The sequence below is a fragment of the Zonotrichia leucophrys genome, chromosome 13, assembly GCF_028769735.1.
Source record: "Zonotrichia leucophrys gambelii isolate GWCS_2022_RI chromosome 13, RI_Zleu_2.0, whole genome shotgun sequence".
Taxonomy (NCBI): Eukaryota; Metazoa; Chordata; class Aves; order Passeriformes; family Passerellidae; genus Zonotrichia; species Zonotrichia leucophrys.
Window position 1 is genome coordinate 7,348,225 of NC_088183.1, and position 70,875 is coordinate 7,419,099.

A 70,875-nucleotide genomic window follows, 5' to 3' on the forward strand; every position below is an offset into this window, starting at 1 on the left:
GAAATTCTGAAATGTGGCTCCCAGGAGTGCGGGTCTGACGCCGCAGCGCGGACGCGTCATTGCTGCCCTGGGCCAGCTCCTTCCTGCATCAGCTCAGGGGATGTGGCACATCAGCTCAGGCCATGTGTCACTGACACACATGATCCCCCCACTCGACTGTTTCTACACCCAGGGCAGACAGCAGAGTGAGTAGTAAGGAAGGAATTAAAATTTTTATGTCACTCCCTTCACTGGAGAGAGCGTTCGGAGACGTTATTGGCATGGTCATGTGGAGTGGTTTCCAGACTAGATTTCACCAAAAGACTTCAAAGCAGTTTAAGGAAATAACTTTAATATTTAGATGGTTTTGCAAGAAACAGATTAATTCAGCCTTGCGTTGGAGCTGAAGAAACTCCTAGCAAGAGTAGAATAAAGCCCATTTTGTGCAGATGGATCCTCATCATCTGAACTCGTGTGGCTCCTGCAGAGGGTGTCAGGGAAATGGTCACTGGTGAGGACCAAAAGAAAGAATCTGTTCTCTTACATCAAGAAGGAAAGAGACAGAGCACCCACAAAAGGAAGAGCTGGAGAGCAACTGGGCTCTTGAGGAGGGCATGGGGTGGGTTTGGCTGGTAGGGGATGGAAATGTCATGTACACACATCTGGGAAAGGCTCCACAGCTATTCTGGCAGAGGGAACTCTTCCTTGTCTCAGATACACAGGTCAGAGAGATATATTGGGCACCTGCTTTATCATCTCATCATCTCCCACATCAGGTCATTCATGGGTAGATTTGATGTTTCAGTGGGGTTTCTTTCCCAAAGGACATCCTGTCCTCCTTAACCGTGCTCTTCCCATGTGTCACTTGAAATGTGGCTACCAAGGGCTGAAAGTGCTGCTGAAGTGCTTTTAGATGCTCAGGACTTAAATTCTCAGGTTGCCTAAACACAAGGCATTCTAAAACCAAGGAAACTGGTACTCAAGTATTTTTAATGATCTGGGCTTTAGTGACTTTGCTACATGTATTTAAAAAATCAACGATGAAGCATGAGATTTAAATAGGATCTGCTGAAGCCCATTTAACCCTTGAGCCATCTTCCCCCAGTCTAACTGGTGTTTAGAGCTAAAGGAAAATACCACAAGCTTATTTCTAGGGTTCACCTTGGAGAGACCCCTAAGCAGAAAGCAGACTCAATGGGTATTTCATGTCCCTCAAGGGGTACATGGTGCTTTCACAGCTCCTTGTGACGGTCAGGAAATCAGCTGCAGAGCCTGTTCTGAACAGTTTGCAGACTGGCAACTCCAGCATCTGGGCTAGGGGGATTGTGCTCCAAAGGAAAGTGGTGAGGAGTGGGGGGTCTCTTGTAAAATTGGGCTCCTGCTCTGCATCCATTGATAGTTCTTGTCTCAGTGAAAAGTGCTGATGTATTTCTATGAGCTGACTGCTGAAACTCTGCATGCAGCTCCTAGCAGTGGGATGCTGGGGGATAGAATGCATGTGCTAAGCCATTTTCTTGGAAGCTTTTTAGACATCTACATTCAGTCTGGAGAAGGAAATTATTTCCCCTGAAGATGCCTCCCTTTTGATGCCTTCTCTCCCAACAGCGCTCTTCTGATGGCTCACTTTGTGGAAGGAAGCAGAAAGGCTGCTTGCAAACAGTGAGGACACTGCTTTACCACAAAAAACCTGGCAAAATGTCGGTTGGTTTAGTTTCATTTTGAGCAGGATTAAAACCCAGATTCTTTAGTTTCCTGAACCAAAACATGGAAAGCAGAGGAACCACAGCTACTGGAAATAAATATTTTCATAAAATCAGAGTCTGAACTTCACCTTATAGTGTTACTATTCTAACAATTATATCCAAATAAAGCACAATCTACTGGCAAACAATCCACCAATCTAAAAGAGAGAATGTAACTAATATTGGTTGATAATTTATTTTGTATCTGACTGTTCTATCAGAACCATTAAATCCTGGTTAGTTTAGAAAGGTTAATTTGCTTTTGAAAGAAATCTCCATCTGTGTAATATGTTTTGTTAAATCTAAGCCAAATTGAATAGAAAAAAATTTTATTTTTGCACACCAGAAAAGGACACATTTCCTGCTAATTTTGCAGCCATGCCTTTTAATTTTCCACCCAGTAAACAGTGCTCAGATCCATTAAAAGATGGACTGTGTCAGCCATTACTGAAACCTCCTCTAAGCTGCCAGTAAATGCTGTTTGAGAGGTGGTCCTTTAATAAAAAGGGAACAAGAACTGGATGTAGCTTACCAGGGGATACTTCTTAGTTCTTCCTGTTGCCAAGAGGCCAAAGCTTTTACTGCATTTTGGCACTGTTTCAGCAGCAATGCACATAACAGCTCAGTAGGAGCAGGTAAAGAAGAAATGGGTACTGGAATTGCTCCTTTACTTTTGTTGGCTGCACAGAAAGCATTCAGCCTCCTCTTGGAAATGTTTTCTCAAGTGTAGAATAACACACCAGCAAGAATTGCAAGGTAAGAGAAGTCTTCAAAAGCAAAATTTGTAAAGGGCAAGTCCTACCTGACTAGATGATCTGACAGAATTCTTATATGGAAAAATGAAATATTTCATTACCTTTGGTTTTCAAATGTGACCTGTGAGGTGAGAGAAGGACTCCGGTGACTGGGACAGAGACACTACAGATGCTCCATCCTCAGCATCACACACTGCCCCTGGCTTTCTTTGGGACCTTGAATAAGTGCTTTATCCCATGAAGGAATAAGAATATCTATTTATCTCCTCAGAAGATGTTTTGCCCTTTTAAAACCAAATGCAAACGTTGACTTGTAGGTGCTGTGAATAATCTGTTTCACATGCAGCTCTGCTCATTAGAAGCCACAGGCACAGATCTGAGATTGCAGCTGTAAGAGACAGCCCTTGCCCCAACCCCCAAGTGCATTTACTTCCCCCAGAACTATCCCTTCTTGGGAACTTCTAGCAATACAGACTTGCTTTCTTAGGAATTCTCCGAGCAGCTGGTTGCGTATCTGAGGAAGAGTGACAGATATGAGCATAAGCAGACACACAGGTACTGCATGCAAATTATCAGGGGGAAAAGATTCCCTGAGGCCAACAGTCAGGCTTGGCTGTAGCCTGGCCCAGAGCTGATAAGGAGCAGTTAAACCCAAGAATGCTCCAGTCTGAATAAGAAAGGAAGAAATAGGTTTTATCTATTTATCCTCACTTATTTTAACTCAAGGGATGATCCAGAGGGTACCCCTGGGGCCAGGCTCAGGACCTGCAGAGCCAGACCCAGGCACAGCAGCACAGGCCCTGTGCCACAAGACCTGATGGGTGCAACACTCACAAATGCACTTCATGCTTCCAAAAGCTCAGACCCCATCCTAACTCCTCAAACCATCTCTGTGGAAAACAGAACAAAGGTTCCCAAAGCAGCTGTGTATTTGGGATCTCTCAGTGAAACGCTGGCAGCCTCCACCTGTGAATTAACTCAGCTGCTGTAGGTCAGGTCAGTCACTCTATTGAGTGACTGAACTCATATTCATGGGTCACCCTTAGCTATCTTTTACTTATTTATGCAGTCATCACCAATTTTACCTGACTGATTATGCCTGTGAAGGACGAATATTTCTTTTGTTGCTTGGTTTTGTGTTTTTTGTATATTTAAAATCCATCCACTTAAAGGATAAGAAAAAAGCTTAAGTTGGTTAAGTATTAGCAGACACCACATTCAGGGCAGTGAATAAGTTGTGGTTTACACCATTAACAGAGTAGATTTAGTATTTTGCTAGTCAGAAAAATAACCAAAATAATATTTATTTCTGTTCTTGGAAATGTATAGGAGCTGTGTCCCTAAGAGGAAAGATGTGCTTTCAGAGTTGTGCTTTTTCCCAGCCTATCTGGAAAAAATATCTTCATGTAGGCTGTGACAATTGAAGCACAAGCTATTTATGCATTGATGGGTATTTCTGACTTGAAATATTTGACAGGCTCTATGTTAAATATCTGGTTTCAGTTTCTAAATGTCTATCTCAAAGGCTCTCTTTCCCCTGTGCCTTATTTAAAAACCTCTGTAAGAAGGGAAGTGAGGAAACTTGAAAGTTAAAAACAATCTAGCAGCATGTAGGAAGCCTTCCAGCATATTGATCCTCCTTGACCTCTAATTAATGTATTGATTTTGCTGTATTAATTCTATTGATTAATTAGTTTGTGTTTCTTTTAAAATGATTCATGCTTCTAGGACTTTTTAAGGAGGAAGTTGGCATTAAGACTGGAGCTCTCAAAGATATCAGGATCAGACTTGGCTAAAATTTTATTTACTTCACAATATTTGCCTCTGCAGCTGATGAGGATGTGTTTAATGGGCCGTTTAATGTGTTTAAACTGACAAGCAGTTGCTTTAACTGTGTCTCTCTGGAGAGAATTTTGTTAGAGACCATTTCCCAAAGGCAAAAAATAAACCCCTGACTTATCAGGAGGAGCAGCAGTGCCTGCTGTGGTTTGTGGTGGGAAGTTCTCCTGCGGGAAGGGGCTGGCTCAGGTTGGTGCCTTTGCTGTCAGTGCCAGTGACGATGCCCAGTGTGTGAGCAGGAACCCTGTGCTCCTGGGGCTGGAGCTTCTGGTGGGGCAGGAGGGCTCAGAAGGGGGGACTGAACCTCTCAGAGTCTCTGAGGGTCCCACAGTGACTCTCAGAAGGTGGGACTGAACCTCTCAGAGTCTCTGAGGGTCCCACAGTGACTCTCAGAAGGTGGGACTGAACCTCTCAGAGTCTCTGAAGGTCCCACAGTGCCTTCCCAAAGAGGACAGGGCTCAGTGCTAAAGCTGAATCAGGTTTTTCCAACCAAATGCTGCAATGGGGCTGAGGCTGATGGCTGCTGCTTTGGCAGGGATGCTCCAGGTGCCAGCAGCACCTTCAGGGAGCTCTCCCAGCTGTTGTCCTTACTCTGCACACAGCCAGCAGCAGGCTTGGGTGTCCCTGATGGCAGCAGGGACAAAACAATTAGCCTTGTTTGCAGTGTTAATGCAATTATTTGGTTTGAGAGACACCATCAGCTCAATGGACCTTCTAGCTCACACAGTTTCTGTCTCCTTGGAGCTGCTGGGCTGCCTGGACAGCAGCAGAAACTGAGCTATTGAACACCAGCAATGTGCAGCATCCCAACTCCTGCCTCCCAGGCTGGAGGGTGAAAGCCCTGGCTGTGTGCTTTGCCATCCACTGGCTCTTTACTGTAAGAATTTTCTAAAACAATGAAAATGGTTCACCTATGTAACCTGTCTGTTTAATGTGATCAGGGTAATGCTGCTGATTTTTGCAAAGTTAAGGGTAAAGCCTTGCATTGGACCTGGTGGGTTTCTCTGTTGTTCTTCAATAACCCTGCAAATCTGGGGGTGTAGAAACACAAGTAACTGCAATATTTTCTTACCCTTCATACAGCTGTGCTTAGTTGTTGACAACATGACTTGGGAGAAAGCAGATGGTTTTGCAGTCCAGAAGTCTGGAATTCATTAGTGGAAGTTTTCAGACGTGGGTTATTTTTCTGGGTTTTTTTAAATTATTTTTTGGCTGAGCTACAAAAAGTCAAAACAAACAGAGCTGAAAATTCATCATGAGGGGTGCTAAAGAGTTTCTTTGCTCTCTTTCACCAAAGAAGTGACTGCACAGGAAAATCACTTGAAAATTACTTTTCCCTGGTTTGCTTTATTTGTGACAGCAAACCCTTTCCGGAGAAGAGGAAGCTCCTCTTCCAGTCCCAGTGCAGAGGAGCTGCTCTGGAATTCAGGATTATTTGTAGAACACCAACTAATGCCTGCATTTTGTACTAACCTCAGAAAGGAAAAGGGGAGGGGACAGAGAAGTGATGTTAATTTATTCACTGAAGAACTCAAACTGTGGAGATTTTCCCCTCCAAGGAACTTTTTCTCCTGCTCAGGAGCAGAAACTGCACAGCAAATGTTAACCTGTGACATCCTGACTTGAGTCAGGAGGGGATTGGTTGGAGTTTGTTTTCCAGGCACTTAGTGAGAGCAGACCGCAGCATTTCAATGCTGCAACTGCCTGGAAGAAGATGGAGGTGGAATTTGTTTGGCAGGAGAGAGAAATTCTTTGCCTGAGCAAAAGCACAGGAGCGCTGAGCCCTCCCGAGGCAGCACCAGCCTGGCTGCTGCTCTGGCACTGCTCTTGGCCAGGTTCTGCCTTGAGCTCTCCCTTCTCAGTCTCAAACTTGTTTCTTCCACTTTGTAGGTTTTTTCCTCCCTTCCCACCACCTAGGTTTGTTGCTCTAGACTCCCCCTCTTCAGGGGGACAATGGCATTGTCTCAGCTCCTGGCAGCTTCTTTCTGGAGCGTTTTCCAAGAAATCCTGTGCTCCAAGGCTGCTCCAGCATCCACCCTTCCCTGCTATTCTACTTCCCACTATCCTTCAGACAGCAAATATTTCCTATCTTGTTACACTCCTCTGATGCTGAGCCCTGGGAGAGCCTGGGCTCCGGTCCAGGGCCAGCAGCTTTCTGACAAGCACAAGCAACAGGGTAACAAATAATGGGGCTTTGGAGAGTCTTTCCATAAGGAAAGGGAGGTGGAGAGAGCAAACAGGCAGGGGAACCTCTCCTGCTCCAATCTTTCAGCACACTCTGCTGCAAAGGATGTTTCAACAGCAGCTTCTGGAAGCTGTGCTGCTGGTGAATCACGAGGTGGTTTGCACACACCTTGGTCTGGGAAAGCCTTTAAGCCTTAGGTAAACACAGGTTAACAAAAGTGCGTTGCCTGGGACTTCAGAAGTGTTAGGTAAACTTCTCTGGGTCTGGGGGAATTGCTTGTTAAAAAAAAAAAAGTTTAAAAATCCTGTTTCTGCTTCTCATTTTTGAGCCTCTTGGATTTCCAAGCTGGTTTAGGTGTTACCCTCCCATGCAGACAGGGAAGCAGATTTGGTGTGTCACAGCAGCCTCGAAGCACAAGTGATGTCACAAGAAAGTTTTGCCCCAGTCCAGACAGGATGATGACTCTCTCTGGTTGGACTAAGGACCAGCTAAGCCCCTGGCAGCTCTCCTCTCACATCTAATACATAGAGAAGGTGCTGCAGCTGGTTATTTAACATCTGGGCTCCTTGCACTCAGCCAGTAAACAATGTGACTAAGACACAACGAAATTGAAATTTTTTTTCTGTAAACTGTAATGTGCAATTAGGCAGATGATAATCTCCCATTTCTTGGAAAAGGAAAAGGTTCCTATTTGGGATTTTCCTAGCATGACACAGTTCAGGAAGCAAATGACCTTCCACAGAATTCCCTGCAAACCTGAAGTGGCAAATTTCCGGTCCTTGGTGCCAAGGATGCTGGTTCTTGTGAAGTGAAATGCTTCCTGCTGCTTTCCAACTTGGAAATTCTTCTTGTAACTCCAGTGGCAGATGCAGGACAGACTGTGAAGCTGTTTCTTCAGCCTTCTTTCACTGCTGCTTTTGGTAAATGAACTCAGAAGATATCTGATATGAAATAAAATGTTTCCTTATTTGAAATTTTTCATGAACTTATTTTTAGCACATCCAAGTTAAAACGGCCTTCATTTAAGGTGCTTAGAAGTAACTTCAATTTTTCATGATAGGTGGATTCATAAATGTGCAGGCTAATGTTAAATGTTGGCCATTTCATTCAACACCTATCTGTGTTTGAGTTAATTTAAAATGTACTCAAGCTGTATTGTAACAACATACCCAAGCTTTGAGCCTGGATTGACTGGACTGCATTCAGATCTCCCTTGGGCTGCAGCAAGGCTGTGCCTGTAGCTGTACCAGCACCAGTTTAAACATTGCTATGGTTAGAAAACTTTAGCAATACTTCCCTCCAAAGCCTGGGCAGAACTGCTGTGGGCTGTAAGGACAGAGGGGGTCTGTGACCATTCCAGGTCCTGCTGCAGGACCCCGAGGTTTCAGAGTTGATGTTCTGCAACTCGATCATCTGAGGGGGGTGGAGGAGAGCCCAGGGCCTGCAGCTGTACAAATAAGGGATTTAGCTTCTTGGGTTTCAAGTTTGCCAGCAAGTTTTGGTCAACTGAGTTGAAATCTGACTGTCTTTGCTGTCAAAATGTACAGCACAAAAAAATGTTTCAGACTTGAATTGAAACGAGACATTTTGACGAAGGCAGAATATTTTTTAAGAGTAAAAATCCCTCCATTTTAAGATGTAACTCAAACACAGAAAACAGAAACATCTATTCCTCTTTGTTTTTCCAGCAAATTTCTCTTACTTACTCCTCTAGCTTGAGTTACCATAAGTTAGTATTTTTTCTCTTTAAATTGCAGAAACAATAGGAAACATTTAAGAAGTACAGGCTCAGTTTCAGCACACAACTCACAGAAGCACAGTTAAAAGTGGAGAATCAAAACCATCATCTTGTCTCCCACTTGCCCAGATAAAATGGTGAGCAAACTGTAGGTTTACTAAAAGCAGAAAACTCAGTTTTGAAGCAGAACATCGTCCTCAACTTACCCCATCTGGTATGTTCAGACCAAAGTAGCCAGAGCCCAATGACAATACCACAGGAACTTCATTTGCCAAAGGCAACTTTGCAGTGCAAGAGCATAAACACCCCCACAGGGATGCCATCCTTTCATGCATCTCATGGGATACTCTAAACACAAAGTTCTAAACCCATTTAGTAACTGGAGCTGTTAGGACTAGATAAAGTGCATCTGAGGAAGAGAAACCCAAAGAGGATTTCTAATTTTACTGTAACACAAAAATCCTGCGCTTAATAGAAGAAAACTATATTTAAAACCTAAAAGGAAGAAAAAAAAAACCAAAAAAGGAGAAAATACATGGAATTTTTACTGGCAGTAAAACATTGCAGTTCATAGCTTGGTTATGAGAGCAGTTTCACTGTGTGGCTGGCAGAAGCTGGCAGGGACAGATTTGCTCTGCAGCCCGAGGGGCAGTGGCAGCAGAGGAGGGGCTGTGGGATGAGCACTCGAGGTGGCACCGTGGGGCAGCTGCCATTTCACTGCACAGCTTCTCCTCCATTCCAGGCTCACTTAGGGATAACATCCTGCCCACTTTCACAGGTTGTAGAGCACTGCTTCTGTTAATTATCAACTTCTACTCAGTGGTCTCCGTCACCCTGTTCTGCAGCAATGCTCTGTGTGTAGTAAACAAACAGATGCTCTGCAGTTTTTTTAGGTGCTTCCTAATCTCTAGTACAGAGGAACTGCACAAAAACTGAAATGGTTTTGCATATGGCTGGCGATAGGAAAGTTATCTTGGGATCCCCTGTGTGCAATATCTATATTTCTACCAATGTTGATGTGCCCAAAGTTGATTTTGACAACAGGTAGATTATGGCAGATCTAATAACCCCAAACCCCTGGAAACAGAGATGTAGATGAGTCATTAATTGTCAGTGGAAGAAAATGACTGCTTCTATTTTAGCAGTTAATGCCATTTTTCTTTGAATAAGCTGCCAAAAGAACAAGATCACAAGCTGTTAGAAAAACAACTTGAAGAAGCTGTAGCTGTGATTTGTGTCAAGCTCAGAAGGAGAAATATAGAATCTGTAGGCAAGAGCAGACATCATCAGAATGGCTGTGACTCTGGGACAGAAAGAAACCCACCTGTGAGAAGAGTTGTGTTCAATATTGTACCAGTTGCTAAACAACAGCATCACATACCTATCATAATAGTTTTTTATTTATTAAAGCTGGGGAGTGTCTGGTTACCTGTGTTTGGACTTAAGGTATTTTACTTTACCCTTCTCTAAAATAAATAGTAGCACTGAAGCTGCAGCGTTAATACACCAGTCCTAAAAAATATTACTGTTGTAGCTTAATCTGGCTCCCCTCATTTATTCATTTTAATCACAAATGAGAGAAAAGGGAGAAGAGGTGGTGTTTTAGTTCCCAGTGTGTAGTCCTTTGATGCCTATCTCAAGTAGAAAGAAGTGATAGGGACAGATTAGGATTTGGGGATAGGGACAGATTAGGATTTGGGGATAGGGATAGATAAAACAAATAGATTTGAACGTGTGAGGTAAAGCCAGATGCATCTTGTTATAAGGGCTGCTTTTAGAAACTTGGATTTGTTTTCTTTGAGCCTGGAGCTGCTGATAACTGGAGCTGTTTGGAGGTGCCTCCCATTGCCAGCACCTTGCCTCCCTCCAGCTCGTTCCAGCTGCTGCTGCTGCTGCTTTTGCTGGCCACTGGTGACAGAAACAATGTTAGGGTGAGACAGGGGAGAAAATTGGACTGTTACTCAGCTTGGCTTTGGGGAGAGTGTAGATATGTGTGCTGCAAAACAACTGGGTTTTGTTCACAAAATCAGAAGCTTCTTGCCAGAGAACTCTTCAAAGGACAACCCAGAGGGCAGCCAGCAGCAAAACCATTTTCTAGCGTCAGAGGTGTTGTTCTCAAGGGCCAGCATAAATCCTTGAAGCATTAAAGCTGTGAAAACAAATTGAGAGAAGAGTGGAATGAAATTGTTCTTACAAAAATAGCAAGCCAGGTTCATATGCTTAGAAATAAAATTCCCCAGAGCAGAGCAGGAGTTGCACCTCACCCTGCTCTGCTCCCTGGTGCTGGGTGAGCCAGAGCAGCTGGGGGAGAGCAGAATTATTGCACACAGGGCTGGCTGCTGCCAGGGGGGGTCTGCAGGAACTGGGGAAGGAGAGTGAGGCTTTCCTTCAGCGGGGGACAAAGAGCTGATGCTGTGGCTTGTGTGGGGTGTGATGGAGCTCTTTGGGCCATAGGGAGGAGCTGCAGCAGCTTTTTGTTTCTCTGACCAGTTCCTTGCTCAAACACTTTGAGCCAAGCCATGTGTTGGTGTATCACTGGAAAGAATTCTCTTCTTGAAATGCTTTTTTCATCTTTGGATTTCAAGCTTCCTGACTTCTCACATGGGCATGCTTTCTGCAACTGTTGTAAGCAGCTGGCTTTACTTCCTCCAACTCCATCTAAGCTGAAAGAATCCTGAATTTATGAAAAATAATGAGTAGATGGACCTGGTCCCCACAAATGGGGCAGGGGAGGGCAGGTATGCAGATATCTGTTTTGGTCTGTCAGCATTTCTCACTTTTGACCTAAAGGACCACACAATATGCTGAGAAAACGAATCCAGCACTGAAAGCTGGCTTGCTTGAAAAATCTACAGACTTTTCCAAGCATTTATTTTTCTCTCTGACACCATCGATTTATTTGCAGCTTTTGTTAAGAGGAATTGACATCAAAACCTCAGGAAACCAATTTTGCTTTTTAAAACACAATGCTTTAGATGAATTATTACTAAATGGGCCTTCATGTTTTTTAAAGTTTTTAAGATCCAGTTAAATAGCTGGGTTGGTTTTACATTACACATGCTCCTCATGACATTCAGCTGAAAAGCCACCACAGAATTAAAACATGGTTACTTAATCCTCAGTCATAGGTAGGATGTTGATTCACATTTATCAAAGTGAATCATTGACTGTGTGTAACTCCTTCTGCCACACATAATTTTTATAATTTCAAAGTCAACTGTTCGACAGTGACAAATGACAATTAACTCTCCCCGTTCTCAAATGAAAAGCTGTTAATTACTATTTCATACTTTTAAATTGAAAACACCAATGCCTTAGCCCTACACAGATCCTAGGTAAGCAGCCAGCTGACACCTCCACTCAGAGAACCATCAAAATTGCAAACATTTTTTTCTTCTCTTTTGAACCTCTCAGCACAAGAAAGGTGTTGCTGTTTTCACTTCATTGCTGATTGCTTTCCAAACTCACTGTGGAGCTGAGATGGATGCAGAAGGTGTCCTGAAGCTCAGCCTGACCTTCTTCATATGCCAGCAAGGTCAGCACTTCCTTTTTATATTTTCTGTGGGTGAAATTCAGCTCCACTGGAGTGAGTCCTGGTTAACAGCAGTCATCATTATCAGACTGGGAAGAAATCAGAGAGATCCAGACCAAGCTGTCAGCCCAAATATTCCTGAGAGCCTTGGTAGGGAATAACACTGTCCCACTTTGTTAAAATGAAAGTGATGGTGATGAGAATGTTCAGAATTTGTCCATGTTTTAAATATTTTTTATTTGGAGTAATACATAAAAATGGCAGAAGTGCAGAAGCCTAGTTGTGGGGGATGATGATTTGTAATGTACAATTGCTGCTTTTAGGCTCTCAAATTCCACATTTTGAAGCAAGAAATCTCTAAATAAATAATAGATAATGATATGTAATATATAGATACATAAGAGTAATACAAATTTATATGTAATATATATTATATTCAAAAGAAATGTTATATATATATGTTAAATATATAATATATAAATATATAATATAAACTAAAATAATATATAATATAAATTAAAATAATTGATTTCATTGTTAATATAAGAACTTGTGCTGTGCATTCTCATCTGAATCTAGAGACAGGCTACTAGTTCTCAGAAAATATTGCAGCCATTCAAACAGCAGCTCAAAAAGGCAATTTAAAAGGAGTTTTATAACCCAGTCATAATCATGGAAGTGCTGCAGCTGGAAGGGACTGCCATTTGGTCACCCCTTGTCCTTCACACCACACACAGGTCACTCAGTGGTGACCCACAGGACAGGGTCTATTCCAGTGGTGCCACCAGGGAAAGGGCCATAAGCGACCCTCTGGGGGCTGTTCATTACCTAACTGCTTCTCCTATTTTTTCCTGATATTTATCACAGTTCTTCCCTTGTGCACTTCACAGTACTTTTTTCCTGCCTTACTAATTAGAGGGATTTGGTCCTTTCATTCTCTGGGACAAGGGAACTTACTGGAACTCCTCAGCAGGTCCCCATGGGTGTCAAGGGCCAGAACAAGGTATTCAGAGATGTATGTGAGCCTCTTGAGTATGGAAATGCAGTTTGAAATAGCTATCCTTAAAATGCTGATGGCTGCTTTTCAGGGCAGATCATAAATGCTGTGAGAACTAGTACCTGCATTATGTTCAGAGGGAGCCTAAACATAAATCCCTCTTCTTTCCAGCTCCATGATTTTCATTGCCCCTTGCCTTTGCCTATTGGTGCCCCAGGCAAATTCCTCATTACCTGACCCTAAAACAGTGTTACAGTGATCTCCATCCTGTACCCCACTGTTTCCTACTTCTATTTTTCATCATCTGTATATAAGGACAGAAAAAAAAGGAGAAAGGTGTAGCTGGGCAAAAATTCCTGATCCTTTGGGTGCCCCTTCAGGTTTTTGTTCAGATCTTAGTGGGAAGTTGCACCCCTTGACCTCCTTATTGCTCATCAGTTGCCTGTGTCTTGTGACAGGAAAACTGCAACCTTCAATTTGCAAACTCTCTGTCAAAACTGCTCTCTTTTGATTTGGGTTTTTTTAACGGTATCACGAGAAGACCATTTTTCCAGAGTATGGCAGAATTTCTGGATCTTTATTGCATTGAATAGAGTAGGTGATACTTCAAAATATTTGGGCTTATAGAGTTTAAGAAGTTGTGAGATGAGAACAGTTTGATCATCTCATCTGAGTGCCATAAAAAAGCCAAACAAACCCACTAGTAAAAAGAATTAGTGTACTCTCTAATGCACTTCCAAAAAGTCATGAAAAAGACAAATGGCATTGGGCAGATGTGTCTGAGAAGTGTTGACTGATAACTTATCAAGGTGATGCATTAACCACTAATTAATGCAGTTCTTCCTAGCAGTTGAATCTCATTTTGTTTAGTTTTCTCCCTGGGAATGTCACATGAAAACATGAAATGTCTTGCATGAGTGGAATTTTGGGCTCTAACTCATGATCTTCGTCAATTAGTATTGCAGTGATGTTAAAAAAAAGTGTTTCTTTCCTACTGTCTGCATCACTCATTAGTCAAAATGCCCCACAAGGAGCAAATAAGAAGTTTTCCTTTATTGTATGTAATTTAATATAAATAGCAATGCTACTTTACACACAGAGCTGGGATTAGGAATGCCCCTCTTCACTCAGGCTGGGCTGGGGAAACCAGATCAGAGTTACTTCAGAGGAGGAGCAGTTACCTAAACAGAGAAGAAAAACTGGAATGGAGTGTCAAAATGCCTGATGTCACGTTGCAGGTCAGTGACACAGCTGGGACTGCAGTGGTGACAAATCATGGGCCTGTTTGGTCTGATTCTGGGAGACTGGGGGAAGGAAAACAATATTGGTTTTTAAGGAGTACAGTGTGCAGAGCTGTCCACACATTAATTGAAAAATAATAATTTATCCCTTTTTATAAACTATTTTTAAAGAGAATTTAAACACTTTTGATTTATGACCTGAAAATATTTTAAACCTAGTTTTTTACTGTAAAATTGAGACAAAGTTTCTCTTTCTTAAAGAGACACAAAAAGAGGTTATTTTGTGACTGAAATGTTAATGTTCCAGTCTCTATCCTTCATTCAGCTTCTCCATCAAACAAAAAGTGACAAAGTTTGAGGGGATCACTGCTTTAGGTAAAATATGACCTGCAAAAAATAAATGCAAGAGGGAAAGAGGCTTTAAATTCTAGCTTAAATAAGACACTTCACACTTGAATTTCAGGAACTCTATGAGATAACTGGGATCATGTCTATAAAATATTTTGGTACTTTTTAATAAGGAAGAAGAAACTATTTAATGAAACATTGTGTATTTTTAAAGTCATGTTTCTTTGAATAATGGCCTCAGCTGTTATGTGTACACTGTTAAAGTGTGCTGCAAGGCACTTGCTTTAAAAGCCATCATTCACTCCTTTGGTTTGGAGGAGCTCTCTGAGATAAGATGAGTTCCTTTTTAGGTGGAAAATCAGAATCAGTGCACAAAAACTGCTCCTTGGTCACACAGCCAAGTCTCTCTGGTGTTCCTGTCACTCTGAAAATCCCTGAGCAGGTCTGAGGTGGACACAGGATTCATCCTTGACATGACTAGACGATGTAGCCTAGAGCTGTGCCAGGGAAGGCTGAAGTTGGACTCCAGGTAAAATTTCTTCAAGGAAAGGATTGCCAAGCATTGGAACGGGCTGCCTGAGAGGTGGTGGAGTCCCCATCCCTGGAGGTGTTGAAGAAATGATTGGACATGTCGTTTAGTGCTGTGTTTGACCAGGTGTGATCGGCCAAAGGCTGGACTTGGTGATCTGGGAGGTCTTTGCCGAGCTCAATGCCTCTGTGACTGCCTCCCCGTGCGTGGAGCTTGGCAGGGCCGGCCGGGCGGGATCCGCTGCGGTCCCGCCGGGCTCTGCCCCTTCCCTGGGCTCTGTCCCTTCCCTGGGCTCTGTCCCTTCCCCGGGCTCCGTCCCTTCCCCGGGCTCCGTCCCTTCCCTGGGCTCTGTCCCCTTTCCTGGGCTCTGTCCCCTCCATGGGCTCTGTCCCTTCCCCGGGCTCTGTCCCCGCCAGGCTCTGCCCCTTCCCCGGGCTCTGTCCCCTTTCCTGGGCTCTGTCCCCACCATGGGCTCTGCCCCTTCCCCGGGCTCCGTCCCCGCCGGGCTGTGTCCCCTCCCCGGGCTCTGTCCCCTCCCCGGGCTCTGCCCCCGCGGGGCCCCGGGCAGGGGCGGGCGCAGGCAGGGCCGGCCCGGCCCCGTAACCGGAGCATAAGAGCCGCAGGCGGCGGGGCCGGCCCGGCGTCAGCCGCGTTCGCCGGGAGCAGGAGGGACCGTGCGCTGCCACCATGTGCGGTGAGTGACGGGCTGAGCCCGGCCAGCAAGGGACAAGGGCGGCTTTGTCCCCGAGCCCAGCGGTGCCGCTGGGGACCGGCCCCGCTGCATCCTTCTGGGGGTGGGAAGGACGGAGAGCGCCCGGCAGGTGAAGGTGAAGCCCCTCGGCCCGGCCCTTCTCCGAGGAGACGCGATCCCCGTTCCGTTCATCCCTGCCCGAGACCCCCGTGCCTGGTGGCGTTTTGGGATGCTCCACAGGTCTTGGCATGGAAATGGTCCCGTTCCCGCTGCCCGGGGGTGCCCGGGGTGCCCGGTTAACCTCTGCTCCTGGTCCCGCTGCTCTGATGCACGGGATGCGCTGGGCTCTGTCTTTCCTAATCCGGGACTGGGGATTGATTAATCGTGACTCACTTCCGAGCTGCAGCGATAAGGGAGAGTTTGTGGCTTTCAGACAAAGGCAGTGAAAGAGCTTCATTCCTAGCTGTTGTGAGTTTATTCACCTCATTTTTTCTAATAAAGATGGAAAGATAAATCCTATAGCGTGTACACAATTGCTTCGATACACTTTGGATCAAGTGGAAATCAAAGTGTGGGTTCGGAAGTTGCTAACGTGATTTTATTTGGTTATGGGGGAAAGTTTGGTGAAACTTTGCCAATCTGCCCCTGACATCTCCTCTCAGGTCTGATGAAAGTAGAAAAAATTGCACTTTTACTTCTTAGTTGTCATCAACAAAACCTCTTTTGTGAGATTGCAGGCTGATAGTGAGTTGAGTTGCTGCTCCCAAAATTGTACTTTCTGAGTTAGGTATCTTTTCCTTGCCTCCTCATCCTTTTTAACTGTGACCTCAGAAGGAGCAAGGAGCTCTGGGATCCTCTTTCACTTAAACGGAAACACGAGGTGATACAGTTTCAGCTGCTATTGTGTGAGCTCCTACGTGACAGATCTCTATCAATGAGACAAACTCGGTGCCTTCCAAACAAAACCCCTCAGGTGAGAGACCTGGCCCGGTGCCTGGGGTATCCACGGCAAGCCTTGAGACACATCATGGTAATATCAAAAACTCTGCATGTCTGGGCTGTGTATTGATTGGGAAGTGAGGGTGTTAACAGTGTTCAAGGAGCTCGGTAGAACATCCAGCTTGGGGTGGAGCAAGTGACTCAGTATGAAATAGCAAAGAGCAGCAGTTCAAGAAGGGTAAGTGAGAGTGGAGCAAGGGTTTTTCCCATCAGCATTTAGAAACCTTTAATATTACATTTCTTTCCATGAGTGGTATTCCCCAGCCCACTATGCTGATCTCTGTAGGAGTTCTAGAGACTGCAACCAGCAGTTTTCAAATTACTTTTTTGTTGTTGCTTTTATTTTTTTTCATATCTTTCCAGGTTTAAGTGCTGATAATGGACCCTATTGTGTTTTCTTTGGCTTCAGGTAGCACGTGAAGATTTATAGCCCTTGGTTTATGTTTTGAAAATACACGGGTCATAAATTCTGCTATAAACATGCTCGTAAGGAAGGAAAGTCAAGATGTTATCATTCTCACATGTAAAACACTATAGCCAAAGTATTCAAGCAAAAGTATTCAGGGTTTAAAAAAAAGTCAAGATGCACTTAAACTGATGACCTCTTTTAAATCAAAGTTAGTTTCATCAGGATATGAAGTAGAGACCTTTTCAAAGCTAAGTTTCTGGAATCAACTATGCACTTAGGGATATCCTTTTTTTTTCAAAAAGTAAATAATTTTGTTCAAATTTCAAGTATAGGCTGCCCCCTTGTTGATTTTGGTGAAGTCTTGCAATTGCAAGAGTTCTTGTGGAATTTTCCCACAGAAAAATACTCAATTCACTTTTCCTTCTTCTGATGCTCTGCTTGTAATCCTGAAAAGGGAAGCTCTAAAATCTTGATACACATGTAAAGGGAGAGCCTTGATTTCAGTGTCTGCATGTGATTGAAGCTGGTTTTAATTATGTTTTAGCAACCTTTTTCTTTCTGTTTTTAGCTTCTATAGGTAAGCCATACACTATTGACCTAGTTCATCCTTCTAAGCAAACTGTGATTATGGAAAGTTATAAACTAGATTTAGCATTCAGATCAAGAGGACAATGCCCTAGTAAAACACTTCTTGGGTGCTTTTCCTGGATTTTATGTTTTTGAGTCTTCTTAAGGAAGCAAGATCTGGAAATGGCATCTAATACCTTGGGGAGGCCATCATAAAGGAACTTGTTTGCATCACAAAACTCTTATCATAAGATGATTCAACTGAGATTCAGTCATACTGGTGTGCTTCCAGAAAGAATTAAGATACAAGGAATCTTTATCACAAGTTGTTTCTACATGAGTTGAGTAATGTGCTTTAAATCTGGCCAAAATGATGACTGAGGAGGGAAAAAATACGTGAGTGGATAAATCATTAAACAGAAACGTACTAGAGAAAGTGTTACTCTCAGTGCTTAGAGTAAGATTTATTTCCCTTAACTGGAAGAGTTTATAACACGTTCTTTGAAGTCAGACTGCAGCTATTGTTTTCATTTTAAATGGCCTCTGGTGACTTCTGCATCTTCTAATGCACGTGTGTGGAAGTGCAGCTCCAATTCCCTGGGAACAAGGATCTTTTTAACAACTGCAGCACACTGGTAGCATTGTAGGGATGGTCCCAGAGGAAGGTTCTTCCTGGAGCTCCGTGTAGTGAAAGATGCCACATGGAACATACAAGGATGTTGAGGCTTAAATTCATTGTGAAATCTGGCCTAGAAAGTAGAGTTGGATCTGAACTGAGGTGTGGCAATGTTTTGGAATGGTGTTGAGAAATTCGTATTGAAGAAATTGAATGCTGCTTTTGAGGTTCGTGGTTAGTGCCAGAGAACGGTAAATATCTGTCTGGAAAAATGATCAACAGGCTCTCAGTCTGAAGTGACTGCTTATAACCAGAGGCATTATTTCTCAAAGCATCCATGAAGAACAGTATTAAGCAGTTCAAATTCCCAAATACCTCCTTAAATGCAACTATTGTCTTAATGTCTCCATTAATGTTGGATGCACTAGAAATAATTAGGCTGAGCTCCTCATAAATCTCTCTTCTGAAGCAGAAAAGTATTATCCACCCTTTAATCTTTCCAAAATAAATTCAGAGGCACATGTAATACTGTCTTTGTCTCACTGTCAAATCAACAGTATTAATGTCTTATAAACCAGCGGAGTAACCAAATTCACAGTAATATTTGTAAGGGAGATTTACTGGTGTATCATTATAACAGCTTCTTCACTACGGCCATTTACAGTTCAAAAGCCTTAATTGAAGGGGAAGAGGGTGTTAAATTTCAAACAAAGGCCTTCTCTATCTAAAACACTTGTCTGAACTGCTTATCTGTAGAGCTCTCGAAGTCTGGGGTGTTTTCTTACTGTAGTCTCCAGTCCTGACTTGATGCTTGGAGAAACTGCTGAAACAGCGAAATTAGTTGTTTTTGTTTTATTGGGGTATAGTTTTTCAAGAATTAATAAAAGAGCCTAATGTATCCATATAAATACCAGAGTTGCAGGAAGAGCAGTAGGCAGAGAAAAGGAATGGCTGTGTTTTATTTTGCAGGTGACTCTTTCATTACACCTTTTCTAAAGATAAAACAACATTCCCAACACCCTTCTAGTAAAAAAATGCCCGAGTGCTTAAAAAAAAAATTAAAAAAAATTAGGGAGGGGAAACCAAGCCCCAAACTAAAATAAAGCCACTTCTTGGTCGCTGGCTGGTCTGTTCAAAAGGAGAGGGATCGGGGAGGGAGGTCAGGGCTCTCTGAGGAGCTGGCAGGGGCACGCCCGGGGCTCCTGTGCCCGCCTGACTTTGGGGTTGTGCTGAGGCAGCGCAGGGGAGCGCTCATGTTGTGGGTGACCCTGTTTTGTACCTTCTGTTTCTTTCCTTTGTTGTCCTACCCCATTGACTTCTGCCCTTTCCTCGTGTTTGCCTCTCCATTCTCTTTCTGCTGAAGTGGCTGTTGCATACAGGATTAAGCTGGAGCCTTTCAGAAATAGATGTTGTGCCTTCTACCTACCCATGGGTATTTAAGGCCATGACTTGGATTACAAAAGTCTCCTTGTGTTAGTACTGGTGAATATATTCCCTCTTTGAATGCCTGGATATGAAATAGATCACAATGTTCCCATTTTCAGCTGTGGTTTTCGTGAAAAGTAGAAGTTTTTTTTACCTCTCCTAACTGTTTAACTCTTGGTGGGTAACATGAGGAGAGTGAAACTCGCCAGTGAAGTTTGTGTTATGTGTTGAAATTCGGCTTCTGAGTCCTTTATTGTACTTGAATTCTTTCCATTTCAAAATGCATTAGAAGGAATTGTACTAAATGGGAGGTTGGGTGCCCCTAGGACTTCTCCCTGATGCTAGTTTTAAAGAGTTTTAAATTGAGTCTGAAGTGATGCAAATTTTTAAAATAACCTCTTTGCTTCTTTCCCCCCCCTCCTTCCCCCTTTCTCTTTAAACAGGAATTTTTGCTTATCTAAACTACAGAGTGCCCCGCACTAGGAAGGAAATATATGAAACCCTGATAAAAGGATTACAGAGACTGGAATACAGAGGCTATGACTCTGCAGGTATGTTAACCAACTCAAGAAATTAATTTTAGCAACCAGTAGCTCATTCCATTTTGGGTTTTTTGGGTTCTTTCAGTGTCTGGCCTCTTGGATTTTTCTTTCTTTATTCTACAGATTAACAGATCAGAACTAATTAGCTTGATTCTTGGAGGGCTACAGCTTTCCTCAGGACTTAGAATTGGGTGTTTAGCTCTGTAATTAGATGGTTGAGGATAGTACACGTAAGCAAAACAAACAGGGTGTGGAAAAAGATCTCTATACAGGGCCATGTAGTTTGTGCCTCAGCCTTTTTTGTACGTGAATCACAGTGAAGGATGGGGAAGATTAAACTTGTCTTAAATTTGAGTTGGCTCATTTCATTTGGCAAAATATTTCAGTTTGTTGTCAAATACAATTTGAGATGGCTCATGTATGTTTTAATCTGTGCAGTGGATATAGAGTTGACATGGTTTCATTTGAACATGCACAGCTCTAGCAACAGACTTCAACTACATCCCTTTAAAGGGTAATTTAAAAATACAAATTTCAGTGGTGTGTGCCTGTGTGTATTTTCTCAGCCTTTTCCTCATTCTAGTGTATTTCATGCTTTAAATAACACTTATGACTGTGTCCTGTGCTGTAGGAGTGGCAATTGATGGAAATAACAATGAAGATAAAGAAAGATTCATCAAACTGGTTAAGAAAAGAGGAAAAGTAAAGGCCTTGGAAGAAGAGTTGTACAGTAAGTGTTAAAAATGACCCCTTTGCTTTGGCCTCCGAGTCAGATACTATCTGCATCTCAGCAGAAAGTCAGACCATGAAATTGCAGTTATGATTTTGCATCAGCAATAACTGCATTGGGAAATCCAAGCAGCTAATTTTTTTGTGTCCCTCAAATCTGCACTTAAGAAGCAAGCTGATCTTCAGATCTTGCATTGTGGAATTGTCAGTCAATCCTCCCTTCTTTTGGTTGCTCCTTTGTTCAAAACCTGGGCTCCTTTGGCTCTTTGCTCATGTGATTTCTGTGCTGCATGGCTGAAATGCTGAAACATGCACTCTGACAGAATTTATGGCCATTTAAGCAGCTGGCTGTCATCACAATCTGCTTTATGCAGTGCTTCCATCTGTGAAAGCCTGAAGTTGTGTTTTAATACGTTTACATTATAATTTGTAGTAATGGGGTCTGTTAGCCTGTCTGTGGCTAAAAATGCTCGTGGCTTGGCAAACAAGGTTTTAATCACAGTAGCTTGAATTTTCTGAAGTGTAATGTCAAAAAAGCAAATGGTTAAAAAAATCCCCAAAAAACAGAAGATAGCTTTTAGAATTTTGCCTGTAGTAATTGTCTTTGTGTTTTACTAATTGTGTGTGTGTGAGAGGGAGGGAGAGAGGCAATATTAATTATTCAGTAAACTGAATTTCTCCTGTCTAGAACAAGATGACCTGGATTCTAAAACAGATTTTGAAACACATTTTGGAATTGCTCATACTCGCTGGGCGACCCACGGAGTACCAAGTGCAATAAACAGTCACCCTCAGAGATCAGATAAAAGGAATGGTACGTAATATCTGCAACACTTCAACCACACAAATCTGAAATGATTCAATCCACAGAACACAAATGTTCTTATTATTGCTATGGTATCTATTTTTGATAGTAGGGCTAAGCTGTTGCCATTCTATTTAGCTTAGACGCATTTAAAATGAAATAGCCTCTTCTCAGACTGAAGCAACACTAAAAATTAATGAGATCTGTTTTCTGAAAATTGCAAGTTAATTGAAGTACAACATTCTTGTTTTGAAAGGTAAGACTGAAAATATGAATGTGTCAATATTGCCTGGTCCAGAAAAGGGAGATTTCATATCAGTCTTCACTTGAGATGGCTTAGTGCTCTACTAGGTGCAGTTTAGAACTCTCAATAACTTGGAACTGCCTTTGTATACTTTCAGAACTTGTAAGCTTCTGCTTGCAGTTGTCCATGTTGTGATAAACTGTAGGTCTGAAAGCTATAGCAGGTGGTTTCAAGTGTACTTCTAAGCTTTTTTTCCCCTTGTAATTTTGTGTTCTGAATTAAATATCTTAAGTTTTTGTTGCTCATGAATATATGTATTTTTTTTTCTCTTAGAATTTGTTGTCATCCATAATGGAATCATCACAAACTATAAGGACCTGAGAAAATTTCTGGTGAGTCTGTGGCAACTCAATTCTAAAACTAGAAAGTTAATACTCCCCCAAACTACTATCAGGTCATTCATGACTTCAGTGAAACATGAACTCAAGTTTCTTGATATCATCTATAAAAAAAGCTGTGTGAAAGGGTCTGCCTGATAAAGATACTCAGGAGCTGGTGAAGTGCAATATGTTCCTGTAATCCTAAATGCAAAGTATTTATGAGCAGAGTAGCAGTTTGTGCTGAGACTCTCTGAGAGGGTGTGGAGTGGGCTCCCTCCTGTCTCTTGCTGCTTCACAGATGCCAAACAAGTAAAGTCTTACTATGGGTCTTATTCCAGCATTTCCCAAAGAGTATCTATGACATAAGTCCTTGTATTTTATCTACAGTGATTTATATGCACTGGTCCAATGTAGTGCTCTGAGCTCTGGCTGCAGTTTCTGGTGGGAGGCAGCTGAAAAGCTCTTCAGTGTTTGCTGCCTGAGGATGGACACAATTCTTACTCTTCTATGTGATATTTCAGGAGAGCAAAGGATATGAATTTGAATCTGAAACAGATACAGAAACAATCCCCAAATTGATCAAGTACATGTATGACAACAGAGAGAGTGAAGACACCAGTTTTTCAGCCTTGGTAGAGAGAGTTATTCAACAGTTGGTAAGTGGGACATTACTTTTTTTCCCCCTGTACAACAGTATAAGCTATTTGTGGGGTTCCTTAGCATTCTGCCTCATGCATTTAGATCCTGTGCAGGAGCTCTTAGAAGGTGCTGCAAATAACACTTTTAGGCTTCTAAATAATGCTTAATAGACCAAGAAATGAGATTAAAATTTTGGAGACTTCAAAGGCTTTTCACTGTTAAATCTTTAAATTGCAGTAGCAACAGGTTTTGTTTGTTGAGTTTTTTGTCTTGTTTTGTTTTTAGCAAGAAGTTAACACAGCTTTTTAATGAAGCAGTTTAATTTAAAAAAAGTAATAGGAGCCTCTGGGGGTTCAAATCTCTCATAAACGGCAGTGTGTTCCTAAAGGTTATTCTGATCGTGTTGAAACACTGCCGTGATTCAAGTTTGGCCAATGCCTTGGCTCTCCTATTTGGAAATAGATCTAACAAGCTGGACTGGTTTCCAAACTGTGAAGTGGGAATCTACTGTTACTCAGTATGTGAATGCTTAAAAACTTTGATAGATGCATTACAAACTTGGAGAAAGCTGGCTTTGTTTCCTCCCCCAGTCTCCGGGCAGATGTTTTCCCTCCCCTTCCTGCAGCTTCTGAGTCTCCTCTTTAAAGCAGCTCTGTAGGATTCCTTGCAGCAGGGCTGGAATCCACACCAAGGCAGGGCCTGTGTGGGACAAGAGGGAGCAGCCCCAGAGTGTGGGGAAGGGAGGATTCCCCGGCCCCCAGAACAAGGGCAGAGTGCTCTGAGTGCAGCCCGGGGAGAGGAGGGAATGTCACCAGCTCTGTCCTGCTGGCAGGGTGGGGGGCCTTGGCTCCTGCTTTGGGAATCTCCCTCCAGGAGTCTGCCAGCTGTGTTAATACTGTAGAGTTGTTTCTGGGGCTTTTTTACTGGTCTTGTGGATTTTTTGTGGGTTTTTTTTTTTTTGAAATACATTAATGAGAATTTGCTGCTTGAATCTAGGAATAATAACTCCAGGTTTTTAGTTGAAACTGCATGGTAAGTCACTACAAGTAAAATTCTAATTGAAGGTCTTACTCAAAGTAAATGTCTAACATTCTTCATGTTGATTATGAGCAGCATCTCTGACATTTTCATAACCTTTGCATTCAAGTTTATTGTTTTTATTTATAAAGAGGCTAAGTGCTCACTTCCTGAGGTTTTAGCTGTTGCACTGTTAATGTGGATGTCAGCTTGTTCTGCTCCATGGCCAATTCCTTTAAAGGTGCAGTCTGCCCTCCAGGAAGAGACTCCTGATAGCAGCTCCTTCAGTGCCTCTTCAGAGAGGGGCCCCAGTTTAATGAGATGCAACTATTTGAGATAAGTTCTTTAGAATCTTTTTCTTCTCCTTTGTATTCATGGTTTCCAGGAAGGTGCTTTTGCATTGGTTTTCAAGAGCATCCATTACCCAGGTGAAGCTGTTGCTACCAGGTTAGTAAAAGTCTATTTTATACATAATGCATGCTTTTTATTAGGTTAAAAAAGGCCAGCCTCTGAAAGATACTAAAATATTGATGTTTAAAGTGCTTAATTAACAAAAATCAGTGAGTCAATAAAGAATCTCAGTGTATCTTGTGTTTCTAAATTTGTAACAAGAGCATGCTAACATTTTCCCTCTATCAAAAAGGGGAGAGGGAAGGGATATTGTTCAGTTTTAGCTCCCATTGAGTAAAGACAGATAAATATATTCATGTGGGTTGAAAGACCATCATAGTAACAGGTTATACAAATAGAGTTCTATAGCTGTCATAGCATTTATGGTGTCTTTCTGTCTTAAGTTCTACTTTTATTTATGACTTGAAAAACAACTTTCAGGAAATGTAAAGATATTAAAATAGCAAGTGACATAGCAAGTGATTAAAATAGCAAGTGATGGGAATAAAGACTGTTTTATATTACAACCCAAAAGCCCATTGCTTCAGTGGTCTAAAATAAGACTACATTAAAATTTTGAAAAAGCCAGCTGTACCATCACTCTAACTAGAGAACATCTTCTCAAATGAACTATTCTATATGTGGTTCAGATTTGGGTTTTTAGGGCTGAGGGATTTAAGAGAAGCTAATCTTGTAATCTGAGTGTGACTTGTTCTTTTATTCCTGTGATATTTTTTTTAATAAGGTCTTCAGTGACATGTAACCCATATAATTAAAAAATTATCTTAATATTCCACAGTTTCAGAAGTGCAGTAGGGAAGGTTGATGTTTCTGAGTTTAAAAGGCTAAAGAGTGTAACAGTACTTCAATTCTAAAGAGCACAGGAGCTTACTGTTGTCTCCCTTCAGAGGCAAAGTAAGCTTTGGTTCAAATTGGTCCCTGTACTAAGATGTTTTCTGATAACTGCAAAGAAAACAGCACGTTCATATTCACATTTATTCACATATATTCACATTTTCCTCCACTTGGATGTAGTTTACAGGTAAAGAATCACCAAGGCACATTGGTAATTACTTATATAATAATATTTGGTGAATCTTACAGAAGAACCAAGTTTATAGACCTCCTGCCATGTAATGGCCTTAGGATCATGGTTGAAGGAGGCTCTTCCTGTTTAGGAAGCTAGATGGGATACTGTCTTTTCAGCTTCACTGATGTCTGGTAACTTCTTTGTATGCACATTTCTCTTTATAAATTTGTGTGTTTTCCTTTCTCTAGGAGAGGGAGTCCTTTGCTCATTGGGGTTAGGAGCAAGTACAAGCTCTCAACTGAACAGATTCCGGTTTTGTACAGAACATGTAAGTTGATGAATCAAAATACATTATTTTTAAAAACTAAAATTACCGTTATTTTATGATTAGAAATTAGGTTAATTGTTTTTTGTACCATAAAACTACCAGCTGATGCCCCAAATAGCTTTTTGGCTGGGGATATTTTTATACTACTGAATTTGTAGTTCATGTGAAAGTCCCATACCCCAACCTATTTCTGTAACTGTGATACCCTAAACCTGTATAGTCTGCAATCTTAACTGAACAGAACTGGGTTTGCATTTAGAATGTCTCATTTCTTTAATAGGTAACATTGAGAATGTGAAGAACATCTGCAACTCCCAAATGAAAAGACTGGACAGCTCAACCTGCCTTCATGCTGTTGGGGATAAGGCAGTGGAATTCTTCTTTGCTTCAGATGCAAGGTAGTAAAAGTACTTCAACTCTGCTGAAAATACTGGGGGTTTTTTTGTTTAAAAGCGAGATGGTTCTGGAAATTTAAGCTGCCTTGCTCTTGTACAATGACTTTCTGAAAGAAGAGCTTTTAATCCAGGTAACATCAGAAAGCCCCCAGGCTCACGTGCTTGAAAAATGTGAAGGTTTGTCAGCAGCATTTGAACTGCAAACAAGTGCAATACCTGCCATTTGCTGACCTCTATGTGAAATACATCCAGTGTAGGAAAGTAATTTGGGTACAAATGGACACTCATCAGCTGAGCATTTGGGCAGAATATGGGTTAGTTTGGGTTGTGATGTTTTCAATTCAGATATTGGAGGAGGAAAATAGTGGTGTGGTTCCAAGCTGGGCAGGAAGGTGGACACCAGGCACACATTTATCTTGGAATAGAGAGACCAAGAGTGGGACTGTAGCAGGATCCATCAAAGACACTGGGAGGCATCTTCAGACCAGCAGGAATGGATGCAGTGGTTGCAGAGCCTCCTGCTGTGGGTTGCTGTGAGAGTGCAGGAGGAGCAGCAGATGGAGCCATTGCCTTTAGGATGGCTCTGTCGGCAGTTCTGTCCTAAAGGAAGAGAGAAGCAGTGCTGGAAGTGCTCTTGTGGCACATTTAATTGCTTTGCTATTGCCAATTCTGACGTGTCAGGTTTGTCTTGCTTCTGTTTTTCTCTCTGTAGTGCCATCATTGAGCACACCAACAGAGTGATTTTCTTAGAAGATGATGACATTGCAGCTGTAACTGACGGGAAGCTCTCGATTCACCGCCTGGAGCGCTCAGCTAGTGATGATCCTTCCCGGGCCATCCAGACCTTGCAGATGGAATTGCAGCAAATCATGAAGGGTGGGTTGAAACATCTGTCAATGAGTATCATCAAAAATGGATAGTTACTGTTTGTGTAGTAGATGAGGCAGCAAACTGCTAATTTGATGTGACAATTGCCTTTTATTCAGGCTGTACTGGGAGCTGACAATTTTAGTTTTGAGACCAAGAGATAATGGGCAGCCTGGGACCCTATCCATTTTAGCCTTGGAAAAGTCATAGATACTTCTATTCATTTCAGTATCTAGTGAAAATGTAACTAATGCTAACATGTAGTTGTTGGCAAAGTTTGACTATAAATTAAGAATTGAAGGGGAGCATGGATGTTTCCTTATGAAGGAATTTATTTACCTTGTCAGTATTGGGAAATGGAATCAACCATATAAAGTGACCTATCCATCCGTCCTTTCTTCTTGCCTATTCTAAGCTTTTATTTAGGCTAACACAGTCAAGTTAGTCTTAAAAGTTCTCTTTGTAACTGAAATAGACTTCAAATAACAAACCTAAGCATTGCCATATCATGTTTTTATAAACAGGTAACTTCAGTGCCTTCATGCAAAAGGAAATTTTTGAACAACCAGAATCAGTTGTCAACACAATGAGAGGCAGGGTGAATTTTGAGAGCAGCACAGGTAATGGAGAACAGTCCTTCAAACTGCACTAAGTTTGAAATTTGTAAATGTGCCATCTAGAAAATGAAAACCACCATTGTGTATTTATTTGTTTGCAGTTCTGCTGGGGGGGCTGAAGGATCATTTGAAAGAAATCAGAAGGTGCCGAAGACTGATCATTATTGGCTGTGGGACCAGTTACCACGCTGCAGTGGCTGTACGTTCCCAGCCTTGGCTGAAATGCATTTATAACTTACTTGCTGGTTTCAGACAACAGCTTTTCATCTGCTTTTTCTTCTATCTCAGACTTTGTCTTTCATTGAGGGGTCTCACCCTTTTATTTAGCTTTCCTTATTGCCACATTCTTTATTAATGCTCCAGTGCCATTAATCACCATGCTAGAAGTTAACTTTTTCCACCTTGGCTTTTAAAGCTTTGGTGAGTTGTAATTACCAGCTTTTCTAATAAGAATTCATTTAGATTTTCTCTGATTTGTAAAATGTCCAAATGTTAGTGGGTGGCAATGCTGACAAATACTGTGTTCTGCTTGAATACAGACTCGACAAGTCCTGGAAGAATTAACTGAATTACCAGTGATGGTGGAACTTGCCAGTGACTTCCTGGATAGGAACACACCTGTATTCAGGGATGATGTGTGCTTTTTTATAAGCCAGTCAGGTGAGCTGCATTTGCTGTTGAGTGAGTGCTCTAAGATTGCTTTCCATTGCACTTTGCATCATATATGTATGTGTGGATACAGTTATTTAGAACACATTTGTGTAGACTTTGATGCTTTTCAGGAATCATTATTATCTCTTCCAGCCTGAAGTCAAGGTGTGAATGTTTTCCAGGTGAAACTGCAGATACACTGATGGCCTTGAGGTATTGTAAAGAACGCCGTGCTCTGACAGTTGGCATCACAAACACAGTTGGAAGCTCAATATCCAGGGAGACTGACTGTGGTGTGCACATCAATGCAGGGCCTGAGATTGGTGTGGCGAGCACAAAGGTAATTCCTGTTCAGGGTTTGACTTTCACCCTTCAGCCCTGTGGAACACAACTCAAATTTCAATTGCAGCACTTCCAACTGAGATCATATTCACTCTCTGCAGAATTAGCTGTTAAATGTTTTGTTTTTTCTGCAGGCCTATACCAGCCAATTCGTGTCTCTTGTAATGTTTGGCCTAATGATGTCTGAAGACAGAATTTCCTTGCAGAAAAGGAGACAGGAAATCATAAGTGGACTAAAATCATTGCCAGGTATATTGATATTTTGGGTTTGAGGAGGCGTAAGGGATGTTGGCAGCATAAAATACTACTCAGGGATATTTCTTTCTCATTTAAGTTTCACTCTCCCCCTCATCCTGAAAGGCAGACAACATGAGAAAAATGGACTGTTCACTTCTGCACTGTTTGCCAATTTTACAAGTGCTCCTCCAAGAAACTTGGCAGGAGGATCGGAATTTTCATGGGTTGGGTTTTCTAATTACAATAAGGTAGTTTTGTATGAGAAATATTACTCGATCTCCTACATTAATGGTTTAAAAATTTTAAAATCTCCCACTTTAAATCAGGATACATAAAATGAAACTAATTCAAGGTGATTTTTATATGGATATTTCACAACTTCCTTTAGAAATTCAAATTATATGTATGAGCACTGTTTAAACCAATATTTGTTTAAATTTATTACTGTAAGTAAGGCTGGAGAAAATATCCTTAAACTGCAGTCCAAGTTGCAAAGTTAATGGTTGAATTACATTAAGTGTATTTGCTCTATTAGATAATTAGAACATTCTAGTACAAATGAACTATTTTTTCCAGTTAAAAAAAATTAATTTTTTTTTCTGTGCCTCAATAGAAATGATTAAAGAAGTCTTGTCCTTGGATGAGAAGATCCATGACTTGGCTCTTGAACTCTACAAACAGAGATCGTTGCTGGTTATGGGCCGTGGGTATAATTACGCCACGTGTCTGGAAGGAGCTTTGGTAGGAACTTCTCAATATTCTTTGATATTATTTAAAATGAGATTTTGTGCCTTCTGCAACATAGTTTTTCTAATATTTCATTACAATTTAATTCTACTGCAATAAAACTATTTATAACTAGAAGCATTTAAACAAATACATAAGGTGAACCTGGATGTGATGCCACTTTCTTGTTTCTTTCACACCATAAACATAGAGTTTAATTAGTCTACTTAAAAACAAGAAACTAACAAGTTGCTGACCCATTTGAAAACAACATCAGAAACATGCAATGTGCTGATGTTGAGAAGAGATGCTCATGCATGGAAGTCATTAATTATATTATGAACATCCTGATGAAATGGACACGTGCCCATTGCTCAGAGGAGTTTGGTGTGTTAAAGGCAGATTGCAGTAGCCAAGGTTGTGCTGGGTGTTTGGTTCCTAAAATTCCTCTGGTTAATCCATGTGCATGGGTGAGCTCTGCTGCTGCCCACAGCCTGCTAGAAATCCCAGCAGCCACCTGTGTACTTTCACTAATACTTGATACTGGTACATGTATTTAAATGGCAGAGGCACAGCCTTGGTGCTTTGATTATTGCGGCTGTTGCTTCTCAGCTGATTTAGTAATAACTTGAGGCATTTCCTTTTTTTTTAGAAAATAAAAGAAATCACCTACATGCACTCAGAAGGTATCCTGGCTGGTGAGCTAAAACATGGGCCCTTGGCCCTGATAGATAAACAAATGCCTGTTATCATGGTGATCATGAAGGATCCTTGCTTCACCAAGTGTCAGAATGCCCTGCAACAGGTCACTGCTCGGCAGGTACAGTGCTCAAGTGATTCACTTCTCCTGTGTCATGGGAAAAGAGATCGTGCACACTGCACTGCTGCTGCCTGTGCACCTGGAAAGGGATGTGCTGCTGATTATTGTTAATTATTAAGTTATAAATAAGATGCTACATCTGCATTGCAGTTTGTTATTACAGGTTAATATCAGCAGTGAAAACTGCTTTCATATGGCTTGTTTGTTTTGGGGTCTTTCTGTTTTGAAGCAAATGGAATAATGTTAAAACTCTACAGGGTGAAAACATTCAAACCTTACAATATAGTGAAAGTCAAGAGCCATTATGCAAGGACTGGCATTGCCTTTGTTAGCTACTTGAGTGTGTTCAAACACACACAGACATGCTGTAAACAATATTTCAAAGCAGTTCTAGGCTACTTCTTCACTTAACAATGTAAAAATTTATTTTCAGGGTCGTCCAATCATTCTGTGTTCTAAAGAAGACACTGAAAGCTCAAAATTTGCCTACAAAACCATTGAGCTGCCTCATACAGTTGACTGCCTTCAAGGAGTGTTGAGTGTCATTCCTCTTCAGTTACTTTCATTTCACCTGGCTGTTCTCAGAGGATATGATGTAAGTATTTTCTATATTTAACACTCCTTTTAGTGCAGTTTTGAACTTCCTCCTACTAGTGTAAAGTGAGAGACCCAGTTATATGGCATATCTAAGACTCACTAGCTATGAAAATAGCTAATGAATCTAGAGTGAACGTGGTTATAGAGGTGACATTGCAGTGCCAATTCTTCAGTTTTGTATTTTTTAGTTAGTATCCTTCTAAAAACTTATAAAGCTCTTTTGCTTAGTTTGGTTAGTTAAGAGTGCAAATGGGACTTTTCCAGGGAACCTAATCTTGAAATATGATATTGTTAGCTTAAAATAGGGCAGTGCTTTGTACACCTTGGTTTGTTGATGTGTCAGTTTGACAATGATGACTGCTTTGGAAAGGTATCCTGTGCAAAACAAATATGTATTTGTTAGGAGGGCTTTGGAAGCACAGATAAATTTAGCTGCAAGTCTTTATGTGCAGATCTATAGCCTGTTGTGTGTGTTAATGTGTCTAGAATCAAGCAGAACTGATTAGGAAGTCAGAAAAAGCACACTAAATGAATTGTTAAATGCAGAATGTCAGTATTACTCTGCCATACTGAAAGCCTGTCTCTTCATTCTAGGTGGACTTCCCAAGAAATTTGGCCAAATCTGTGACTGTAGAGTAACAGCCAAGAACAGCTGATGCCTTTGTCACCAGACCTCTGAGTTATACTTGTAGAATGTGTTGTTCTGAATTGATAAGTAAATGTTTTCTCTAAAAAGAATGATAGTGCTAACTGGAAAGTGTCAGAAGGATTTATCTTGTAGCTTTAAAAGCTTTTGATGTGCCTTGTACCCAAGTGCTTTTGCTCATAGCAAATACTCCTCTAAGTCCTGAAATTACCAAAGAAGATAAAAATTGTTTACACATGGTATACTGAATGAACGTTTTTACTGTGCAATATATATATATATATATATACAGCTCTCTCCAGAGTAACTGTGAACATTTTTTTAGCCTACACTACATAACTAGTTTCAAAGATATAGTATTTATAAGTACAATTTGTATAGCTTTTTTTAAGTTATTTTTTTAGTACATTGCTTATCTGTAACATTGGTAATGCTCAGAATGTAAATACTGAGCGTGTTGATACTTCTGTACAGTTGTTAGGGATTTTCCTCCTTCAGCCTCAAACTGGAAATTTGTTGTCACCTCTTCTTTCCCAGCTTCCCTTCCCCCGTTGCATCTGTGTTTCATATTTAACCAGTCATTTGCAAAGTTCTTCCCTGGCTGTAAATTCCCAGCTATGTTTTCAATTTCTGCTTCTTTTAACTGTTTTGAAAAGCCAGAATGACATTTGTTTTGTATGCCTCCCCAGCTCTTATTTGCATAACATGTATAGTGCAACAGAATAAGGGAACTGGATGTCTTTCAAGTCATATTTTTGTTTGAAGAGGGTACAATGAAATGACAATGCAATTAAAAGATTATATAATTCTTCTTATTTTGTGGTTTGGTTTTTTGTGTGTGTATGTGTATTTGGGTTTTTATTTGTTTCATTTTTGTTGTTTTCATTTTTTTTTTAACCTGATGACTTCTATGTCAGATCTGAAGAAAGTCCTATATTAGTACCATATATATTTGCGAAAGCACACTTTGATAGTTGTGAACCAACTTGCAGTAGGGGAGAACCTATAAACCTGCAAAACAATCAGGTAGATTCACACAAGAAGTTTGATTTTTATTTCCAAATGGCCAGAAAGCATAGGATTTATTTTTTCTGCATTTTATTATCTAACTCACTAGTGAAGTTTCTGATATTCCTCTGCAGGCTTGGTTTTAAATGAAGGTGTTTGAATGTTTACTTAGGTTAAGAGCTTGAAAGTGTTACACCAGCTTGTTATAATAGGAGCTACTTACTGGAAACCGCCCTAGTACTTTTTATTACCACATAATAAAACCAAAATCATAACAAAAAATATAGTAATAATCTGACCTGAATGCCAAGAATGTGTAACTCTGGATCTAACATGTTTTGGTAAGCGATGAAAAGGCCCCTTTTACTCTTGATCTAGAATTAATATTCCCTTCATATTAAAAAGTGAAATTATCAAAGCATATTGAGTTAATCTAGTCTATTTGTGACATTAAATTGATTTATTAAAAAAATTACAGGTGCATTTTTCTAAATTAATCTGTGAGAACAGAAATCACAGAAATGAAAGCTCTCATCAGTCCTCGGAGAGGTGGCAAATTGAGTTTATTTTTAGGCAGCACCTGTTTTAAAAACAAGCAGTCCTCATGTCAGGGCCGGGGGTGTGTAATGGAGAGAAGGCTTATGATTTTTGCGTGGGGTTGAAAATAGCTCGGGGAGGGAATAAATCCCTTCCCTCCTGAGCCATTGCTCTGGAAGAGCTGAGGGAAGCCAGGCTGAGGGGCTGTGCAGGGACCGGCGGGTCGGGGCCTGCTGTGGTGTGTGGTGTTGTGCTGTGCCCTTCTGTGCTGTGCTGTCCCGTTGTGCCCTCATGTGCTGTGCCGTGATGCCAGGCTGCCCCCGTGTGATGTCACGGTGCCCCTGTGGTGCCTCCTGCCCAGGCCGGGCCTTCGCCTCACCGAGGGCTTGTCCCGCCTGCCGCAGCTGTGAGGAGCCGGCAGCAGGACTGGCGCCACAGCCCGTCGTGACATGGTACTGCTAAGAGGTGACATCACGACTATCGTGACAGGCTGACGTCAGGCAATGACATAACAGCTCTAACGACGTCACGACATTGCGCAATGACGTCACCAATGCCGTGACATGCTGACGTCACAGACCAACACCAAGCCAGGGCGGGGGCCGAACTGCCCCGTCACTGCGGCCCTTCAGCGCCCTCCCTTATATAGCGGCCAGCAAGTCCCGCCCCCTATCCGATTGGCTGAGCTCCTCCGGCGGGGGCTGCGATTGGCCGCGGTGGCTGTCAGTCAGGGGCGGCGCCGTGCGGAGCACCGGGAGGCCATTGTGGCTGGGGCAGCGGGAGGCGGTGGCCGGGGCCGGTCCCGCCGCGTCCGACCCAGGTGAGGGGGCGGCCGCGAGGGGCGTGCTGGGGCGGCGGGGCTGGAGCCGGGGCGGGACGAGCCCTGGGCCGGACGGAGTGCTCGGCTCGTCCCGCGGCGCGGGCAGAGCCGGGGCGCCCCGCCGGCCGCTGCCCGGGCCCGGCCGCGCCGGGGGGACGCGGGGAAGCGGCGGGGCCGGGCCCTTCCTGCTCCGGCCGAGCCCCCCGCCCTGCCCGTGCCGCAGTGCCGGCCCCGCGGAGCCGCCTCTGCCCGTCCCGCTCCCCTGTCGCTCCGTGCCGGTGCCCGTGTGCGGCCGGCCCGCGCTCGGCGGCCCCGGAGCCCCGTCCCGGGAGGGCAGCGGCACCGAGCGCTGCGGGACCGAGCGCTGCGGCCGCGGCCAGCCCGGGCTCTCCGGAGCCGAAGCGATTGCTTAGCAGAAGTTTTAGGAAAGATGTGAGAAGACTCTTCTTGCTCGCTTCTTACATGAGCGGCGAAATTGCTTACAGCACAAGCATGTTTTAACTTTTTCTCTCTTTACACCAGCTTGCCCTGGCAGAGTTCTGAGATCCTTTCAGTGTTTGCGTCTGTGTGTAGTAGCTGAATGAGACTGTAACAGGTAGTGGTGAAATGTTTGTTTGGTCAGTAGTAGTGTGGGTTGCTTAAAGAAAAAAAATCTGCTTTCCAAGAGTTTCCAGTTGTAAACTACCTTTAAACTGCTGTAATCCTTCGGCGTTACTCAGCTAGTGCTTTGCTACACTTTCGTTCTAAAGGTTGGCAGTACAGGAGTGAGGTGTAACTCACTGTGACTTTGTAAGTGGACTCTTTCCTTTTGATATATACTGCTGTAAAGATTTAAAAAAACCCCTTGATACTATTGATGATAGTCCTTAAAAGGGCACACCTGAATTAGAAATTGTTTTGAAGAGGTTAATAAGAGAATAGGGGGAGATTTACTGCACGGATTTCCCATGTGTTTTCATAAATACGTGTGTGTGTATATTCACTGCTAATATTGTCAGCAGTAGAATTTTAGCTTAAGACTTAAAAAACAAGCCAAGCTTCATGCTGTTCTTGTGCTTCGTTTTCAGTAATGACATTTCTGTAACCAAAACAACCCTGGGAATGTGTTCCCAATCTGTTTTATAAGCTTTTGACTTGAAGATATCCAGAGTACAAATCTGGTTATTAATAAGTTGCCATTTTAATAAGTATATTTTAGGTAAGTGACTGTTTAATGCAGGATGTATTCTCTAGTGCAGTTGCTTTCAGCTTCTAAAGATTTCTCACTGGAATTGTGTATAAGCCAGTAGTAACTGGCAGGTTTGGTGTGTTGGTTATTTTTCCAGTAGGAGAAAAACAGGTAAGTACTAAGAAACTCATTTCACAGATATGCTTCTTACGTGCACAACAGGAAATCTATTTTTATTTGGGGGCTCTTGAAGCCCTAGTGAAAGTCAAGACTTGAGAGCTGCTTTGCACAAAGAATTGCAAATGGGTTGAAATACATAAAACTTGCGTGTTCTGATAACCCATTTTTCTTTTTGGGGATTTTCTAAGGAGCTTATGCTCATCTCCAAGTGGTTTTTGAAAAGTGGCTTTGTGCAGACCATGATTCTTAAAGGGAAGGGTTTTTTCAGCATCAGGATTATTTTGTTTTCCCGTATTTCTTTATCACTGTTACAGAAAAGTGTTTCATTAACTCCTGAAGAGGTACAGCATTGTTCTTGTGCAGCTAACAAGTTGATATCCTGCAGCTTGATACCCAGTTTATGCAAAATCTGTACTTTTTTTGCTTTTGTCTCTAAGTCCTTGCAGAGGGAGCATCTTGACCTTCCAGCTGTACTTTTCTTAAAATATTGAAGATTCAGTGAAAACACCATAGGTGCTCAGGAGCTGTTCATCAGAACACCTGGTACCTCAGAGTGCATAGCTTTGGGGTAATGAATGGGGCTGGAAAGAAGAGTGGGAAAATCTGGAGCTGCCCTTGAGGCATCCTGTGGTCTCATGTTAGTGCTAGCTGGCTGTGCAGCTGCAGCTGACTGCCTCTAATATTATTGTGTAGGAGATATTGTTTTCTTCCTTCTCCCTGTGACAGAGCAGAAAGTTGGTAGCCCACATTTTCCCTTTGCTGATCCTTTTTCCTCTGCTTTTTTTCTAAAGCTTCTAAGAGGAAATGTCAGATAAACTGACAGTCTAAATTGCTGCTGGAGATGACCCAGTTCAATGTCTGCCTCTTAAAATGCTGCATAGATTTTGAGGAACTATAAGGTAAAAGGAACTCTAGACATTTCTTGAGAATCTCTTAAGGCTATTACAATTTGGTTTAAACTCAGTCTTTACTAGGATTTGGAGGTCTTCCATTTATTTTATTGCAGATTCCTTGAGTCTGTCAGCTGACTTAAAACATGGAAAAGATGCTGCTCCCTCCTACATGCACTGAGGAGGACAGAAATCCAAATTCTAATTCTTAAAGCAACCAAAAGTTATTTGTGTGGCTTTGTGCCCTTCTAGGGTGGGTGTCTGGGTTGCCCTTGAGGCTTTTGTGTTTTGCATTGGCTCACAGATACTCGGTGGGGCCAGTGAAGAGAGACAAACTGTGCTTTTAGAAACCAAAGCAGGCAGCCCAGAGCACAGCTGCTCCGGGGAAGGGGCTGCTTGCATTTCCTGTTTTAAGGAACAACTTTGAAGAGATTTGCCTGTGCAAATCACCCTGGGCTCTAATGGCACTATCTGTCATAGTAAATGTGAAATTATGAAGGGGAAAATTTGTTAGAGAGCTCTTCAGTAATTACTGAGATAATTTACTTGTAAGGTTTGGAAGAGGGATGGACACCCAGGAAAACTGTTGGTCTGTGCTCTTGTTACTGTAGCACTTCAGAGCTAAAGAGGTTGAGTCCATTACTCTGCTCTCTGATGTAATTACTTATCTCTTATTCATTCTTGACAGATGAATTTAACTTACTCTCTATTGTGTCAGGAAAGTCTCTTCTAAACTGTAGCACAAAAGTCTCATTCTGTAGTACTACAGGGACACTGGCTGATAGTGCAGGGTGTTGTGGTGTGTACAAAATGGGAAGGAGAATGTGTTGTTGTAGGTCTGGATCAGGGAAGGTTGCCTATCAGAGCCCTCCTTGGAATTTCCTACTGAACAAGGCTGAAGGGAAATGTTGGGGAAATTGCAGCAGCCAGAGGGATTTGGGGGGTAGTTTTGTTTTAAACTTGTTTTACTGTTTTAGTTAAGTCTTTTATTAAAACCCTGTTTCCTTCTGTCCATGGGCTCCATGGATGTATGTTGTAACTTTTATCTTTGTTCCCAGTGTTTGAATAATATACTTTTTGATTTTTTGTTTCAGTAATACAGTTCTAGCACATAGCAGTAGTTCTAAGTTATGGAGTAGCCTTCAAGGAGTAAAGAGTTGTATTTGGGTGGTTTTGTTTTTAGAGTTGTTTACTTAGATGCTTTTTGTTTGAGGGATTGGAGTAGGAACACGCATTCCCTTAAAGCTGTAAAAGCTGTAATTGCTGTCTGTCTGCAAGTGTATTTCATTAGCAGTGGTAATGCACAAAACTGAAAGAATGTTTGTTTATGAATGAATGTTTAATGGTGTGCTGTTGAAAAATTCATATGTATTAAAATATGTATAATATTTCTCATCTTGTCTGCTGGAAATTAGTGAGATATTGAACATTTGTTTTCTTTCTTTTTCTTTAAGATCTTGAAAACTTTGCCAGGTCCCTGAGAGAGAAAACTACATGACACTACACCATGACTGACAGTAAATGTGATAGTCAGTTTTACAGTGTTCAAGTTGCAGATTCAACATTCACTGTGCTAAAACGTTACCAGCAATTGAAGCCCATAGGATCAGGGGCACAGGGCATTGTTTGGTGAGTAATAAATACTTCATTTAAATATTAAAAGCTATAAATATAAAGCAAAGTTTGCATGTATTTCTGATAGAAGTACCAGAACATAAAACACTGATAATACATTCTCTTGTTACAGGGTTATGGACTAAATAAATTCTAAACCAATTGCTTATTATAGTTCATGTGCAATTGTATTTTTTTTGTTCTGTTTTTAGGGAAAATTAATATTTGGATAACTGCATAAATTAGAATGGTCAACAAATTTCTTCCTTACTCATTAATCACTTTATTTCTGTTTCTAGTTCTCCCATTGCCCTTGTAGTTGTGATATTGCAGTGTAAGGTATGACAATGGTGAGAGATTCTGGGTTTTACTCGTTTCTTCATCATGGCCCCCTTTCTTCCCCCTCTTTTATTCCCAATCACTCCTGTCCATTTCTAGGAGCCATCAATGCAGTGCCTTGCCATTAACTGGCAGGATGAGGCAAATCAGTGTCATTGTCACTCCATGGATTACCCAGAAAGGGATGCTGTGTGAGGGGCTGGGCTGGCCGGCTCTCCCTTGGTGTGGCACCCCAGCTTTGTGTCCAACCTCCACTGGCCCAGGACGTGGGAGTCTTTAGGCTGATCCTGAACCTTAGTCTCTTGTATGGCACCACACCTCTGGGCCAGCTAAAGGTAAACACTTTCAAATATTTTTTAGACTGCAGCAATCCATTCTGCACATTTAGTGCCAGCCCATATTTTGTTGGGTGAAACTTACTTGGTAACAGCAGAAATGTTTATTGATGTGGGTTTTCATTCCATAATCAGGGGAGCAAACAGATGTACCCAGGAACTCTGTGATATTGACTTCATCACAACACATGGTGGGCTGTTTGTGCTCTGAATCCAGCCTGCAGTTTATCTTCATCTATAAAATCTGCAGAATAAGTGTGATGACTCATGTACTGTGAATAACTCCTTAACAGCACCTGCCCATGTCTTCTTGGCCTTTCCATAACCACAATAAGTTATATAAGTAGGAAAAGAGTGCATTTCTCTGAGAGCAGGCCTTAATTTTAAATTTTTTTAATTACCCCTCTTGCCCTACTGATAGGTAACAAAATGAAAACACCATATTTCATTCTTCTTCAGTGGGTTGAGTGATGAGGGGGTCCCAGATCTTGCTCATTAGGATTTGGGAAAGATTTAGTATAGTACTGACATTTTCCAGGTGTCTGTGTTCTCAGAGTTATGCTTGGTTGAGATGGTGTGCAGGAATTTGGGCTGCTTGGAAGTGTTTCTCCTTTCATTAGAAGCAGAGCATTTTGAAGCCAAATTACTTTGGATCTCTGCTTCAGAATGAAATGCAGATTGTGTTAAGGTCATCATGTTGGGAGGAAGAGAAAATTATTTGGTTTATTCACTTGTTTTGAAACTACTTGATTTATGAAACAGCAGAGTGAAACATTGCATGAATTTTCATCTTGCTGAGAAAGACCTCAAATTGAACAAGGTACAACATCTTAGTTTCTCCTAAAATTTTTATGCAAGGGAAAGATGCATTTTACTTCCTAGTTTTTTGTAGAAAACTCAGTGTAAAATGAGTGCTATCCTGCTATGTTTGGCTGAAAAAAATGTCAAGACATTAGGGTAACACACAGATGTGATGGCTTTTTAATCATCCTGTGTTTAATATAAGAAATAGGAGAAGTTTCTCTGGAGTTTTCTGTCTGGATTTAATTTATTCTGTGAGGAATTTTTAATACCACCTGTGTCACTTTAGCTAGGAGAGGCCTAAATTTGTGCTTTTTTTCCTCAGTATGTTAATGAGAAACTCCATTGGTATTGCTCCATGTAGTTTTAACTTTGATATTAAAATCTAGGATAATAAGTAATTTTAAAAATATATACTTAGGAAAAATAGTAAATGAGAGCTTGAGGAAGATGAAAAAGTAACTCAGTTTTTATGTACAGGATATTTCTAGGTCACAAGGCCAGGAGAGAAACTGGATATATCATTTGTAATTTATGTACAAAGTAAACATATTTACCTTACTGCACTTCCTTGTTCCAGAGTATTAATACATCTGAAGTCTGCTAATCTATTTTGGACTGAATCAAAATAACTTTTGTCTTTAACTTCCTGGCATCTCTTTTTTTTTCCTTTCTTTTCCTTGATTTCCTAAATTTTCTAGTCAATCTCCAAAATAAGAGGTTCAGGTGGAATTCTTCATATGTCTTTAAACTAAGGCTTGTCATACATCTGATTTGTCACCTCACACAGGGACACTTCCCCTAAAATTGTTCCTCTGTCTGCTGCTGCCCTGTGATTTACAGCTAATTCATGCAGACCCTCTTGATTCCTGATTTGATACTAACTCACAGGTGTAATCATCAACATATGGAGGTCATTAAACATTAAAGGCATTAACATATAAAAATTAATTTACATGTAACATCTTTTGGGTGAATACTGAAATATCAGTGCTTTCGTATTCATGTTTAGGAGGAAAATAATTTCTCCAACTGTCTGGCCAGTTGCTTTCCTCCCACTCTGTGTTTCCTTTTACACAGGCATAAAGGGTTTAAATCAGAGACTTACTGTAACATTCAGTAATGACTTGTGCACTTCACAGAAGTCAGCTGAAATAAATGCTAGTAAGTCTTTAGTTAAGTGGCACATTGGTTCAAATTGGGAGGCATGTCCCAGGAAATCACATCTCCTGGGTGAGCCCTGCTTTGTGGTGGTGTTGCTTTTTTCCAGGAGGGAAAGCAGTGAGTTTATGCTGAGAAACTTGATAGATTTTGAGTATTGTTGTACTTACAGGGAAGCTGTACTTTTTGTTAGGGTACTGTAGTGTGATGGCCCTTTTAAGCCTGATGTCACATAGAGCTTGATGAGATAGGGAAGGAGCTCACAAAGAGCTTAAATGTGCTTGGAAAAAATGTGAATGAGAATTCTTTCCTACCTTATGAAAGTTAACATCAAATAGAAATAGGGTAATGTAGGAATCCTTATTTAAAACTGAAACTGTTTAAAGACTGGAATTCCTGAGTAGCATGTGCTGGGAATTCACATCTATTTTGCCAAATAGTCTTTGTTACTGATGAAGGTGATTCCCACTTCTGTCTTGTTTTGTTTATACAGATACTTTAGCTTTAGGTTCTTTCAGCTATTAAAGCAAGTGTAACCTGACCTATTAAAGCAAGTGTAAGTTGACCTCAAACTGCAGAGGGAAGGAAGAAACACAAGTGAAAACCAGAGTAAATTTAATGGTCATGGTCACTTTTAAACTCTTGTATTCCTCCCTTCAGTCCCTTTTCCTTATTTCTCAATTCAATGCATTTTTTTCCATTCAGAAGCAGATGATGAATGTAATTTTCTGCTAGGCACTACATTTTTTTATCATTACAAACTATCCATGTAAAGGAGAATATTGATCCCTGCAGAAAGGAATCATAGAGACAAGTTGTGGCTCTCCTTTAGATAGGAGACATTTCTGCTGCAAATACTAAATGATTGTCAGTCAGCAAAAGTGTCCAGAAATTATTCCAAATATACAGATTAGGCAGCTGCAATGCTTCTTGATTTTAAACAAGCCTAAAATATTTTTAGATCTTGCAATTTTGGGTGTGAGTCTTGAGTCAGCAGTTTCAAGTGTAAAGACAAAAAGGAGAGCAGGAAGACCTCTGATGAATGTCAGTGCTTCTGTTTGACTTACTTGTATTTATTAAAGGTTATGAAGTTTTTAAAGGATGTTTCTTTTCTGAATTAAAATTAGGTGTAGTACCAACAGGCTAGCAGATATACTTTGTCTTAAATCTTGATTTCTTTCCTTCCTCGTTTCTGCTTCCCTTTTGCCCCCTCCTCTCCCTCAAACAGACTTCAACTTGTTTGTCTTTGAACACTTCTAGTGCTGCATTTGATACAGTGCTTGGAATCAATGTTGCTGTGAAGAAGCTGAGTCGTCCTTTTCAGAACCAAACCCACGCCAAGAGGGCCTACAGAGAGCTCGTTCTTCTCAAGTGCGTCAATCACAAAAATGTGAGTCGGCCTTTGTGTTGCTCTCCTCACTCTGCCCTATCTCAAAAGCTCAGCATTTGCTCCCTCACTTGCTGTTAGTAACCATAGGAATGGAAATAGTGATGGGCTGGGAAGATTTGCTGTGGGCAGTGCAGTTCTGCACAATGTATGGCTCAGTTTTTGGGTGAGCTGCTTGGGGTCTGAAGTACCGAGGGGAGGGGAGGAGGTTTCTGCTGCCATCAGTGTCAGAGACCAGGCCTTGTTCTGTTGCATTTGCCCTTTTGCAGCCATGTCCAGCACAGCTTGTTTGGCACTGGGGTGGTTTGTGGATTTGACCATTGTAACTTCACTGTATTTAAATCTTCTGAGCTTAGGCAAGATTTTTATTAAACACAGTGTTTAACTGCTGAGGTTTTCAGGGGTGCAGTGCTGTCTACAAAATGGAAATGCTATGGACAATACTTGGTGAATTTTGAAATCTTTAAACTCTCTAAAGTGAGCCATAATGTCAATACTTCATTGCTCAAATACAAGAATATGATGTTTATGTGACTGCTGCATGCTGGTACTAACATGAACTAGAAACATTGCTGGTCAAATCTCAAACTTCCTGCAGTCAATTCGCCTTTCAGGGCTGCTTTTTAAGTAAGCTTTTGGTGAGGCCCAGATGGAGCAGAATAAAAGCAAGGTGGTTATTAAAGATGGCAGTAGAGCAATTTTAGCAGTTCTGGAAATAGTACATCATAATCTAAGTTTAATGGGATGGTGTGGGGCACCTCTGTGCACGTGGTGTTGGACAGCCTTGCTTAGAATTCCTTGCACAGCCTGTGATTTAAAATAAGATATAATTATTTATGGGGGAAAATGGGATATATTTCAGACACTGGGGAGGGAGCTAGAAGGTGTCATATAACTTTAAAAAAGATTTTGTCCTGTCTTGGTTCCCTTGGCACACATGCTGCAGTTTGGAACTATTTCTGAATTGGCAGTTTTTCAGCATATGTGAATTAAGTGCAGCCAAGTAACATTCAAATTGCCTATGTAGTAACAGTGTGCACTTTATTTTGCATAGTAACTTCTGCAATAGTGGAGTTTTGTGTGAATTAAAGCAGAAGTTTCTTCTAATGTTTTGTTTTTTGTTTTATAGATTATTAGTTTATTAAATGTATTTACACCACAGAAGTCACTAGAAGAATTTCAGGATGTGTAAGTACTAGATGTTTTTTCATTTTCTATGACAAGTACTGGCCTAAGCTTTAGAACTGGATTTCCAGTATCCTACAAACTTCATGCTTTGAAAATCAAGAGTAGCTAAAAGCTGAAGTGGGCAGTGAAAATGGGATATTTACCTTTTATCATCAGTCTGCCACACTTTGCTTGCCCCTTCCTCTGATTTGTGTGCATGGTCCTTCAGCAGCTCCATGGCTCACCTCAGGATAATAACTTGGTCTGGATAACATGAGAACAGTTTGTTACTGTACCAGTCACATCAGCACAACAGTATTTTGGCCTCAATTCAGAACTGAATATATTTCTTTTTTATTCAAGCATTATCAGTTGGTCTAGAAAGGATTCATGGCTATTTGATTGGTGGGATTCCCTAGGTTCCAGTGAATGTGCTGTTGTGGTTTGTGAATTTGCTTGGGCAAATGAGGGAGTGTTTGTGTCTGAAGAGGGTAAGTAGATGACAACTGCAAATTATTTTATGATCCTTAGTTTTCACTGTTGTTATTCTAATTTTCTTTTTTAGAGTAAAATACAGTGAAAGAGAGCATTTATGTTGCATTATCTGCAATCTCTACATCAACTTCGCTCAGTCTTACTTTTCATGATGCATAAAGATAGAATTATTCTCTGTATTACTATTTATAAAACTAGTGGAATTTTAATATTTTGTGATGGAATATTGAGCACTTAATTTTTAATAGTAAGACTTTTTGAATAGATAATTTTGTAACTGTGATCGTGCATGGGTTTTTTTCTAATTTTTTTTTGACACTTAGATTAGCAAAGGTGATTTTTCTTAAATATCTCATATGTTCAATTTAAACCTATGAAAAATAAGACTTGAGTTTTTTTAATACTTTCTTTTTTGTGCTTTAGATATTTGGTTATGGAGCTGATGGATGCAAATTTATGCCAGGTTATTCATATGGAATTGGATCATGAAAGAATGTCTTATCTTCTTTACCAAATGCTATGTGGGATCAAGCATCTCCACTCAGCTGGTATCATCCACAGAGTAGGTAGTAGTAGATCATTAACAATATTCTTTGTGAACACAGTTTTTATGAAACAGGGAGGAAGGGAGGGGGTTGTATAAATAAGCACATACACCAGAGCAGGAAAATGCAGTTGTATTAACAAAAAGTTACTTTTTGGCTTATCCTGATTGTGGAGGGGGATGTGTAGATATTATTCTGTGTGTTAATCCTTCCTTAACTGAAGTAATTTCTTGTTAGGATTTGAAACCCAGCAACATAGTAGTAAAATCAGATTGCACACTAAAAATCCTTGATTTTGGACTGGCAAGAACAGCATGTACTAACTTCATGATGACTCCATATGTGGTAACTCGATATTACAGAGCACCAGAGGTTATCCTGGGAATGGGATACAAGGAGAATGGTAAGCTGCTGGAGTAATGTTTAAATCTCCTGTCTAAAGTATGTCTCTCTTGGAACATTACTGTAAAATGAGGAGGGAGGGCTGCTTTCCCTCTGTCAAGTTTGTTAAAGTATTCTAATCATGGTACTGGAAATGAAAATTATTACAGTGTAATTTTTTTGTTGAAAATATGATAGTTTTCTGTACGCTTTTCTTCATTTAACATTAACTGCTCCCTCTCCCCTCCTCTAGTTATATCTTGTTGTATATTCACCATTATCTTTTTGCCATGTTTTTTATTCTCAGAAAAACTGTTGAGACACTGATGGTGGCTAGTATTAAAAAAAATCCAAACAAAAAAATCAATATATGAATAATAAACCCTTTAATCAATGTAATTTTATTCTGAAACATCTTCTTTTAACAGTGTGTCCCCTTATGCCTGTCTGATTATTAAAATACATTGCAGATCCCTACCATAAACCATGTCTGATATTCTCTTAAGTCTGCTTGGTGCTCAAAGAGGCTGGGTTTTACATTATTAAAACCAACACAGCTGTAATATACTGAACATTCAGCCAACAAAATTGCTCCCAAGGAATTGTCCTTGCTTTATTGGGGGTTTTACCTGCTGATTTTTGTTAGCAGTGGACTTGTATGTTCTTTATCACAACGGTTTTGAATATCTGTAATTTTGGGTGTGTAAAACATGGGACTTGTGGGACCTTGCTGGGCCCTTGATAATGATAAAAACCACTTTATTTAGTGCAGAAGGCAGCTTGTTGTACAGCAAGTGCTGATGTGAATCAGAACTTCAGCAAAGATTGTTCTGGTTGGGACAAAAATAAATTATCTGCAGGACTGTAGGAATATAGTGTGAGCTTTCAAATAAATAATTGTGGTATTTAAAAAAAAATCTCTTTAATCTTTTGTCCTTGTTACACCTAACATATGATAGTGGATATCTGGTCTGTTGGGTGCATTATGGCAGAAATGGTCCTCCATAAAGTCCTGTTCCCAGGAAGAGATTGTATCCTTCTTCATGGCATGGTGGTTTCACAAGTGTAAACACTGATTTCGTTTCACAAAATACAAAATTCAGGAACACTCGGTGTTGATATGATTGAAAATTCATGTGAACAGTTTGGTTTTCCACATTGTTGTGTTTTACTGTAGATGCAGATGGTTTTGTTTGTTTTCCTCACATTTGTTCATGATACTCCATAATTTGATCATTTCACTTTTGTTTTCAGTTGATATCTGGTCAGTTGGGTGCATCATGGGAGAATTGGTGAAAGGTTGTGTGATATTCCAAGGCACTGATCGTATCCTTCCCTAGTCATCCCTGAGTCCCCTTCCACTTCAACAGAAACACAATTCTGTAGATCTGTATAAAAGCATAAACAATTAATAATGTTAGCAAAACATTTAATAATGTTTTACTAGATCCACTGTACTCTTTGAAATTAGTGTCATTGACCAAGTTGTTGAGCTTTCTATTCTGTTTTCTTAGTAGATTATATTTCATGTAATTTATACTGGTTGAATCCAATGTGTTATGAGCTCCAGCTTTTGTAGTTGGACAGATACTGCTAGGTTTGAAAAATAGAAAATAACTTATTTTTTACTCTTGTTCTTTGTAGATAAGTGTTTTAAGCAAAAGCCTACGAAGTTACTTCTTAACTATGCATGGATTTTGCTGATTATTTGTTTGAACAGTAGACTAATTTTTTTTATTGCTCAATTTTTTGAGTTTTAATCAGATTTTTTTCTTGTTTATTAGGGCTTGCTGGGCAAAGGTGACCTAATGGCCAGCACACTGCATGAGATCTTTTTTTATTATTATTTAACATAAAAAGAAAAACTTTCTGGAGGTTCTTTTTTTTCCCATTTTATGAAAATTTAATTTTGGACTGACTTCTTCTATAAGACAGTTTGTTCTTCCATTTCTCCTTCTAATATTTTTAACCAAGATTTCATAGAATCATAATCTGAGAACCATTTGGGTTGGAAGGGGCCTTAAAAACCATCTCATTCCAACCCCCCTACACCTTCCACTATCCCAGGTTGCTTCAAACCCCATCCAGCCTGGCCTGGAACCCTTGCAGGGATGGGGCACCCTGTCTTCACAATTGTGCTCCAATTTTTGAAGCCAATATAAAATTTTTGCTCATCAGCAAGGAGCAACCACCACTAAAAACATTAGGTGCCTGTTCACAGATACTTGTGTATCTTATAGAGGAGGATTTCCAATTTTAATGCTAAATTTCATGACACTAATCTTCAACAGTTGATCATACATTATTTAGTAGTAAATTGATTAAATGTTAAATAAGTATTTTTTTTCTACCTTTCTTCCTTTCTCTATTTATTATTTTACCTTTTGGAGCCTTCAGACCAACCTAACACAATTCTTCATGGATGTTATGTGTGTTTCACCTGCATGTTGTTAGCATGGGCTATTTTGATTTATTCATGAATAAATGAAGGAAATTTTGTTCATGCTTGTTGAATATACAAGTTATCATTTGTGATTCTCTCAGGGCCACTGAAGCTCTACCAGTCTATGTTTCAAGGAGTCTCCTCCCTGATAGGGAAGTGCAGAGTTTTGCTTACAGGATTTTTGCTTGTTGTAAGAGTTTCAGTTCTCTTTAATGTGAAATACTGACAACTGTTTGTGTTGTTGAGGCCCTTCCTGGGTGGGTCAGGTTGTCACCTTCAGCTGCAGGATTGTCTTGGCAGGATGGTTTCTGGGCATGCCATGAAACATTCCTTTTGTTGATTGTGTTTGGGTTTCTTTTGTTTAGTTGCTTATTTTAAGTTAAATTTTAAAATGTCTTGGTATTTGGGCATTTAGAGGAGGGAGCAAGTTCAGCATATTGCCCAATGCTTGCCCTTGACTCTCTTCAGCAAAATCTGCTCTTAGAGTCAGTAATTTGTATTTTCCCTGATGGTGGATGGGAATTTCTGGGATACTTGCAGCAGTGTCTGGGTGGAATGAGATGCTCTGTGTTGCCAGGGTGATGGATGCACAGACCCTGCTCCTGATTGTGCTGGGGAGCCCTGAGTCACTGCCAGCTGCTGTTGGAAATGAGAAACGGAGAAAAACCAGGGAATGCAGGCACCTAAGGTGACATGGTGGAAAAGCCTGGCAGCAGCCCTGTGTTTTTGATCTTCCTTTTGCCCATGTGGAGAAGGAAACTGATGGCCTGACCAGTGCAGAAAGCACGAGGGGTATTTGTGCTTTCTTGGGAAAAGTCATGCTTTGTTGTGATTGTAGGAAGGACTTTGTTTTCAACTTTCCTTCCAGAGGCCCTAAAGGCAAATAGACTTGGCATGGGTTAAATGCCTGGTCCCTTCTGACCCTGAAGTCTCAGGAGTGGGGAGAGTGGCTTTGTGTGAAGGCTGCCAGGTCAGTCACAGAGCTTTCTCTGCCTGCTTTATACTGAAATCCCACTTGGATTTCTGATAAGAGGCTTATGTTAAGTCCATCCTATATTGAGAATTTTTTCAGCTTTCACCATCTGTAAAGCACTTTGAAACTGAGATATTGTTTTTTACTTGTTTTTACCTCTAAAGTGGGATGGGTCATTAAGTTTTCTGCCCTTTCCTGCAGTCTTCTGAGGCCTCAATAAACTGGACTCTGATTATCTGAGTAACCAGGCTGCTGTTACTCAAAAGAAAAGCATCTTCTTGAATCTGGATTGGTGGAGCTCTCACACAAATCAGTTTCTCAGCTAGGAACAAAATTTCCTGATGTATGTTAATTTTCTCTTTGTCTGTGCTTTGTTTTAGCATGACAGTTAACAATATAAACAGTTCTGAATTTTGGTTTTAATATAGCTTTTCCATTGGAATGCATTCAATAAGCAAATAAAATTTTCAATCTTTGTATCAGAAGTCTAAAGTCTTAGCATGGAGCAGTGACTATACATATATTCATAATTGTATTCTTGACACACTAACTGAAATAGAAGCACCTCAGTGTTTTTTAAATACATCTTAATTCAAAGTACAGCATATTTGTTGTTTAGTTGCATAGTCTGTCCATGAGAATGGATAGGTTGAAGTGCTAGATGGTGAATTTAGCTGTGAATTTTTTTGCAAGGTCAATGGATAGGCTCTGCTGGAATTGCACATTCTTTTTATCATGAAAAGCTGGCAAGTGTAGATCTGAGTTGACTTAGATGTTAGGAATATTAATGCAGTGTCTCCTGAGTGTGATAAATGAGCTTTGTTTGCCCAGCTGGGCTGCTTCAGAGCAGGCTCTGGTATCTCTGTAACAATTGTCACCATGGCTGGGGAAAATGCCTTCACTTGAGAGGGAGAAGGGACAGTCCTGAGGAAACATGAGGCCCAATTTCAATTTGTGACTTGTAAATGCTATTCTTACAAAATATTTAAGTTTTGAATTATAAGAACAGAGTTATCTGTGAGTATGATGGTTGGTACACCTAAATAAAAGAACCTGCTATAGAACTTTCTGGAATGTGGATTTCCTGTTCAGAACTCCTCTGGACCTTTTCTGAAGTTGAAAAAGAGAAAGAAATCAACCCCACCCAAACACCAACCAAAAAAAGCCCTCAACCATCCAACTACAGCCCTGCAAAATGCTCCAACTCAAAGTTTCATTTCCTTAGGAGACAGGTACAAAGCTCCTTACTTTGGTTGGGATGCATTTGTGCTTTTGGGTTTTTGTGTATTTTTCTCTGGCTCCAGGAATCTTCAGTGTTCCTGATGTTACATTGCACTTCAGAAGATTCCACAGCAGCTTTTCTTTTCTGACCTTAGAGTTGTTTTGCTATGGATACAACTGCCAAATAAAGCTTCTTTTGGGTTCTAGAAAAATATTATAATTAGAAAAAGATACTTAAGCATAATGCATTGTGCAGCACTTCCAGCCTGTCCTTCAGAATACACTGACACAAAAATAAGGCTCAGATTTTGTAGCTTTTTGCATGGCAGCTCAGAATACTGCTGATGCTGCAGTCAAGTTCATCTTTGTGTCCTCTGTTCAAGTTCCTGTTAACTTCTCAGATTTTTGAGTGGTATTTTTTAAGAGTGCAGACTTCAAATTCTTCAGCTGATTTTCCTAAAGATATGGTGCAGATATTGATCAATGGAATAAAGTTATTGAACAATTAGGAACACCATCAGCAGACTTCATGAAGAAACTGCAGCCTACAGTGAGGAATTATGTAGAAAACAGGCCAAAATATCCTGGTATTAAATTTGAAGAGCTCTTCCCAGACTGGATATTTCCATCAGAATCTGATCGGGACAAGTTAAAAAGTAAGGCGAGTTTGTTCTCTCTGTTTCCCTATGAAGTTAATTTAAAAATGCAGCACACTTAATTTAAAGACTAATAAAAATATTTATTGCAGTAAGTGTCAACATTAAAAGCTACATACTTTCTGTTTCTTTCATTTATGACAAGTTTTCAGATCTTAGTAGTAGTTACTAAATACTCTTTCTCTGTCCAAGGATTCTGTTTAATTATTTTAATTTTAATCCATTGAATAATGTCTGTAATTTAGTGTTCTCCAAAAGTAATACTTTTTATTACTGATCATCTTATTCTAAGTGCATAAAGCTCATGTGGGTTATATTTTATCTTTAGATAATTACTGAGAAAATTAAAAAAAAAAAACATAAGCAACAATCCACCTTACTATATTCTGTAGAGCAGAAATGAAATTTTGCAGCGCATGTCCTGTGTTTCCAGAATTTATTTCCTGTGTCAGACATTAAACTCTACAGCTCTTTTACATTTGTGTTCTTTTCACCTTTACTTTCTAGCCAGCCAAGCTAGAGATTTATTGTCAAAAATGCTTGTAGTAGATCCAGACAAGAGAATTTCTGTAGATGAAGCCTTACGTCATCCTTATATTACTGTCTGGTATGACCCAGCTGAAGCAGAAGCTGTAAGTGTGCAATTAAAATCAATTTTCTAAGATTCCAATTCAATAACTTTAGAAATACCTTTAATTTTAGTCAAGAGCATGCTTTGAACTCACACAGGAAGCCTTCAGATGAGCATTAGGGGCAGAATCGCCTGAAGGACAGCTGCTGGTGGGGAGCTGATACAATTCTGAAAGTGGCTGTTAATATTTCATTTTACTTACAGAAAGAGATGTCTGTTTGGTGGCAATCCTGGGCTTTTTGAAATGGGGCCTTTGTCTAAGGCCCTGTAAAGATTTACAATTAATTTAATTTTGGTTGATGCTTTTAAACAGCCTTTCAGTGTGAGGCAGGACTTAAAAGCAGATTCTGGAGTTGTAAAATGAATGTGTCTGATGTATAGGGAATAACCTGCCAAAAGTGAAGGTAAAAATGATTAAAAAGTTGTCATTTTTAGATTTTTTTTCATTAAGATTGGGTGTGTTAGCCTGATATAATAGGCACTATAGACTTTTCTTTTCTTTGTAGCCTCCACCTCAAATCTATGATGCACAATTGGAAGAAAGAGAACATGCAATTGAAGAATGGAAAGGTAAGGAGTGAGCATGACAAATTACATTTATTGTAGTATCTTGTGTTATTACTGAGTGGCTGCAGCATGTGCTGGATTGTGTAACAGTCTATTCCAAATAATTCCTACTATTCCAGAGAAGCAGTACTGCCTGTGGCAACAGGAAAATAAATCAGGGATGGAAACAGGTTTGTATGGAGTGAATACATACCTAGGTGTGTGAATGCTCATATATGCATGAAACATTCTGAAGTCTGTTCAACAAAATGCTGAAATTTTATTTTTTCTTTCCCTTTTTGTTCTTAACTGCTTGTAATCTATACAGCTTTTTCCTTGATGGAGAGTTCTCTGAAAAAGAAACATGCCTCTTCTCAGTGTGCATTGTTTAAGCCATATCTCTTGACAATATTTACTACTTCATTTGTTTTAGAAATCTAAATAGCAGGAGAGTCCTTTGGTCTAGTTTTTTTTCTCTAATCTCATTGCTTATTTATTGAGCAAATAGATTAAACTGTTGACTTAAACAAAAGAATAAACAGCACTGTAGCATTAAAATCAATTTCACCTTACAGTTTGAGTCAAAACCATTAAATGGTGAGGCAGTTAAAATTTTAACATCTGCCATCACAAGACCAAGGGTAATAGGCATCTTTTATGACTACTTTGAAAGCTGCTTGCTTTTGTGAAACAGCATTATAAATTTCAGATATTGATTCTGGCTGATCTATACATATGTTATCCTTAGGGCATGCCTGCACAGGTAGGTAGGCTTCAAATCATCCTTGATTATTGCAAGGTGGAAAGTAAAATGGATCCACTAAATGTAATTGAATGCATTTGTAAACATTGTTACTCAGAATTGAAGAGTCCTTAATCTAGTTGGATATTGTTATCTTAGTTGCATTAAGACTGTGGGTACACACACGAGTTTCTGTGATTTAAGTTACAGCTCTGGATTTTTCTGGGAGTTGTTCAGGTGACTGTATCCTAAGTTGTCCTTGACTAGTAAATGGGGGTCTTCATCCAATATTTTAACTGTTTAAGCTTCTTCAAAATAGCCAGACTTTCCTCAGTTCACCCTTGGAGATGGTTCTTCAAGAATAAGTATTTGTGTATAATTTTTTGTTATCAAAGTAAAATTTCCAGGGAGGTTTACATAAAATCAGATTTTGAATCCAAATCCAAATGGCAAATAAATAGCTCTGCAGTTCTGCTTTCAGACTGACCCTTAACCATTTCCTTGTACCTTGATACAAATGTGAATTGTTTACAAATCCTCTGTGATCTTATGGTGCTGTTTCCTGTCTCTTTTTTCTTTTGTCCCACTGTTCTCTTTAAGAATTAATATACAAAGAAGTTATGGATTGGGAAGAAAGGAGCAAGAATGGTGTGGTAAAAGATCAGCCCTCAGGTTAGTCATTGTTTCAGTAGTTCTGTAACTGTCACACATAGCTCTGTGAATGAAGAAATCTGCTCAGAAATCCAGGTAGGCAAAGCTTTTGTTGTTTGGGACTCTTGGGACTGATCTGCCTTTGGAGATCCTTTGGTGCTGTGCTTTTTAATTGTCCTGAACTTGTAGAAAAACTTCACTGGTCTTGCATGTCCCACACCCTGAGCTGCCTTGTCCCTCAAGGGCTCAGTCATCAGATGAAATTATCAGCAGCAGTGAGCTCACCTGGAGCTCAGGTAACTGTGCTGAGTGCTGCTCCCAGGCTCAGCATGGCCCCCTTTCCTCAGGGTTAAACAGTGTTAAAGCTCCCTCAGGATACTTAACAGTGCTGTGTTTGTGCTCATGATTGAATCCTTGTGTTTGCTGCTCTTCTCACAGCTCAGTAATCAGAATATCGTACTGCCTTTTATTAACTGTATCTGTTAGATTTCTTGATACTCAAGTCACTGTTCACACTATGTATTGTTAGTCTTTTCTTCCTTCTCTCCACAGAGAGGGAGAGAAATAAAAATCTCTTAAAAGGTCACCTTGGCTTTTGAGTGCTAGGGCCCTTACTGCTTGCTTTTCTCCTTTTTTTTTATTAATTCCTTGATTTTCCTAGGATTTCTGTGGGGAAAGTGCTGCTCACAGCCCAGAAACGTGGTTATTTGTGACTGTAATATTGTCTTGCCTCAGATTTTATTATGTTTGGTTTTCTTAGCACAGATGCAGCAGTGAATAGCAACACCAGTCCTTCCCAGTCATCATCTATCAATGACATTTCATCCATGTCAACAGAGCAAACATTGGCCTCAGACACAGACAGCAGCCTGGATGCCTTGACAGGACCCCTGGAAGGATGTCGATGATCAGCTGTGATTGCAGACCTGACTTTGGAAAAGAACTCTAATTTCCATTGGGCCTGAATTGCTTGTAAGTTAATGGAACCAAGTAGAAAAACTCCATGTTCTGCATGTTCTGCTAAAGTAATGCCTGTTGTTTTTTTTACTCAGTTGTTATGAAATTGCCTGCTTAATGTTGTAGAATGGAAGCAAATCAATGTCTAAAGAACAAAAAAAAATTAAATTTAAACACTATTACAGGCTTTTCTTTGTTTCAGCCTATTTCAGGTGAGCAGTTATAATAGACTTCTAGCCAATAACTCCTCTTAAGTGGCTTCAACAATCTCCAGTCCCAGCTGGCAGGCTTCTGTGACACAGTGGTTGTTTACACTTAGTACAGTATTGCTCATCAGTGGGTTTTGAATGTATAGTCCCTATGAAGTTTGTTTTACTGTGTGACTGTGGCAGTTTGCTTTATTTAGCAACCAGAGTGTTGTGTGAAAGTGTGAGCTCACATGTGGAATGCTCTCAGTACTGTGTTTAAAGGGCAGTTTTTCTTCCACATTGCACTTTTTTTTTTCTTTTAATCAAACTCTCTTTCTATCTTCACTTTTCAGTAATTTTCTCTTCTTGTAGAAGAGATAAATGTGAAGTTTAAAGCATAAAGCCATTACTTTGTATTTCACCTGAGTGTCTTTTTCAGTCTTTTAAATGTGGACAGAAGATACAGTGGCTTAAATAAATCTTGAGGAAGGATGAGTGACTTTTCTGTGAAGCAGTGCCTGTTTAGAAGAGGAGAGTGTGCTAAAATGTTCTGTATTTTTTAGCTTGTGATACTCAAAGATAAACAGAAAAAGAAGTTTTATCTGTGATGCTCTTCATTCACTGCAAGCTCTGATAAAAGGAGAGATGTCTTGGAGATACTTGCAGCCTCAAAAAGCTGCATAAATCTTTTCCATTTTTTTAATGGGTCCATTCTATCTAGTGAGTAATTAAAGAAATAAAAGTACAGTAGTTCTGAGTCACTTGTAAATTAAGCATTTAGGTAACAGAGCTTAGCTCTATTCTCACCTTAGTAAAGTCTATTTGTAGTGAGAAGAAAGACATGTTTAATACAAATTTTCTAAATGCAGTGTCAGACAAGAGGAGGAGGTTATTTGCTGTTTCCATGCAGATTTATCAATACAGTTTTCAGAATCAGATAATACAAAATTGCCTGTTACATTGCACAATCTGTTGAATTAGAAAATACATTTGCAGTAGGGTAAGGCTTAAATTGTTTTGTAAAACACTTGTGACTTTGTGCACATTCACTTTGGGGTGCACAGGTGTGAAATTTGCTAAAGGATCTCGTGTGTGCATGTGTGTGACTGAACTATAGAACTGTAAGAGTAATAGACGTGTACAAGTTGAGGTAAAACACCACTTTCATAAAGGCACTATATTTAGCTGTTGATCAGATACTCTTGCCTTGAATATATAAATAGAACCTGTAAAATACACTGGCCCAGAGAGGCACTGCATTACTGACATACTTCTCATGTAAAACACAATTGTCCATTGTTCCAGGCCTTATGACTCGAAAAGCAGCACTTTCTCCTTATGCAAATGTTGCTTTTATATTAAAATTTTGCCCCTTTTTAATAGCTTAATTTGCTGTAGTAAAAATATCAATATTTTAGTGTCCCAGAAGATTAAAAAAAAATTATCAAGGTAGTTAATGTTAACTTAACTTCAGAATTGTATTCTGGCATATCTGATTTTTTAAATTCTCTTAAATTGAATTGCAAGATATATGGGGCTTGTGTTTTTTCTTATTGTTTGATTTTCAACCTATGGATAACTTTTTATCTTTGGATACTGACAGTATATGTGAAATATTTTTAGTGCATTCTTGTCACTGGAAAAACATTTTAACAGACCTATTTATCATATAGCAGAACAGTACACTTGGCTGTTCTTTTGCTTTTTTTAGTCCATGTTATTTGTAGAAGTTAAAATAGCTGAAGACACCTATTCATAATGAACAATTAGTGATTCATCTGCTGAATTTCATTTTTCAAGACTTAAATTTTTCAGCTGAAGTTGCACTGTGCTATGTTCATTTTAACAGTTTCTACTTTAGAAGACAAAGATTTTTTGCTTTTTCCCCATGTGATTTGAGTACTCACAGAGTTGAATTTTTCCTGTTGGACTTGGGCTGCTCAGCACAACAGAGGGTTGGACCAGGTGACTTCCAGATCTATTCCAACCTAAATTCTTCTGTGAATCAAATTGTCTTTAAATGTTTTTAACAATACTGTTCTGTCTTCATGACTTGAACTGCTATCTGTCCTTCTCCTAGTACATAGTGTTAGATTGAAAATATACTCTTGGAACAAGAAAAGAAACCCCAACCTTGAGATTAAATGAGTTTATTTGTAAATCTTGTAGGAAAAGCTGTCTCATACCTAAATTTTTTTATGTCTTCTTGCTATGGCATACATTGAAGCTCAATTACAGAATGCCTTCAGAGCATGCATGAAATATCTGTGAATATTGTGGATTTTGACTCCAGTTGAATCCAAAACCATAGTGCAAATGCAGGTGGATTTCCAGAGGACACAAATGCAGACAATCCCCAGCAGAGCCCAGGCTGTCCCAGGGTGCTCATGTGCACTGCATGCAGCTCCTGACTGCAGGGGACAGTCAGAGCCAGGTTGGTGACATGGTCAGTGCCACAAGAGCCTCCTCACTGATGGAAAACAAAATCCAGTGTCACTTGACAGGGGTTTAAAAATTAGGAGAGTTTGGTGTGCAATATGATCACTTTTATTCCTAATACTAAAATTATGTATGTAAAGTGATGCAATTGACCGTGGTTTTGCACTTTGGCATTTATAAATATTTATATGTATTTAAAAATTAAGAATATGTGTGTGTATACATATATATTAAGAAAACAGCTCAGTTTTGTAAACATGAATGTTACTTTCCTTTGAGAGACTTTGTATAGTGTTAACACTACTGCAGCATACATAGACAATTTATGAACTATGACTAAAATAAATGTTGGTCCGCATAGATACAATCTGTAATCTTAACTGCTCACCTGAAAAAGAAAGGGATCTTTGGCTGTCAATAGATACTTTACCAGAAACTTGTTAAACATCTGAACACTGAGTAGCTGAATGGCATTGCAGAAATGGAGTATGTTTAAAACAGTTCATTTCATCTGTGCTCATATCATTTTTCCTCAAAAAAGCCTTTAGAAAGAGAAGCTTGGCATTTTGCAGTCTGGGTAAGCAGCCTGTACTTTGAGGAAATCCTGTGATATGACAAGTCTAGGTCTTTATGGAAAAAGACAAGAAATGAATGTCAAAATTAAGGCTTTGTCTGCATGGATCATACAAACTAAACTAGTCTTAGGACTGGAAACTGCAGTTTGCAAACAGCCTTTGAAGTTTTGTAATGTTTCCAGCAAGGGCTTGCATTTTCTTGTCAAAATAATGAAAAACTCAACCTTGACTAGAAATTAACTAGTTGGTTGGAGAGTTTCAAAAGCTGTTAGGAACCAGAGCGCTCTTGAAGAGGTTTTGTCTTTTTTTACATCCTAACAGAGCATATGTGTTTATTCCAAATTAATGAAAAGAAAAAAAATTTATTCCATATGTTTAATTTTTCTTTCTTAAAGGAAGGACCTTAAATGCTAAATCACTTGGCTTAAAGTTATAATTTTATGAATGAAGTAGGATTTAGCTATTCCAAACACAGCTGACATGGAGTCTCCAAGGGCAGGGTGGGTGAGCCTTGTGTTGTCACAAGGGCCCCCCTCCAGCTGGGCGGTGACAGCTCCAGGTGCAGACAGACAGACAGACAGACCTTTGTGGTCCTTGGGGAGCGTGGGTTCAGCCTTGCAGCAGCACAGAGTGTTTGGGGGAGGTGCTGAACTGCATTTGTCTGCATGTTCTACGTGTGTCACATGGATTCTAGCAGGGCTTGATGCTAAACCTCGTGAGACCATATTCTGGGAAGCAGATTCTTTCTGGGATGTGTGTTGTGTCATTCCTGCTCAAAACTGGCTTTGCAGGGACACCTGCATCCAGATGCAGAATTTGGACTTGAGTTCTATAATGAATATAGTAATTTCTTTGCTTTTCCAGAGTGTCTTGAATTATTTTTTTAACATGTTGAAATATGATAAAAAAAGTATTCTGGTTCATTATTTTACATATTTTATTGTCTTTTACATGAGTGGTGTTCTAAAAGCTTTTTACACAAGTTGTCAAATCAGTTGTGGTTTTTGCCCACTCTGCATGCTAAAATAATGTCTGGGGCTAAAATCATGTTTTAAGTAAACCATCTTTTCTCATGTTGGCTTTGGAGGAAATTGGAGAGACAACCATTCTTTTTTTGTTTGTGTTTTATAAAATGATTATTTTTGCAGCTAAAATTTCAGTTGTTGGATTTCAATCCCACAGTGTTGCTTTGTGGATATAAATTTCCTGGGTCCTCTATTTCAAATGTGTATAAAATGTCCAGTATAAAACTAAACTAATAAAATGCACTCTTCTGCAATTTGTTATTGAAAATGTGGCAAATCATTTTGGTCCAAGAATTCAATACAAAACAGAGAAAATACATTTAACTATTTAAGTTTATTCAGTGATGCTGCTGCTTATTTTTTTAAAAGGTGCTTGCAGTTTTGCACAGAAGAAATCAACTTTATTAATTGCTGGGTTTGAAGCACTTTAGGATTCTTCTAAATACAACCATATATGGTGTGAAAAGGAATGATGTAACATGCTTCATGTGTTCAAATTTTGGTTGTAGCCTTTGCTATTCTGACAGATTTGATCAGCATGTTTCTTTAAACCTGTTTTCAGAGATTAGAAATGAGAAACCTTTTGGGGGCTGAAATTTAACACGTAGTAAGAGATCATTTGAGAAATACCTTCTGAGTGGGTGACTTGATTGGCAGTGTGACTACCTGGCCATCTATTAAATAAACACACAGCAATGTCTGTTCCTGCAGCAAGGGCAGCTCGCTGTGAGCACTGGGATTCTTTTTTTAAACAAAAAAAAATCCCTTTTCTTAACTCTTGGCTATGCATCACGAAGTTGTGTGTGCTGTGCTGAGGCCAGGCCAGCCCTGTGGGACTCCCCTGCAGCAGATATGTGTCCCTGCTCTGCAGTGCTCAGGCACCAAAGCCCTGGCATGTGTGGGGTGAGCTTGAGCCTGTCCTGTGTTCCTTCCCCTGCTGGGCAGTGGCTCAGCCCTCCTCAGGCTCCTTGGGATAATAACAAAAGCAGGGCAGGAGGGAGTCAGGTGCAAAGAGCATTTGGTGCTGGCTGCCTGAAGCAGAGATTGTGTCTGTTGCTGATCACAGAGCTCCTTATACACCCCTGAGCATGTGCTGTTGTCTTGTCTTCTAATGGGGAAAACCTTTTTTTGAAAACCCAAGTGTGTCACGTTTTCTATGAATTCAGATGCTTAAATTGGTGCTAATTTTTTTAAAAGAAAATGTAACAGATGGTTAGCACTGTATTTGTCTCTTTTTGATACCTATATTTTCTTAACTGGTAGCAAGCCAAACTTTATAAAATGACTAATGTGCATTTTCAGCTCCATCAGATTCCCAGATTTTCCTAAAGTAAAATGTTTAAACTTCCATGGTAGCTACTGCTTCCTTGGAGCCATTGCTTTCAGGTGTTTTATACACTTATCAAATGAACACAATTAGAACAGACAGCAATACCTAACTATCCCTTTCTTAAATCACAACGTGGTTCCCCAGGTGGTGTTAGCAGTTTAAGATGCCTAATTAAGAGCAAATTAGAGATACCTGTGTGCAGTTAACTCAGTACATTGAAGCCTTACCTGGTTGTTAAGATAATTTATAAAGATTATACAAATCTTCATCTATTTTAAAGAGGAAATAACAGGAAGATATAATGAACTGTTTTCATACAAATTAAATGTAAATTCAAGAAAATATATTATTTAATGTATTACAGAACACAAGCTATTAAAGAGTGTAATAGGCTCATTGAGTGATTAGTTATGAAATCCAATTTTATCCAATGACTCAAACCCCCTCCAAAATGTAGTTCTTTGAGAATTTCTTTTGAATGCCTTCAAGTTTAACTCCCCTCAGAATCAGCTGTTGGTTTGGTGTCCTCTTTCCCACCTTCTGTTTACCAAATGTCACCAAAAGTAGCATCAAGCCCTATCATTGTTCCAGTGTTCTGGTTTTATGGCCTTAACATTAGTTCTAGTCTGGTATATAATTTCAGAAGAAAGATGTGCTTTGAAGTCTAACTATAGATACATGTGGCCTCTTCTGCCTATGGAATTAAACTTTGATTGTCATATCTCATTCTCAGTGCTTGTGCAATAGGAACATATTCCTCTCAATGCAGTGGCTATTTTGTCTGATGCTGGACTTTGGTTTCAGGATGACTAGAAAGTTTTTTTGGGTTTGTTTGTTTAGATTTATTTTATGGACAGCAGTCATGCATCATTGGTTTTTTGGACTGTTACTCTTTAGGAAACTAGAATTTCATAAGGAAAACTGTCAATAACTAGTTCTGTAGTTCTAGTTAAAGCCTTGTTATGGAGCTTTTTGGTTGTTTGTTTTTTTTCTTTCCAAAAACGTTATTGTAAAACAGTACTAAAGCCACTGTAAAATTACAAATAAATATGTATACATAAAAGATTTGAGCAGTCTGTCTTATTTACTATATTTTTCATACTTGTATTTTACTTACTTACTTGGTTCTTCCTATGTTGAAGTAGAATGTTTTATGTAACCAATGATGTATGTTTGATGTATGAAGTTTCAGTTACCACTTTAGCTTCCAGTTAATGGAAATGTAGTTGTTGGCATGAAAAATGAATGAGAAAAAACTGAAAGAAATTGATTGGAGCATCTTTTTCCTGAACAACTGGAATGTTTGGACACATTAACTGCACTTGGTTTTACTACAAGTGTGTTTTGAAACATATTTGGGGGGTTTTGTTGTTGTTGTTTAAATGGCAGAAGCTTGAAAAAAATAGTTCCATTGTGCTTCTTTTGAGGATGATGTGAGTATTTTTGCACAGACAGTGATGAGGTTTCCACCTTGCAGAGCTGTCTGCTCTGACTCCAGGGAATGGGACTAAAACTGCACTGCTGCTTTGATCTGCTGCATTTAATGAAGGGTTTCTGGTATTAAAGGGAGGATTAACAGCTGCCTTCCCAGATCCAGGGCCAGGGCTCTCAGCCAGCTTTTGGTGTTGTGAAAGCCTCACCTGGGACAGTCTGAAATTCCTTTTACAGCAATGTTTCTTTCTTGTGTGGAGAACATGGAAGTTTTAGCTCTTCTCTACAAGGCTTTGCAACAGAGTATCTGGATAAAGCAGGGATGCCCAGAATATCCCAAAACATCCCTGGATTAGATGATGGGATATTTTTCAGGTTGCTGTTTGAGCTACAAGGAGGATCTAATCCATTAAATACACATCAACAGCATAAAAAAAAATTAAGCAGGATGATGATGTGTGAGCAGGGAAGTGCTTTGCAAAGCATTACCCAAGAATATTCCTCACTTAGGCAGTTACCTTTTCTTTATATTTCTTACAAGTTCTTGATGCTGGCAGGACAGTTTTTAAACAGTAAGGAGGGAGTGATGTAATTAAACAAGACTCAAATATTGTTTGAGGAAAGTGGGACTTGAGAAGCTGATTTTTCTCATATTAATAAGGTCTAAAAACAAGAATGCAAATGGTGAAATTCAAATGAAAAACTCATTTGTGTTTGCTTGGTGTCAAAGTGGCAATGGAACAGGCTCTTGTTCTTGTGCACACACATGAGTGCTTGGAAGGGGAAGATGCAGAACCCTCTGCATCTTCCTTTGCTCTCTCTGCATTCCCCATCCCCATCTCCCCCAGCCTGTGCCACTTTAGGCTGCTGTCCCACTTTCCAAAGCATCCCCTGAAACTCCAACTGCAGTGCTCTGTTCTGCTCCAGGCTGGTAGAAACATAAATACTGTAAAGCACAAGATTAATTTCCCTCTCAGAAAAGCTCTAGTCTTTTAAAGTTAGCCTTTTTAAACATATGTTCCCATAAATACAAGTATTGGCACCCCCAATACGTTTCCAGTCTTCAGTGTTATGTATTAAAAGCTGCAATTTTTAGCTACCCTAATTTATAATAAGTATAAATAACCATATGGCCAAAGGAGTCAGTTTGTGGGTTGATTGGTTTTTTTAGGGTTTTGTTTTTGTAGCAGAATACTCCAGTACTGTAACAGCAAATGGCAATGCAACATATTTTAGGAGACACTGGTGATTCTGCATAAATTGCAGTTCCCTTGTACTGCAGGGGAAAATAGAAGAAGACTACAGCAAAGATTTTTTTTTAAAAAAGAGACTAAAATCCTACAGTTGCTTTACTAAGAAGAAATTGAGGAATACTTCAAGAAATTAAATGGATCTTTTTCTTTACATGAGGCAAAGTGTAATTTGACATTACCCACTTGCCATCTGTTGAAATGCAGCATGTTGAGGTATTTTCTGGTTTATGTCATTTTGCATGACATACTTGTAACTTTTAACTAATTAACAATGTTTTAAATATAACATTCACTCCTTTTAACTACACAATAGCAGAGCAGCATGAAGCCTGGAAATGTTGCTGCCTTTTGGCTTTGGTAACAAGCTATGGGTAAATCTCCATTCAATTTCTAATCTTAGAAATTGGGAAAATACTAATGAACACTTTCCTCAGAGTTGTTAAAATTCATGACTTGCAATTTGTAAAGAATAATGACTTACTGCTAATGCTACTGAGCAGCCTGCACATTATTCCCTGGAGAAATGCTTGATATTGGATTAAGGCAAAAAGGGAAAATACACAATAGACCAGAGGCTTTTCAAGAGCTCTGTGCGGCCCTGCAAAAAATCTTTTAGATGCTCTGGAGTTCCTCAAGCACCTTACATGAAAATGAGTTTGGATGAGTGAATAATTGCCTACCTAATCCTGTAATGCTGGCTCCTGGTACAGGGAGGCATTGGCTGCAGCAGCATCCACAGACCCTGGTTGCACACAGTGGGAAGGGATGCTTTCCCTGAAGCCTCAGAGTGTTTAAAATCCTTTACCTTGCAGTTACAGATTTGTACCCAGCCTTTTGTGTGCCCATCAGCATCCTCAGAGCTGGGAGGGTTTGCTGGCAAGTCCCCAGGGCAAGCAAACCTGTCACTGCCATTCCCTGGGACCTGTCCTATCTTCTTCTGATCCCACAAAACATGACTTAGAGCTAACTTAGTTTCTTGGGAGTCTTCTGGCCAGGCAAGTTGTGTCAGATACCTTGAGAGTTTTCCTCAGTTGTGGTTCCTCAGGAGGAGCCTGTGAGCTGCTGTCCCCGGCCTGCTGTCCCCGGGCCCTCAAGTGCTGTCACCAGCTTGGTGCCTCTTCTGCTCAGGAAGGGACCTTGTTTGTGTGTGTGCCTTGCTCTGCCACCGGTCCTGAGAGTTTTCATCCTCCTCGCAGCTGTTTGGAACTTTTCAAGCAATTGGAAAGGGCCCATTTTGCCAGAGCTTGTATGGAATTCACATTCTCTGAAAAAATTCCTTCACCCAGGATTTTCTCCTGAGAAGCTGAGAAGCCTCAGAGAAAAGGAAAACAATTCTTTTCTCATTTGCTTCTCCTCTGTTTTGCTCATGTGGAACGTGTTTGGAAATTGTTTCCCCACAGGTGATTGTTTACTTGCATTCGGGTGTGAGTTGTTTTGACTCGTTGGCCAATCAGGGCCAAGCTGTGTTGAGACTCTGGGAAGAGTCAGGAGTTTTCATTATTTTCTTTTTGTCATTTAGTAAGTATCTTTTCTGTATTCTGTAGTATAGTTTAGTATAGAATTCTTTAGTATTGTAAAGTAATAAATTAGCCTTCTGAGAACATGGAGTCAGATTCATCATTCCTGCCTTCATCAGGGCATTCCCAGCAAATACAATAAGCTGGGATCTTATTTCAGCCTCCAGTTTTCCTTTTTTTGAGGTCTTGAGCTGCTGAACATCTACTGCCCACTCCCTTTGTCATCTCCGGTAGCTACTGCTGCTTTCCTAGCCCAGCTCTGTTGGCTGTAGATTGTCTGACACCTGCAGGTGGCTCATTTGAGAGCTGAGCACCTGAAATGGTTCAATTCCCTGGCTGGGAGGGAATCCTGCAGCGCTGTCCCAGTCCCAGGGCTGCACAGGGGGAGCAGGGAGCCCCCTTTGCAGGGACACAGCTCCTTGCATTCCCCTTCAGGAGAGAGACCTGTAACATGTTCTGGCTGTGCTGTATGCAGCTGGTGAGGCATGAGAAAACTGCAGGGATGTGACATGGCTCAGGCTGCTCCTCCCTGGAGCATCCACTGTGAGCAAACAGCAGCAGTGCAGGAGGGAGGCGGCTCCCCCGGCCACGCTGCTTCAAGGACAAGGAGCTGGAGGTTAAGGAAAAATAGGCCACATCAGCGATATTTCAATTCCTCTTGGAAAAACTTTGATGTGAATAGATACAGAGTGTTTATTTTAGCTGCCTGTTCTCACAAGAGAATCAAGCACAGCACAAAAATAACTCGGTTATTACTAAAGGAAGAGCAGCACTTGCAGTTTAAATGCATGTCTCAGAAATAATGGAGATGGTTTTAAAATAATCTGGAAATATGTTTCCTCTCCCTCCTCCCCACATCTTCAGTCTCATGATACAAGAAATGAAAATGAGCTGTTTGAAGTGCTGCTGTGTTTCCGTGAATGTTTTACAGGCCTCTCTCTAAAAACCTCTTCAGGGTTCCCTCTGCCCTCCTGACAAAGCTGGGGTGTGTTCCTGGCAGAAATTGGGTTTGGGAGGTTATTGAGGTGCTTTCCCACCTTAACCTGCACTCCCTTCAGTGGGAAGAGTCCTTAGAAGAGCAGGCATGTGAGTCTTTTAGGAATCTAAAGAAGGGCTGGGGTGTAATATGTAAAAGCCAAGTTAGGCTTTAACTGTCTGAGGGGGAAGATGCTGTACTGGAGGAAGGTGGGGAGGAATCCACTAATTTGATTTGGCAGAAGTGAAAATGAACTGGTTTAAATTCCACCATCAACCACCCTTCCCCACCCAGTGCTGCAAGTGCTGCATGTGGAGGGATTGAATGTAAGAAAATAAAGATGGTGCAGAAGGTAATCTCACACCTGAGGAGTTGCAGCTGCACTGATCACCAAAGATTAGGAACAGGCCTGCCCTTAACAGGCCACAGCTGTGTCCAATAAGGATGAGTGCTATAAAAGGGGGGTTAGGTGTGTGAGGGGAGAGTTGGAGTTTGTTGGCTGTGCTGTGAAGGAGTTTGTGCTGTAAGGAGCTGCCCATGGGAGATCATCAAAAAGGTATGGAACTTTTGCAATAAGATGACAACAGCTGCAAGCTAAACTTTTCCTCCAAACAAAGATCTTCCTGGAGTATTCATGGCAGTGCTTTACAGGAGTTCTGTGCCTATTAATAAGCTGACAGATGGCTGTAGTTTCTGATGAAGCAGATTTGGTTTCATTGATGAATCTGTTTTCTCCCTGCCCCAAAGGACAGGCACAGCTGTGTGGGCAGCAGCTGCTCCTGCACAGAGCTGATTTCTGCAGGCACATCTGCCTGCCTGGCCAGGAGGGGATCCCGTGGGGAGGCAGGGAGGGAGCTGGCCTGGTGTCTGCTAAGGCAGGGTGACCAAGGGATCCCCATTCGAGGGCTGAGGCACTGGGAGGAGTCCAGCCTCGTGGTCCCCATTACAGTGACACTATTAACACAGTGTGGATGAAATCAGGGAGTTCAATGGGAAATTCAGAGAGCTGCCCTCTGCTCTTGGTCTCCAAGCCTGTGTATTGCTGGAACTGATTCACGTGGGGAGGGCCATTGGAGGCAGCAGGTTTGCAGCACGTGGGGCTGGGACCTGGGGACAAGCAGCCCTTAGTCCTGTGCCTTTTCTACCTAGTGGCTGCCAAGCTCCAGGTTAGGAGCTCAGAGTACCCCAGAGCAACATCAATGGGGTGTCACAGCTGGAATCTCATCTGTGCTTCCTCTCCCAGTTATGATCTTGGTGAGGCACAGCACCATGTAATGTTGATTTCCTCCCCCACACCCCTCTGGATTTATGTTTATTCAAATGCCATGTTCTCCTTTCACCTTCCCTATGGCTTCTCCAAGAAGATTGCTTGTATTAGTTTCCTGTCAATGTAAAGGTCAGCAATGAGAAGAGCTGTGGTTTTGGGTTTTTTTGCCCTGAGGCAGAGGAAGAGCTCTGTTCCAGACACTCAGCTTGCAGAGAGCTGGGATGTTTTGAAAAATTGTTTCTTATTTTGGACTGACTTGGGATGGAGCTTGTGATTCTCTGCTGTGACCTCTCCCTGGAGCGCAGAGATGCTGCCATGTGTGGTTAAAATTTAACATGCTTGAAATAGTTCTTCCAGGCGAGCTGTGGGACTCAGCCTCCCTCAGCTCTGGTCCTGTGCCAGCTGCCTGTTCCCCTGGAACTGCCTCTGAGCTCTAGAACAGAGACCAGAGTCCCCTCACTGTGCCTTTTGTGGGGTGTCATTTGCTCTGCAGACAGATGAGATGTCACTGTTCCAAAAGGGACATTGATCAGCCCTGGGACTGCTCACGTGTGGGGTCACTGTCCACGTAAGAGCTCACAACTTCATGCAAAAACTGATGATAGAGAGCCATAGAATGGTTGGGATTGGAAAGTACTTCAAAGATATTCAACTGCTGCCATGGGCAGGGACACCTTCCACTATCACAGGTTGGTCCAAGCTTGTTTTAACCTGGCTTTAAACACTTCCAGGGATGGGGCAGCCTTTGCCAGGGCCTTACTACCCTCACAGGGAAGAATTTCTCCCTAATATGTAAAATCTACCCACCCTTTGCCAGTTTGAAGCCATTCTGTCTTGTCCAGTCACCACCTGCCCTTGTCCAAGTCCCACTCAGCTACACCCCTGGAGTGTTGTTGTAACCTGGGTCAATCAGCCCTTTCTCACCTTCAGCCTGGAGCTGAGCTCAGCTGCTAGGAAGGGAGAAAGCAGAGAGAGCTGCACACAGCTGGCAGGGCACCTCCTTGTGCCAGACTCAGCTCTTCCAGTTTGTTAAAGTAGCCCTGTGGTGTGTGCAGGTAGCCAAGAGCTGCTCAAAATGCACTTCCAGCTGTGCCCTGGAACAGCTCAGAACGACCTGGACCCACTACTGTGCTCCCAAACCACCCTGCTCTCCATGAGCCCCTTGTGCAGCTGGGCTGGAGAACATGTCCTGCAATGGGGAAACACTGCTGCCCTCTCCTGCAGGATGCAGTCAGAGCTGGGTGTGGAATTTAATGCTCTCTTGGTTTGCCATTGATGAGTTGAAAGTTTTATTCTTGCTGGGTTTCTTTTCAGCCTGGACTTCCATGATGTTAGAATAATGAATGTCATAGCCCCATCTCTTGTTTTCCTCTTGCAGCTGAATTAAAAATAAAAACAGTTTCCTGTGCTTTTTTTTTTTTTCAAATCCCACTTGGATTTTAATTCTGAATGAAATATTTATTGTGCTAAATATGGTGAATATAGGGAAACAAAGAAAATGTTCTCTGTGCATCTGCAGAAAGAGAATAAGGATGGACTGGCTGGGAGAGGCTCTGGACCAGGCACCTGCCCATGTCCTGAGTGTGACCTCTGTTAAACTCCTGGCAGCAATCTTGTATTGTTTGATAGCAATCTTTTTACAAAAAGAAATAGAAAAAAAGTAATAAAAAAACATAAGTTCAAAATTGATTTTGGAATCTGGTTACACTTTTAATCTTAATTTGCCTTTTTCTGATGCATGTTCTTATACAAAGGTGCTGCCCCATTCCAGCAGAGGAGGAACAGGTGTGTGTGGCTCGATGCCATAAGGACCTGAGCTTTTTAAGCTTTGGGGCTTGTCAGGAATACTGGATATTGCCTGTCTGCATAACATGATGCTTTTGTGCATAAATAAAGGTCTGGGGCTGCAGCCAGGCAGCATCACAGACAATGAAGGTGCTGCCTTTGAGCAGAACAGAGCTGGAGTCTCCTTGCTGTGACCCCAGCAAAGAGCCGGGAGCGCGTTTTGGCATCTCTGGCTCGTCGCAGGCTGGAGCCGAACGTGGCGCCCTCCTCATCCTCCTCATCCCACCCCAGGCTCGGCTGTGGCTCTGCTCCGGGGCTGCCGGGGCTCCGGAGCCCTTCCCGCGGGGACAGCTTGACGGGGATGGTGGGAAGGGGGAATGACCTTTTTCTCTCCCTTTTCCTCCCATCTCCCGCTAGATGTCACGGTTGGGGCTGGGCTGGCGCTGCCGGAGCCAAAACGCCCGGAGAGGAAAAATCCCCCTCTTTTTTCAGGCTCTGTGACAGTTTGCAACCAACACCTTATAAAAACAAACCATAAATTATTTACGTTCCTTAAACAGGGGGCAAAAAGACAGGTGTGGGGGAATATTTGTAAAACACAGGCTGCTGGCAGGAGAGGGCACTGTGTACTTGGCTATTCCGAGGCAGAGCGCGGTTGGGATGAGGGAATTTGGGGTGGGAAGGCAGAGCAGGCACGCACTGCCCCCAGGTGGGACCAGCTTTGTGCCGTGGACGAGAGCTCGGAGGACAAAGCTCCTGAGCTGCTTCTCCATCCCACATCATGGTTTGGGTTAAACCTGCTTTGCCCCTGATGCTGGGTTACAGGGGCAGAGGGGCTGCTGAGGGGATGAAGGCAAAGCCAGCATGGAGAGGTGGGAAACAAGGCTTCATCATAGGCAGCATCTGCATCACTCTGCAACAAAAGCATCCTCACCAAATGTATGCAAATACCTTTAATTTGAGATGCTTTTCTCCCTCAGCAATTGTATTTTGTACCATAACCATAATTTACCTGTTTGCTTCAATGTAGGGTTTCCATCTGGGGGAAATGGAGTTTCACTGGAAATGTGTGCTCAGATTAACTCTCTTATCCTTTGTTTTCTTCTGTAAAATAATGCCAGTTGTGTTATAATTAGGGAAAATTGCTTGGAAGGAGCCCTCCCAAACTGCCTGTCTCATGGACTTGGCTTTTAATGGAGGCAGTTTTGATGCAATTCCCTACTTTAGTTTTATTTTAGCTCTACAGATCTGCAAGGAAGGATTTCAAGTATTGGGTTTATTCAGCACTAAAGACAAGCTCAAGTCTTTCTTGTGCTCTCAGAATGACCCTAAACCCTCCCAGGGATCAGCCTGTTTAGTTCAGCATTTGTATTTCTGATAAACACTAATGGGAGCTGCTGCTGTTCAGGCTGTCATTCAGTTTTAAGGATTTTATTTTCCTTTCAGGTTCTTCCCAAGTCGTGTTTCCATGTGGGACTTTTGTCTTTGCATAAGGACGAGGCTTTGACTTTAAACTAGGGAAAATGAGAGCTGCTGGGATCCCTCTGGAAATGATCAGTGTAACAAATGCTGGGCTTGAGGCGAGCTCTGGTGTTTAGCTGCATTTTGGATGGTGTCTGTAAACACAGCAGCTGTCTGCATGCAAACGGGGCTTTCCAGCAGTGCATAGTATGAAAAGAATCTCATTGCCAGTTAAAAAAACAAAAAAGCAAGAAAGGCTCAAAGAGCTCGGAGGATGCCAGCTTGCTATCAGCTCCAGCAGCAGTCTAGACATCTCAGAGAGCCATCAGAGCAATGTGGTGTGCGTGAGGCATCCACAGCTCTGCGTGCCTCAGAGACAGCTGGGCAGGGGGAGCTTTCCCCCAGGGACCAGCACAGCTCCTCAGGGAGCTGGGAGCTGTCCTGCTGTCCTCCTGCTGTCCCTGTCCCACTCCTCACCCACTGCTTCCTCTCCTGCCTGGGTTGGGGTGCAGGGGTCACCTCTTGAGGCATGGTGTGTGATGATGACTTTCTTTTAGTGTCATTAACCTTGCTGATGTTGCTCAAACCTCAGGGGTTTTTGCAAGTGCTCCTGGGCAGGGCTGTGGTTCCTTCCCTCTTGCCAAGCCCTGTGGCCATGGGAATGGCAGAGGGAGCTGCAGGGACACTGTCAGGGGGTTGGACACCTCCACTGTCCCCTGCCCTGGGCCTTTCCTCAAGGAGCAAAGCCAAGGTCTGACCCCACTCCTAACACTTCCCCCAGCCACAAGCTGCTCCTCCAACTGCTCCAAAAACTGCTGTGCTGGGATACCCCAAAATGGGGCAGCTCGTTCTGCCAGGGACCAGTTCTGAGTCAAGAACCCCACCACCTCCTGAGCCAGGCTGCTCTTTGTTGCTCTCATGTCCAAGTTGCAGGATTCAATTTGTAAAACCTCACAAAATTTTGCGGGAAAAAATACCCAATAGCTCTTTAGCAAGTGATTTACTTACTTGAGTGCAAAGCCAGGGATCTAAGTGGGTTTTCTGCCATCCCTCATGACTAGCTGAGCTGTGGGATGGATGCCATGGGGAAAACTTGGCTCTGCCTGCACCGAGGAGGTTCCCAAAAAAGAAATACCAAAACATCAGAGGAAAGACAGCTTTCATGATAACTTCTGGCCCATCCAGAGGGAGAAAATGTCAGGAATTTCCCAAGAATATCTGTAGTCTCTGACTCTCCAGCTGAACTCTAGAGCTGTCTGGGATGGAGGAGCACCAGACACTGCAGGTGTCCTGCCTCTCCTCCAACACCCAGACCTGGCATTTCTCACAGGGCTCTTCTTTTAACAAGATTCAACAAAATTTATTTGGTGCTTCAGGGTTTTTTAGTCTTCTGGTTTGTGTTGCAGGAGCATGTTGGGCTGGATACAGGGCTTTGTGGTTTGCATGTTACAGGGGAAAAAGCAGCAAGAAAATGGGGAGGCTGATGGAAAACTAGCTCTTCTTTGCGTTCATTTTTAGAAAATACAGCACAGAATTCACTAGTTCCAATCAAAGGAATTATAGAAAGAGGGAAGGAGAGAGATACATCACTTAATGTGTAATTTTCCTAGGCAAAGCAAGCAGGTAGCAGAAAACAGTGGAAGGAATAAATCCATGTTCTTATTCAAACAGACAAGTAAAATGCAAATTAAAAATGCAGTGAGTGATGGCTTTAGGGGGCTTAAAATTATGGCCCCAAGCAGGGTTGGGGATGCTGAGGGTGGGTTAGGGCCTCCCTCTCACCTCACCCCCCTCCATGGAGGGTTTTCATGAGGAACCAGGGGTGCCTGGTTCAGTCCACATGAGGGCAAAATTTTGGTGAGAATTAAGATAAACAGTGAGTGAGCCCTGTCCTGCCAGGGAGGAGGAGGAGGTTGAGGCACAGCCAGTGCAGCAGGGCCAGCCTGGGGGACAGAGAGGGACAGCAGCATATTAGAGCCTCTGATTCAATCATTTTTTCCCTAAATGTCACTTGAAGAGAGTGGTCGTAATGTTGAGTCATTACCAGCCATTTGCATGTACAATAACAACAGGGAAAAAGATAAAAAAATCAATGCCAGGATCAATGGAGAGCTCCCTGCTCTGGGTCTTTTGCCTGGAGCTTATCATTAGCAGGCACTCACAGAGCAGAGTGCTATTAATTAGAGGAAGCACTGGCAGTCCACAGGAAATGACTGGCAGGTGGAAAATCCTTGGATTTTTTTAAACTGAGTTTTTGGAGGTGGGTTTGTTTTCCCTTCCTTTTCTGGATTCCTCAGTGTCCTGAATGAAGCATCTCCTTCCCATCTGCGTTTTGAAGAGTTTTCTCACCTGGAATTATGGGAGAGGATGACTTTCCAAAACATGT

The 70,875-nt window shown here is 41.1% G+C and overlaps 2 protein-coding genes across 5 annotated transcripts; both read left to right on the plus strand.

Moving 5' to 3' along the window:
* The first annotated feature begins 15,454 nt into the window (after positions 1–15,454).
* GFPT2 (glutamine-fructose-6-phosphate transaminase 2) lies at positions 15,455–32,368 on the plus strand. The gene is made up of 19 exons (XM_064724854.1): positions 15,455–15,579; positions 20,036–20,143; positions 20,766–20,864; positions 21,552–21,677; positions 22,246–22,304; positions 22,814–22,948; positions 24,334–24,395; positions 25,617–25,696; positions 25,977–26,094; positions 26,804–26,967; positions 27,483–27,578; positions 27,677–27,774; positions 28,115–28,235; positions 28,409–28,566; positions 28,703–28,817; positions 29,419–29,546; positions 30,184–30,351; positions 30,785–30,946; positions 31,543–32,368. Exons 1-19 carry the CDS (start codon positions 15,573–15,575, stop codon positions 31,585–31,587), a joined length of 2,049 nt encoding a protein of 682 aa, XP_064580924.1. The 5' UTR covers positions 15,455–15,572; the 3' UTR covers positions 31,588–32,368.
* A 1,457-nt stretch (positions 32,369–33,825) lies between these two features.
* MAPK9 (mitogen-activated protein kinase 9) lies at positions 33,826–59,864 on the plus strand. 4 transcript variants are annotated; one of them, XM_064724568.1, is made up of 12 exons: positions 33,826–33,959; positions 37,652–37,826; positions 41,708–41,837; positions 42,964–43,022; positions 43,920–44,058; positions 44,279–44,444; positions 45,382–45,453; positions 49,533–49,715; positions 50,223–50,347; positions 50,853–50,916; positions 52,235–52,306; positions 53,051–59,864. In XM_064724568.1, the coding sequence occupies exons 2-12, from the start codon at positions 37,705–37,707 to the stop codon at positions 53,191–53,193; spliced, it is 1,275 nt and encodes a 424-aa protein (XP_064580638.1). In that variant the 5' UTR covers positions 33,826–33,959; positions 37,652–37,704; the 3' UTR covers positions 53,194–59,864. The 4 variants fall into 4 exon arrangements, with proteins under 4 accessions (XP_064580638.1, XP_064580639.1, XP_064580642.1 ...); XM_064724569.1 differs by lacking the exon at positions 45,382–45,453 and adding an exon at positions 45,677–45,748; XM_064724572.1 differs by having other exon boundaries at positions 53,046–53,189.
* The last annotated feature ends 11,011 nt before the right edge of the window (positions 59,865–70,875 follow it).

Excerpts from the sequence above, each read along its gene's own strand:
- GFPT2 (XM_064724854.1), top strand. Across the intron at positions 20,144-20,765 it reads CAGAGGCTATGACTCTGCAG|GAGTGGCAATTGATGGAAAT; the intron begins GTATGTTAACCA and ends CCTGTGCTGTAG. Across the intron at positions 25,697-25,976 it reads TCCGGTTTTGTACAGAACAT|GTAACATTGAGAATGTGAAG; the intron begins GTAAGTTGATGA and ends TTTCTTTAATAG.
- MAPK9 (XM_064724568.1), top strand. The coding sequence starts at position 37,705 with ATGACTGACAGTAAATGTGATAGTCAGTTTTACAGTGTTCAAGTTGCA. Across the intron at positions 50,917-52,234 it reads TGCAATTGAAGAATGGAAAG|AATTAATATACAAAGAAGTT; the intron begins GTAAGGAGTGAG and ends GTTCTCTTTAAG. Across the intron at positions 52,307-53,050 it reads GGTAAAAGATCAGCCCTCAG|ATGCAGCAGTGAATAGCAAC; the intron begins GTTAGTCATTGT and ends TTCTTAGCACAG.